Source organism: Uranotaenia lowii, chromosome 3 (assembly GCF_029784155.1).
Source record: "Uranotaenia lowii strain MFRU-FL chromosome 3, ASM2978415v1, whole genome shotgun sequence".
In the NCBI taxonomy this organism is placed as follows: domain Eukaryota; kingdom Metazoa; phylum Arthropoda; class Insecta; order Diptera; family Culicidae; genus Uranotaenia; species Uranotaenia lowii.
This window is the reverse complement of record NC_073693.1, coordinates 224,750,577-224,822,665: the sequence shown is the minus strand read 5'-3', so window position 1 is coordinate 224,822,665 and position 72,089 is coordinate 224,750,577. Positions and strand designations below refer to the sequence as shown.

Here is a 72,089-nt window from a genome sequence, read left to right as displayed (position 1 = left end):
CAGGTGGGAGGGGCTCGAAACTATTACTAAAACCTTCCCATGGTCCAAACACATAACTGTACCAAATTTCAGGCTGATCGGTTAAGCGGTGTGGATTTGTATAAGGTGCATACAAACATATATAGTCCAACTCATCTTTATATATTAGATAATTAACTGTGGATACTTCAAAATGTATTAAAGTTGAGAATTTAAAAAGTTATTTGGATCGAATTCAACTAAATACTAATTTCTTTACTGAACTGGCTCAAAAATGCTTTTTGGGCAACAAACATCATTTTCATATTTTGATTTAAATAGCAAACAACATAATGACATATGATATTATTTTATAATCTTTTGGTATTATTTTGTGTCAGGTATTCAAAGTGTAGGAGTAAAATATAGTCGTTATAAAGTTATCGATTTTAAGCAGTACGCCGTTAATGCTGACTTTGTAAAGTATCATGTACAAATATGCTTCAAACCAGGGCCGTAGGAAGAACCGACTCATGGGGGGGGTTTTGGCGACTGATTTTTCTGTGAGTTTTTTGCCCAACAATGCACGAATACAAAAAAAAAAATAAAACAAATTATGTTTGTTATTATATGTTTATTCATTTTTAAATAGTTTTACATTAAAATTTTGCGTATTTAATCGTTACTTTAGAAAATTGGTCCTGAATCTAGAAAGTGAGCTAAATTCGCTTCCATTGATGGTTAAAATCTTTGAATTTTTAAGAGTCCGATAGATGAAACATTGTGGATTTAAGCTTAAAATAAGCTTTTTTAAGGAGAGTCTTCCATTTCTTAAAAAAAATCAAACAAGCCCAAACTATTTTTCAAATTCAAATATTTTAACCTTTGATGAAATAATCAAATTTCCAAAAAAAAAGTAAGAGATAAAAATCATTAGATTTTCGGATCAAATTTTCAAATGTTTTGAATATAATAATGAAGGCATTCTACGAAATGTAACACAACACTTCCCGTTACGAAAATATCTGTGTTAAATTAGCAGAATTTCGTCTACTGGTTTCTGAAATAAAAAATGCCAAATTTTCATGTCCTAAATGTGTGAATAATGTCAAACAATACACTGGGAAAATATAAAATTTTGTGCTGATTTTTAGGTGAAGATTTTTCTTTACACTTTACCAGTAATTATTTTTTATAAAGAATCAATTCCACGATAAAAATCCTGTGGATGATTTTGTTTTAAAAAATTTGTTTTTTTGCGGATAAAACAAAAAAACTCAAACTTTTACCATTAATTTGTGATTTTAAGCTAAATTGTCTTTAGAAACTAATTTTGTTTAAAAAATTTAAATCTGGAAGTGAAACTGACAAGCAATTTTAACGCATTAAGACGAAAAACACCAAAATTCAGCATTCTATATCTCAGAAACCCCTGGATTAAATTTAACATTTTTGATTAACGGCAAATGTTGTGTTCAATTTTGTCGAATAAAGTTCAACACTTAAATTCAGTCCATTCATTTTATTCTTCGAAGTGTAGAACAATGTTGGCAAGCGAAAAACGGGATATCTCTTGCACTTTTAATTTTTTCCGAATTTCCATACGATTTCTTAAATGTACAAAATATACGATTTCCGAATCTTAAGATCAGAATTTTATAAGCCCTCATTCATGAATTTAAATTCTGTATTTCAGGTTTAATCAAAATTCACTATTTAAATTAATTATTTTTGATCTTCATTGTGAATCAGAATTAAAATATAAATTTAAATAGATCTGAATCTTACTTTTCAATTTTGTATTGCCATTTCGAAGCTTTATATTTTTGAGTTTTGTGTAAGAATTAAGCCAAAGAACTACAAATTAGAATATAAAACAAAATTTTTCTTTGTTTTATATTCGGAAAACTATTATCAAGGTATTGAAAATACATATGATCTCGAAAAACATGATTCAAATTTGATATGAAATTAAAAAACGAAATGTAAACCATGATTTCAATGCAGCTTTTCATTTCTAATTTCTTATAATTATTCGAACTGAAAATCAAGAATCCTGAACAGGATACTGAATCCGAAATACGAAAATAAGAAAACAATTCTGGTTATGGGAATTATGGAATCAGAACCTTCGAAATAGGTTTAATTTAACTCAAAGTTTCATATTCAGACCTGAATTTCGATGACCGAGTGAGAAAATTTTGAAAAATTGTTGCAGAATTTTGGACTTTAGATGGGTTTTTGAGGTTTTGGCATTAGTTTTTAGACTAGATTGTTACTCTTGATCAATCTTACTTTATTATCATAAGTTGGTTCTGAATTTAAAATTTTGAGTGTTATAGTAGATAAACTTGCTTGCTGTTTTGGATGCTCATGGGGGGGGTTCAACCCCCAAAACCCCCCCCCGTTCCTACGGCCATGCTTCAAACGTTTTTTACATAAAATCTCTTAGATTTAGTTATGTGATCCGTTAAATTTTAATTTTATTTCGTGTACAATTTCAGACTTGAATAGAACTAAATCGGAAAATTTATAAAACTATACTATACTAAACGAATACAAAAAAATTTAAAAATCATTAAAAGTATTGAGGGCTTGTGATATAGCTCAGTTGGCAAGTCAGTTGCTTTCTGAGCAGATGTCCGTGAGTTCGAGCCCAAGAGTAAACATCGATCACAGTTGTACCGGATAAGTTTTTCAATGACTTGTCCGCCAACTTCATCGTTGATATAAGTCGCGAATGACATAAAGATGTTAAAACGACTATAATCGAAACAAAAAAAAAAAAAAAAAAAAAAAAATTAAAAGTATTCATTAAAAACATGATAACTTTCAAAAAACAAGGCACGACTGAACTTCGCAAAAAACATAGCTTAAACATTCGTGTGTCGCTTATTAAAAGGAAGATTATGTCGATATTATTCCTGAAATGGTGCATTTTAGTTGCGCCCTTTTCGAAAATCGATTCTGATCTATCATATTTTGAGGATAGGCTGAGGCCTTCAAATATGTAAAATTCAAATGTATCATAATTGAAAGAAATCATTTGAAAATTCTGCCAAGCATACACTCTCTTCATTATTATTCAATAAATGTTTTTTTTTATATTTATTATAGACATTTTACCACGGTTGTGGCTTTCGTGTCTCTATTCATTGTGTTTTTATGATTGTTCAGAAGTTTGATTAGGAAACCTACGAAGTTCAGAAGCTTAGGAGTTTTTGTTTAAAGTGGTCAATCGCTTACCAAGTAGCTTACAAATATCAACCAAAGAAAAATTTTAAATTAAATAATTTTTATATTTATTTTATCTACATTGTTTTTAAAGAGAGATTGTTACGCTAGTGGGCCGATACATGTTATTCACAATAAGTTTTATGATTTTTCCGTTAACTAATGTACATGTCTCTTGATTTTTTGTTTTGTTGTGTAGAGTTAAAAAAACATTTTGTTAGGAACAATGAAAGCACCGGAAAATAGGGTTACTAAGATCTATACACTTGTCAAAGGTGTCTCCTGATCATATCCCTTTTCCCCCATCCCTACAAAAATTTGTTTGCTAGGATGCAGAGGTGACCTTGGTCCTAAAGCATAATTTTACATTCTATCATCCCTTTCTCTTATTTTCCTCTCTATCTATTGATAACTAGGACGTGGCCGGCGCCGCTATTGATGTATAAAGAGAGAGCATCAGTTTTGTTCATTGTGAATGTGTTGTCAATCCCAGACACCATTCTTTTGACCTCTGGGCAAAATTGATGGCCTCGGTCAATCACGGAGTAGCAACCATTGGTGATGTGGAATTCGTTCTACTGAGCCACGCCTACGATCATGGAATTCGAAATGTGTTTTTTATAGTAACGATTCCGATCATAAAAAAGAAAATCAAAAAAACCCTACGAAGTTATAAGCTGATGAGCTGATAAGAATGATTAATTTTGAACATAGAACATTTTATGGTGCATTTCGAGTTCAATGATTTGAGGTGGATATGAGTAGTCAATCAAGCTAACCCAAGCTAAGCTAAACATTAATAAGTCACACAAACGTAATCAATTTGCAAATCATAGCTTGTGGGGAATCGTTGGCCATATTTTGTGGAGTATCTTGGGTCGCCTATATTTTTAGGTTATATACACTTGAACTCAAAATATGTTTTTCCTATTTGTAAAGTTCTAATTCTAATTTGATTTATTCAGAGAGGATTTTAACAGCAGCTGTCATTCGTCCTCGTATTTGTAAAGTTTTCTTATGCCAAATGAAGAGTTATGAAAAATATGTTATCCATCCTACATCCATTTTGTCTAAACATTTGCGAGCCAGGTTTTAGGAAATATTCGATCATTCACAACTTTTTTTTTATTTTCTCATCTGAAATTGCTTTAAAATAAGTAAATGAATTATGAAATTTCAGTTTTGGGTCAACTCGTAAACTTAACATGTTATCTAGTCAATTTGGATTTGGTGGCCCACGATTCCCCACAAAATCAAAAAATAATTACTTTTTTTTAAACAGACAGAACTCGTGGAAATTATTTTATTTAAAAAATAAAAAAAAAAGTTGAATGATGCCTTAAAAATGTAGAAAACCTTTCCATTTATTTTTATATTTTTATCTTTTATGATAAAGAAGTTATGAAGCAAAAAAAAGTGGCCCATAATACCCCGCACTCCCCTACTAAAAATGCATGTTCATGAAAAAAAGATGTTAAAGTTTTTTTGTTGTTAGCTGATTTCCTTTTGTAGTTTTCGCATAAGATGTGAAACAACCTCATAAAATGGAAAAGGTTGGTTTTTCAAAGAAATATCTTCAACAAAAAAGAGTTCATTTGGTAAAATTTCATAAAAAGAAGAGCACGCCCATTTCTCGATCGAAAAAGAGTACATGTACTCTTAAAAGAGTACGTATGGTATCCCTATTCTGGACACCTCGTTCGATTTTTCTCTGAAAAGTGTTTTGTATAGGCGAGAGCCTCCTGTATACTGTGACAAATTTTCAGAGATTTTTCTTTTTAAATGCCCAGAAAAAACTGTAAATAAGCTTATTGTTTGGAATGGTTCTACAAAACACTAAAGTTAATTTACTCAATGAGCTGCGAATAAAGCTATGATCATTTAGTATCCGAGCACTTCATTTCGGTGATAGCTACGTTACTAGAGCTCGGATATATACAATTTTAAAGCCTTGTGTTGGTTACGAAAAGGACTATCTTGCCTATTTTTTTTCTGATTTTAAATTAACGTGTATTTGAGATATTTACGATGCAAAAATACATGGTAAAAATAATGTTGCCCAATCGCCTCGGAAATTCTTCATTGTCGACTGGACAACTCTTGAACTGTTGTGTTTATCTGAATTTTTTTGGCCCAAATGGTTAAGAAGTATAAGGAGCCACTCTAGGATGCTCACGAAGTTCAAACCAAGCATCGTAGTGGGACCCTTGATCTGAAATATGGATAAAAAGACTATATTGTTATTGAGAATAACTTAACGTAGACCCCTTAATTATGCAGTAAATCCGTTTCCGGCAGGCAAAAAGTGTTGCCTGACTAGTATACACCAAGTGAATAACTAATAATGGGCAGTTTCACAGATCGCAATCTGTGAAACCGGTTTCTACGCAATGTGACATATGTGTTCTGATCAACAAAGAAATTTATGTTAAAACCAAATTTAAGAGGTCAAATTCTCCCAGATGCTCACTCGTGAAATGGCTCCAAACAGGTTCTTTTCCAGGTAAATTTGTGTAAAATATCATGATTTTGCAAAGGTTTTGCATCTGTGGTAAAAATAATAGGTCAATACATGACTGAAAAAGGGTGAAAGATAAAAAAGGCATTTTCTTTTATTAAAGTTGGAATATATCTTTTAATCAACGAAAAATTATTTTTTCAATATTTTTACATTAATTTATCATATTAACACCTTCATATCCTATATAGAAAGTTTTTCGATCAAATGAAGAGTTTTTAAAATAAACTCGTTTGTAATTGCCGGGATTCTAAACGATCATAGCCTTAATTTGCAGTTCAGTTTTGAGAAAACCTTTAACCCTACTTAACCCTACAACGCTTGATCGTTGAATTTCTTTTTATTTTTCCACGTTTTCAATAATTTTACATTTTTGGAATGAGACAAAATTTTAATTTTTTTTTTCGTAATTATAATTATCAAGTCAGAGTTCTTTTAGCATATTTGAACAATTAGGTATTTATTTTATCAAGAGAAAACAAAACAAAACATAGAATCTGGTTGCATCTTTTCATTTACAGCAGCGCCTCTAGTTGTCACATCACGAATCTATTGACAGTGTTTTGATCCGGATGGTTTGTTTACTTAGTGGTGAACCGACGTGGTCAGGGGTAAAGATCGCGAAATTCCTGAAATATCCTAAATCTTCTGTAAATTCGGTGCTGCAACGTTACCGGGAGACCCTTACGGTGGATCGAGTAAAACAAACCAGGCGTAAAAGTGGAACATATGACCGGAAGCTGCGAGCAAAGGTAATTCGATCAGTTCACAATAATTCTGGAATCTCCTTGCGTGATTTGGCGAAAAAGTTCAAGACGAACCAAAGTACAGCTCGACAAATTTGTTAGCGAAAAGGCTTGCGGTCGTATCATGCAAGCAAACACCCCAACAGGAAGCTGAAACAAAACCTGGTTGCCAAAACCAGGGCAAGGAAGTTGTACGAGAATTCATAGATTAAAGTTTGTTTTCGCAGATAAATTTGCTCGTAAATTGGTGATTTAGCAAGGGATCTGTAGTTGTGGAAAGAAGACTAAGATTTTCATCACTGGGGACACAATGAATGGAAATGTTTACAAAGAAGAATGTCTCCAGAAGAGGGTTTTGCCATTCATTCGGTCCCACAAAGGTCCGGTGAAGCTCTGGCCGGACCTGGCAAGCTGCCACTACAGCCGGGATGTCGTTAAGTGGTATAGAAGAACAAGATCGATTTTGTTGAAAAAAGTATCAATCCACCAAACTGTCCGGATTTTCGTCCCATCAAGAAATATTGGGCAATAGTTAAGAGCAAACTGAAGAAATGTGGCAGAATTATGAAAAAACCCGCTCAAATGGAAAAGTGGTGGAACAAGATGGCGAATGAGGTTACTAGTAGTACTGTGCAGAAAATGATGGGTGGTATCACAAAAAAAGTTCGAAAATTCATCCGAAAAGCTGACGAATGATTTTGATGTATTTTTTTTCCCTTAAAGTGCAATAAAAACCCTACAAAATGACATTTTTACTTTTGTTGTACGTTATTTCTTTGCGGAGAAATGATCTATTTTATCCGACCAGATTCTATGTGAAACAGACTTTAAATTCGACAATAGTTTTGAGAAGGGGACTTTTCTTCAACAGAAATATATAAACAGGTACACTTATACCGATTATATACGTCTAAATCGTTGAATTTTTAAAGGCTTTCAAAAGTAGGATTTCCACTTCGTTTGGGGCAAAATGCGCATATGTGTGTACCCAAACGCACAGCTTAACGTTTAATAGTGTTTATTGATTCAAATGCCTCCGAATGTGTTTGCCAGGTAAAAACACTTCTATTCTAATTCATAGATGGGAAAATGTATTGCTACGCGCAGTGTTGACAGATATACTGAAATTCTTGTGAATAGTTTATAAAATCTATTATCAATTTAGGAATTAGTACAAAAGGTTTCTTTTGTTAATTAGAAGGGAATAACGTACAGAATTTCTAATATAAGTGCTAGATATCGCAGTGGGGCGTTTTGCCCACACTGGGCATTATATCCCCAGTTCCCTTGCTCCATAGAAACATACATGATTACAAGCAGAAAAGTTCAAGTAGGCTGAAACTGTACTCTGTAAATGAAATCTTTAAATTAATTTTCTGCGTGTTTTGAAACATTCGGAAATTTTTGTTAGCTAAGTCACTAAGTCATGATGCCAGTTTATATCAGTTCATCACTGGTGGTTAGATAATTATCCGTAAATTGTATTTTGGCGTGCTATGTTACTAAAAACTGTCAAAAGCCGATGCACAGTGGTCCGAAAGGGCTAAAGTGGAACTTTTTTCGTAGCGCCTTTGTCTTTCAACTTATCTCTTAAGTATCTTCAGAACATTTGCTTCTTCAAACATGCTTCATAACTTGAAAGCATCAAAAGTTAGTCAAAGTCCACTATAAAAAATTGAAAATCTCAACTTTTTTCTTTCAATAGATAGAGCTCTTTATACTACAAAATAGTAGAATACGTGAAAATATGTAACTTTGTTGAATTCATCAAAACTATATCTCTTTTCTGAGCAGAGTTATAAAGGTTTTATATTGAAAGTTATTTAATAGTTAGTTTGTTAAACCTATAGTTAAGTTAGATGAGGATTTACATGAATAAGATGTTCTGACCATTTGCTGGGGCATTCAAATCACACACCCTTTGCACAAGATTTCAACATTCTGCTACATTTCCTAGCCAACTTATTGCAACTTTAAGTTTTATTTTTACTCAACTTCACGAGCGTTTATTGCAAAAACGTGCAAGTGGATTTTTAAAACTAATAAACCACCTTGAAGCTTGAACTAAGTGCAACAAATTGGTGTTGTTGTCATTTGTCTAAACGCGCTTATATTTGAACACAACAAGCATATATTTGATTTGTTTTACGTGTTTCCATACAAACATTATTTTCAACTGCCTTGCGACTTAATGAGTACCGTCAACTGGGGCATCATGCAACACTTTTCAACTTTAATGGCTTCTAAAATCTTAATGCTTACAGATAATCATACCTCTTATACATCAAAAGTTTAGAGGTTGATGGGAGACCACACTGACGTAGTCAGAAAAATTATTGGTTATACCAGTTATTTTTAAACTTTCAAAAACATGCGATTTTCACCCAACTAATAAAAAGGGGTAAGTTGCAACAAACTCTGTAATTAATGAAAAACCAAATGAAAACGTTTGAAAATTTATAGTTTTTGATACGTTTGTGATGTCACAACGTATAAAGCACCAATTGCAGTAATTTTTGGTTTTGTTCAAAATAAATTTTGAATTTTTTTTTGTCCAAAATGTTTTTAAGAAAAAAGTGTTAATCTACTGCATACATTTAGGGGTAAAAAAATACTAAAAATTATTCTATTAGCTTAAATCATGAAAATAAATCTTAGAATGGATAAAATTTTAATGTTAACAAACGCATAATTCAAAACAATCATATCCCTGCATATGGAAACGCGATTTATGAGATTTAGTTCTGATTTGCATTTTGTTGCATTTTGCCCCAGACAGCTAACTGAATTATAAAAATATTTATTTAAAAAAATTTGATGATTGTCCGAATAATATTTATACACCTACAGTGTTATTTTAGGATAATGAAAGCAATATAAAGTTTGTAGGTTGTATCATTAAGCCAATCCGCCATACTAGGTAAAGTTTTTTACGGCATCGAAAAATGTAAAAAAAATTGTACATTATTGCTCGATTTTTTAAAATTTTTATAAGAATCAAAAACTTCAAAAAACTGTTTCACGATGTTAAAAACTCTGTCATCATCAATTTGTTATCATCAAATAGTAACTTTATTACAGTATATTGAAATAAAAATTGAATGAGTGTTATGGTATCCAAATGTTGCATCTAACCCTGCTTTTGCATGTTGCCCCGTTTGACGGTAATAATCGTTTGCAGACGAATAAAACGGCTGTGTGAAATAAAAATATTTCTTGCGTGATGAATGCATGATTGCATCATATTCAACCACTATTTCCATTGAAAAAAATGTAGACTTAGATTAAATAGGTCATTGGTAATTCGTACAATTCATTCCTGAAGTGTCATCATTTGGTCTATGTTCAATCAAGGATCGTTTCGGATATTCATTGAAATAAAACTTGTTTTGCAATTTTTACTGTGACTTTTTAATAACTGCTTCATTTTTGTACGTGAAGTGGTGTCAAAATTTTAGGAAACTAAGTAGTTTTTTACAAGGCATCTTCACGCATCTTAACGCAGATCTTGTACGGGATCAGCACTTACTGAACATTCCTTGATGAAATCTGAAACCAATTCTGAACTTTGAACTTTCAGAATGTCTTCGCACTTCTAATTTGTTGAAATCGTTTCTCGTTGATGATGATGATGATAAGATGATAATAAGATTAACTTCCCGAACCTACCGAAAAAAACGGCAACAAATTAAAGAAGGAATGTTGAAATCGAATTATGTGCAGCCCACAATAAAACCACCGAAAGGGCTAACAACTGACTGCCATGTTAATGCTCCAACTGCAACTGCCCAGCCCTTCGATCAGTCCAAAGGAATTTCACTTTCAAATAATCGATGCTCAACCAACGGTATCCTGTAAACAGTTCCTGAAACAAATGTTTGCATCAGATTCAACAAAGAGTTGAGGCTCCGAAATTCAAACGAACGAAAAAAATATTACAAAACATCGGTAGCAGCACACCATTTGACTAGTCTGAGCATTTTGTACCAGAGCATGTTAACCAGCTACTATGTATAGTTGTTTTCTCTTTTATAAGTTTGTGTATTGGAGGACGCAACTTGACAACTTTTAGTATTCAAATGAATAATTTAGTTTGTGTTCACCAGAAAGCCAATTTCATACAAATTTAAGTGGTGTAATTACATCCTTGTGTGCAACGTATATAGCTTCTAATCCGACCATGTGTGTTCTTTCAAAAATAAGCTATTCCTACGGCTACGAAATCAGTTACGAAAGGTACGTAAAAGTTTCAACAAGAAACGTTGTGAAAATCGAAGATGCCATTTGAGATCCCTAGAGAATGAACTCAAAAACCTGAACGATCTGTTCTTCCGCCAACACATTTCGTATCTGCAACAAAACCTCAAACGTCATCTCTCGTCATTCTTAAAACACTTTAATCGAAGAAAACGGAACGCATCTATTCCTGCAGATATGAGAATTAACGAAGTCACTGCTCTAACTCGACTGAATTGGCTAATTTGTTCGCTGATTTCTTCCAAAGTGTATATTGTCCAGCTAGTACCGACTCAGACAGCAACTACATCGCCCCTATTCAATCTCACGATATCAACTTACCTTTACCGTGCTTCACTGAGCAGGATATCTACGAACAATTGTCCTTGCTTGACCCAACTAAAGGTTCTGGTCCAGATCGCATACTCACCGCTTTTTTTAAAACTTTGCGCAGCACCTTTAGCAGCCCCGGGGGGATTTTGTCGAAAAGGACATCAACTCACTTAACTGCCCTCAATTCCGCCCTATCGAAAATTTTTGGGCAATTGTCAAGCAAAATGAAGAAGAATGGTAGGACGACTCGGGATGCAACAGAGATGAAGAGATTGTGGAACAAAATGGCCGCTGAGGTCAGCGAATAGGGTGTCCAAACTATGATGAATGGTTTTCGACGAAAAGTTCGAAAATTCATCAAAACACTATCGGAATAATTATTTTTTCTTTAAAGTGCAATAATAACCCTACATTTTAAGTACAAAACATTTTTATTTTGTTTACATAGCTTCGAGATAGACCCGTTTTAAGGCGCCCAGATTCATCGTGATCCATGCTTTATGATAGCGTTTTTTGATGATAATAATTTGAGAATGGTCATTAAGAGAATGATATGCTGAATTCAGGGTATTTCCTTTAAATAGTGGAGGATAATTTAAAAAAAATGTACAAAAAAATGGATGAAATTTGGGCTTAACCAATAGGAAAAGTTTCAATTAGAATTTCAAATTTAGACTCAAATTGAAATAAAAATTCAATAGCGGAACTCAGTCTTGACGATTGATCCTAACTAGTCAACTACAGTTACCTTTTTTCAGAATTAAAATGAGTGTAGAGTGTAAGAATCAACGTAAATTTAAATAATCATCGAAAAACAAAGATTAATTTTGCGTTATTCATACTTATACTTATGCCCACGAAATAAGCATTCCAGATTTCCTGTTTTTATTGATTTTTTTCCAACAAAGTCCGAGATAAATTACGATTTGAAAGGATTCTATATGGTTTTCTTCATTTTTTGAAATTTCTGCATTTTATTTTCAAAAACTTATATATATATATTTTCAATTTTGACGAATCTTAGCAAAAGTGAATCTATCCCCCGTTAAAGTCGTTAATTTTTTTAAATGAGGAGAAAATACTTATGTACGTATCATAAAATAATGCTTTATTCGCTGCACACTCCTGGTGTATTTTCTTTCTTCAATAAATAAGAGAAAGGGATATTTATTTATTGTTGAGTTTGCATTCCAGATTTCCCGGATTTATTCGGACATCCCGGGTTTTCAAAGTAAAGTGGACAAATAAAGGAAATTAAGGTCTAAATAAGGCTTAATTTCTCTTTTCTTGTTTTATAAAAATTGTTTTTTTTTGGGAGTTTGGAAAGTGATTTGAACGCTGCTGAACTGTTTCGATAGAAAAAAAGAAATTTTTTTAGTCACCTTCCTATAGATTTTTTCGAATATCATCGAATTCTTCTGAGATTTGTCAGGATATCATGTTGGAAAATTCGAGATCAAATGCCCAGATATTGACAGGTATTGTGAAAATTTGTGCAGCCAAAAATTTTTGGGATAAAAACTCTAATGCTTTATCTTGGGGGCCTCTCAACTTATGGTAGAGTGAAACTTTTCGAGATATTATTTCAAGGGAGCCCCCTTATCTGTTATATTGAACATTTTAAATCACATTTTCATGTTCTTTCCTAGTTTTCTAGAACTTAAAGCAGAATGATTAAAGTAATTTTTAAATATTTATTTTCCTCGGCGGAGCCCCTTAATACGGCCTTGTATTTCAGAGAAGTTGTGCTCAGGATAACAAAAACACCAAGCAACATTTAAAGTTTTTTAACAGGTTACCACAACAAGTTTAGGTTTCATAAGAGGCCTGGAGAGCCTTTTAAAACAATCAGTGTTACTTGGAGCGTAAAGTATAATTCGGTACAGGGCAGATAATGAATAACGAACACCCGGGGCATAGTAAGCACTCCCCTTTTCTACAAAAGTACGTATTTTCATAAAATTTATCATGAGGATTAATTCCGTACCTCCCAGAGTATTAATTTTTCAGCTAAAAAAAATCTCTTTATCATCTTTACCGAAATAATTGAAACAACTAATTAGGTTCTCAAGTGACGAAAAACTTATAATTTTGCAGCACCGGAAAATAAGCTCATATGATCGTTAAATCATTCTTCCTCAATTTTCACCATCATTGAACTTTGGATGGTTCACTATAAACAATTTTAAAACGCGTTTTTAATTTAACTTGTTGACTCAGGACGAACAAAGCATCATTGATCGGGGCACGATGAGCGATTTCTGTTTTCAACTTATTCTACTCGAAGAAGTCAACTGAATTATAGAGCTACAGCTCGACTATTTCACATCTGACGGTTTAGCCTAATGGTAAGGTGTCAGAGAGGTAATCAGAAGACTTGAGTTGGATTCTTGGTTGAGGTAATTTTTTTTAATTTACCATTCATGATCGATTATTTTGATTGTTGCATTATGCGGCTAGTAGCATAATCCGGCAAACAAAGCACCAGAAACATAATGTATGAGTTAGACACGAATGCCACAAGGTGGTAAAGTTTCATAGATAAAACAAAAAAAAATTTATGAGTTTGTGTGTGACTTGTTTGTATTCTATAAAAAGACATTATTTTGTTAATGCTTTTTTTATGGATCTACTACTCACCGTTTAGTGCAAAATGCATCGATCATGAATGGTAAATGAAAAAAAATGTCCAGCTAATTGTCTTTCTTATTGCTGGGTGACTCTATTAAAAAATCTAAAAATCTGAAATTATAAGGCTATGATCATTTAGTATCCGGGCACTTTATTTTGGTGATAGCTGCGTTAACAGAGCTCGGATATGCAAAACTTTAGTAGCGTTGTGTTGGTTATGAAAAGGACTATCTTGCCTATTTTTGATAGATTTTTAAGTTTACGTGTGTATGAGATATTTACTATGCAAAAAGACACGATAAAAATAATTTTGCACAAATTTGCTCCTTTTGCGCATTTTGTGCCTCGAAAATTCTTCATTGTTGACTCGAAAGCTCATGAACTGTTGATTTTTTCTGATTTTTTTTTCGTACCAAATGATTATTAAGTATAAGGAGCCACTCTAGGATCCACACGAAGTTCAAATCAATTATCGGAGTGCAACTCTTGATCTTAAATATGGTGAAAAGTCTATGGTTATTTGAGATAACTGAATGAAGACTCCCTACATAATGCAAAAAATCCATTTCCGGCAGAGGCAAAAAGTTTTGCCTGACTAGTAGACACCAAGTAAATAACTAATAATGATCAGATCCAAAGATCGCAATCTGTGCATCCGGTTTTTACGCAATATGACAGATGTGTTCTGATGGACAAAAAAAATTATGTTAAAACCGGATTTAAGAGATCAATTTCTTCGAGATACCAACTCATGAAAAGGTTCCAACCAGATTCCAATTGCTTTTTCCAGGTAAGTTTGTGTAAAATATCATGATTTTGCAAAGGTTTTGGTTCTGTGGTAAAAAAAATAAATCAAAACATGGCTGAAAAAAGTGTGCAAAGATAAAAAAGAGATTTTATGAAAAAGTTAGAGTATTTCTTGAAATCATTGATAAATATTTTTTTTATATTTTTAGTTTAAATGTCATATTAACACCTTCATTTCCTCCATAGAAAGTTTTTCGATCAAATGAATAGTTTTTAAAATACACACGTTTGTAACTGCCCGGATACTAAATGATCATAGCCTTAGAGCTTTTCATTATAGGAAAAGTCAGAAAATGTCATGTATCTAGCTTTAACCGTTCCTGACAAATCGCTTCGTGAAAGTACAGTTCGGGTCATATACCGCAAAGGAAGGTTAACTTCATTGAAGGTCTAGTGTCTGTGTTTAGGCTCCACGAAAATGCTTCTAGTCCATCACCAAAAACACTGCCTTTCTAATTTTATGAGCATCGCTACTGGACATTTCATTCTTTTAAACACTGTTGAAGTTGGTGAAATTTGAAAACTTCTCTTAAAGATATGAAGCTAATAAAGAAAGGATCTTATTTATTTTGTAATTAAATAATTTATAGAAGTTTATATAGGTAAACATTATACAAATTATCGATAATATTCGATTTTGACTAAAATTTAAAAAAAATCACATGATAAACGTTATAGTGATGCTAACTGATCGATAACTGATATAAATCGTATTAAAATCCAAATTTCTGTACCTATCTAAAATCTATATTTTTTTAGTTTTTATGAATCTTTATATGGAATTTCATGAATACTATGACGCAACCTTTATTCTCTGCCCTAATACAAGTGAAATTTATGTAGGTTTCAATGACTGATCTTAAGGATCGTTTATCTAATGGATAGTGCTTTATTGTGATAAATTCCACTTGAGTAATTTTTTTTTTGAGTTTTTTTTCAAAAATGCTTCTTTGCATGCGACCAAAAGATCGCAGCAAGCACCACGGAAGCTCTTCACAAAACGCGATTAGGCATTAAAAAACTCGAAAAACAAAATTTTCCGACTAATCCGGGGCAATGCGGACATCGAACCGGAGTTTTCCATGTGCCGTCCAACGGTAGGGCGCGAATCTGCCCGGACGACATCAACAACAACAACGGCAACAAATCAACAAAAACACCCCGAAAGGAAAGTGAAATGCTTCCATTCCATCAGCCCACAACAGCAACAACAACGGATGGGTGAGTGGGTGGCGTCTTTGTACTGCGATCGACGACGACGACGCTTCGTTAGGCCCCGTTGAGCAGCAATTCTTCTTAGATAAATACTGCAAACCTATCAAATATGTATAAGAGGCGAGCTTCAGTTGCACCATGATTTAGGTAGGGTGGAATTTGCTACGGACTCCCCCACATCAAGTAGCATGTGTCGATAACTTGCCGGTGGCGATCGCGTGCAGCTATCTTGCCTAGGCGAAATGCCGAATTTCTATTTCAACGAACGCGATACACAATAAATCACGATCATCACATCACCGGCCAGACTGCCAGCGGGAGCCAATGATCTCCAGAAGACGATGTTCAAACACACCTTCATTAATGTTTACTTTTTTCGACGTTTTAATTTTCCCTTAATAGATAATATGTGGTGTTTTTTTGAATATGGTTACCGATACAACAACGCATTGCTGCTATCCTTCAAGTGTGGGGTATGTGCAGCAGAGATTGAAAGTGCAAACTCCAAACCATTTTTCCTCGATAAACATTGCAGGGTGAATTTTCAAGAGAAGTTTAACATTTTATGAAGAATAGTTGAAATATTATATATTGCTACAATAAGATAGCTTGCTCCTCAACAAACTAACAATAAATGAAAGACACCTGGATTTAAAAAAAAAATCTCGACCTGATTTTTGGATGGGATTGCGATCTTTTATCGTGTGCCTCAGAGAGGTGGAGTAGTATATATCATTTACGGCTGTTGGATAAGGGAGGGCAAGATCAGTTTCGTTATTCATTTGGAAAATTTTCAAACGAATTATTCCTCTACGTCTAAAAAAATGGATTATAAATGTTGTAACACTTTGTTTTCGTGCCGGTATGATTCTAAGACTGGTTCCTTCAAAAGGTCAACCTGGTTCCGAGTGACATGTGTGAAAATTCTTCACTGAAGAATGATGGTAATAATCACAGTCTTTAGAGGAAAGCTGTCTTTATTTATCCTTGATTTTGTGGATAGTTTGATAAACGGTAGCTATGGAGTTAATTGAGAAGTATCCAGAAGGGTCTTCCAGTCAACTGGACAATCATGTGAGCTATGAAAGTTGTGGAAGTACTGAAGTACTTTCTAGTTGCCTGTTTTTAACACATTAATGACCGCGAAGAAATCTAAGCCCGTAAACACCAAAATTTGGCATTCTATATCTCAGAAACGACTGGATACAACATTTGAGACCTGTACCGATTAGGTAACTCTTTCAAAGTTACTCACGTCCGTCATAGCAACCACTCCCGTAGAATTTCTAACCACCAAGGTATGGTCGATTGGAAAACTACCAAGCTCGAAACATGTCACGACCTGTTGCTGTAGGAAAGATCGTAGCTGGGTACGTGGACCATTTAAGCCTCACCACACGTTTGAGTCCAGATTAGGGTGCGCAAAGAACGCGTTACTTTTGAATTGTAGTGTCATTCGATGCCCAAGACCTTCCTTTAGTTAGTCAAGTTTATTTGACTATCTCTTTCTCTCAGCTCATCCTCTTTCCTGATCTGTATCACAGATCGCACATGATCTGCAAGAATTCTATAGTAGGCTACGGGTGTTCGTCGCGACACGTCTCAGAAAGATAGAACGTTCTGCCGATTCCTACGTATCGTAGGAAATTCGTCAGATAGAAGGTGACCTCTCCATACTTCCGATTTACCCAGACTGAAAGTCGTAGAATAAGCTTATGCGTCAATCTTGGGTTATTCGATGCATCCCATTGCTCTTGACACTTGAGCATTGACGCTGCTTGTTGGGCCTTGCGCACTTTTCTAACAGCTCTTGCTTTGTAAAGCTCCTTGTACTACACCAGAGTGAGGTCGAGTATGCGGCAAGCTGATAATGATTTGACATGAGTCGGGAAATTAAGCCAATGATCGGAACATTAGAGATATTCGTATGAAGCCATTATGCTATTATCCCAGCTAGACTGGAAAAAATATTAATTGTTGTTTATTATCCCTTCCGAAACTTTACTTTGGAGCGTGTCCACTTAAGAGAATACGGAGTTGTGTTTAGCTGCTTCAACATGTAATATTTAGTTTTTTTACCCCAGGTTCAAGTTCTACACAGAAAATTTTTAAGACTATTACGTGTCACTGAAACTGCAATCTTTAGAATAAATCAACCTGTAATTAATAAAACCTGTAATTTTAAATTGTTTTCCTTGAAAGTTTACGAAGATTAATTTATTATTAAAGGGTGATACGGTCAAAATTTGGTCAATATCAACTTGACGTATTTCTTTCAATTTTGCATTTAAAAAACCTGAACACCTCTCGCTTTGACGGTGTGTGTGTGTGTGTGTGTGTGTGTGTGTGTGTGTGTGTGTGTGTGTGTGTGTGTGTGTGTGTGTGTGTGTGTGTGTGTGTGTGTGTGTGTGTGTGTGTGTGTGTGTGTGTGTGTGTGTGTGTGTGTGTGTGTGTGTGTGTGTGTGTGTGTGTGTGTGTGCGTGTGTGTGTGTGTGTGTGTGTGTGTGTGTGTGTGTGTGTGTGTGTGTGCGTGTGTGTGTGTGTGCGTGTGTGTGTGTGTGTGTGTGTGTGTGTGTGTGTGTGTGTGTGTGTGTGTGTGTGTGTGTGTGTGTGTGTGTGTGTGTGTGTATGTGTGTGTGTGTGTGTCGGCGTGTGTGTGTGTGTGTGTGTGTGTGTGTGTGTGTGTGTGTGTGTGTGTGTGTGTGTGTGTGTGTGTGTGTGTGTGTGTGTGTGTGTGTGTGTGTGTGTGTGTGTGTGTGTGTGTGTGTGTGTGTGTGTGTGTGTGTGTGTGTGTGTGTGTGTGTGTGTGTGTGTATGTGTGTGTGTGTGTGTGTGTGTGTGTGTGTGTGTGTGTGTGTGTGTGTGTGTGTGTGTGTGTGTGTGTGTGTGTGTGTGTGTGTGTGTGTGTGTGTGCGTGTGTGTGTGTGTGTGTGTGTGTGTGTGTGTGTGTGTGTGTGTGTGTGTGTGTGTGTGTGTGTGTGTGTGTGTGTGTGTGTGTGTGTGTGTGTGTGTGTGTGTGTGTGTGTGTGTGTGTGTGTGTGTGTGTGTGCGTGTGTGTGTGTGTGTGTGTGTGTGTGTGTGTGTGTGTGTGTGTGTGTGTGTGTGTGTGTGTGTGTAGAATGTAGCTCCTATTTTGATTTCGGAATTCACACTTCAGTTGTCAAAATGCCGTCAAGCGTATCAAAATTTTGCTCGCGTTTCGCGAAAATCCAAGCTACTCGCACGCAAAGCTGGCAAAATCGCTAAAAGTTGCCAAATCGACCGTTACAAATGTAATTAAAGTGTTTGGGGAACGTTTGGCGACAGCCAGGAAGTCTGGGTCGGGGGGAAATCGAAAACCGGAAGCCGCTGAGACGACAAAGAGAGTTGCCGGTAGTTTCAAGCGAAACCCTAAACTCTCTCTCCGAGATGCCGCAAATAAGCTGGGTGTATCGTCTACAACCGTGCATCGAGCCAAAAAACGACCCGGACTATCGACTGACAAGAAGGTAGTGACTCCAGATCGCGATAATAAACAAAATGCGACGGCCAAAGCGCGGACGACGAAACCTACGTCAAAGCCGACTATAAGCAGCTTCCGGGACAGGAGTTTTATACGGCAAAAGGAAGGGGAAAGCTAGCAGATATTTTCAAGCACATGAAACTGTCAAAGTTCGCGAAGAAATATCTGGTTTGGCAAGCCATCTGTACCTGTGGCTTGAAAAGCAGCATTTTCATAGCTTCCGGGACTGTCAACCAACAAATTACGTGAAAGAGTGTTTGAATAAACGTCTGCTGCCTTTCCTGAAGAAACACGGTTGTTGCGTACTATTTTGGTCGGATTTGGCATCTTCCCATTACGGTAAAAAGGCCATGGAGTGGTACGTCGCCAACAACGCGCAGGTGGTTCCCAAGGACAAGAACCCTCCCAACACGCCAGAGCTCCGCCCAATTGGGAAATACTGGGCTATTGTCAAGCGGAACCTAAAGAAGACCAAAAAAAACTGGTAAGGACGAGCAGCAGTTCAAGGCAAACTGGCTTTCTGCGGCGAAGAAGGTGGGCAAGTTGGCTGTACAAATTCTGATGGCAGGGGTTAAGCGTAAGGCCCGGCAATTCGGATTTGGAAAAGCGGAAGCCTAACTGAATATTTTTCCTGAATTTTACACTAAATAAACTTGAAAAAGAAATTTAATTTGAATTTTTAAACATACGATTTTACCGATTTACACGCGTTTTCTCTTGACCAAATTTTGATCGTATCACCCTGTAAATTTGCTGTAAATGTCCTGTAAAAAAGTTGTACACTGAAAATTAAATGTCACGTAATTTGTTTTTCGACCTGTAAAATTACGGTAAATGTCCTGCTCCTTTTTGTTACAGGACATTGGCGTAATTTTACAGGAAATAATTTTTGCTGTGGAGCACAGGCACAGCAGAACTGATATTGATGATTGGTTTATCTTTATCACTTGTGTAACACTTACGACGATCAAGATTCCGTTCTAGTTTTGAGAATATTATCAAGAGAACAAACCCACAGATTGCGTTTTTGCTAGCTATTTACGTCCATTTTGACACTCCGCGGCAGAGATGCCAATGTGCCTTATTTTTCGACGCTCAGCCTGATAACCTGATAAGCCACTGGATTTAACTGATAGTTGAAAATTAGCCTGATTTTTGCGAATGCGATGAAAGATGGGTGGTGAGGAACTGCATCAGATACCATTGGTGAAGTAAAAATGTGGAGCGGCGACCAAAAAAAGTTCATCACTTTGATCGAAATTTCCGTTACTTTGACGCATCCTGATTTTTATTTCACCAGTCCCTGATTATTGAAAAAAAAATGGCAACCCTGCTCCGCGCCCTCAGCTTCATGTAAAACAGTGAGGAATTTTTTCCTGTCCTTGAGCTAAAACTTATCTTTAACTTAAAAAGATACGATACATTTGAATCGGAAAGCACAACTTATCAATAGCAAAATTGAAATTGACAAGTGCTACTATATGGCTACTATCATGGAGTTATACTTGCTATGCTTGCCAAGCTTGGTGTGCATGGCTACATGATTGATTGGCTGAGATAATTTCTAACAGAACGCTCTATAAGAATTAAGTTTGGTGAAAGCATATCCTTTCCTTTTACAAACCGATCTGGCGTGCCCCAAGGAAGCAATTGAGGCTCGTTGCTGTTTGTTCTATTTTTTAATAACCTTATGATTATCTTAGATGAAGGAACCTGCATTGGATATGCGGATGATCTCAAAATATTCATGCAGTGGAATGCGTTGCTGATTGTGTTTTTTTTTTCATATCATCTCTATTTTCAAATTACAATTTGATTTTACTTTTGGTGTTCGTCTTCAATTGTTGATAGATCACTTTATGGTAAGGTGTAGATAAAAAAAACTATCGGTTAGTGTTCCAAAATGTTCTGTTTTAACTTTCCATTGCAAAAAAAACACCAATTATTTACGATTATAACATCGGAAATCAGTTGCTAAACAGAGTTTCTGAAGTTAACGATCTTGGAGTTATCCTTGATTCGCAGCTAACGTTCAACAGCCAACGGTCCTTCGTGATAAATAGAGCAAATCGTCAACTAGGCTTTATCTGTTGAATGGCGCTAGAATTCACAGATCCGTTATGTTTAATTCATCGAACATAAAGTTTAAACGAATAGTAAAAACACGGTCAAACTGAATTAAAAAATCGGGACTGGCGTATACGACGAACAAAACGACTAGTAGGTTCTCCAAACTGGTATAGATGTTCAGTATCTCGGAACAAACGCATCATTGCACTTAGTGGCTCGTTGAAGCCGTATGAAGATCGATGAATTTGACTTGCGAGTAACGAATTAGATCGTAGATTCCTCGATGGGGCACTGAAGTTGATCAAACTTAGCAGCTTAGGCGATTGCACTTCTCCGTTCATTATTTTGGCAATTGGCCTGTTGAGTCTTTTGGCAGCATCCAAGAGTATCAAGACCCAAGAGCTGACATCGGTCTGGATAAACAGGAAGATCTTCAGGATGGCGCCAGGGCAGGTGTCTCAGGGCGAATCCGATAAACCGCCTCTTAACACGCTCTATTCGCAGAATCCAACTTAACTGGTAAGAAGCCCAGACAATAGAAGCATGTTCAATCACTGACCTGACGAGGGCACAGTACAGAGATGAATCCAAGTTGACGATTAGCTTTGTTGATGACTGAAAAGCGTTGACTATTGAACGTGAGTTGCGAATCAAGTATTACTCCAAGGTAATTTACCTCAGAAACCCGGTTCAAAATCTGCCGATGTTATAATCGTAAAGAAGTGGCGTTTTACCTCGATGGAATGTTATGATAGTGCATTTCGAAACAATAACGGACAGTTTGTTTAGTTTACATCAATCTCCGAAACGCAATCAGCAGAAGTTTCAACGGGAACTAATATTTTCAAATCATCAGCGTATCCCATTTTGGTTCCGTCGTTCAAGCTGAGAATTAGATCATTGAAGAATAGCGCAAACAATAGAGGTCCCAAGTTACTTCTTAGAGGAACGCCAGATTGATTCGTGAAGGGAAAAGATATGCTATTGCCAAGCTTTATTCTTATTCATCGCGCAGTAAGAAATGAATTCAGCCAAACAATCACGTTGTTATGGATTCTAAGCTTAACCAGCTTGTGTAGCCGATAGTTGTGAGAGCGACACGCTCTCGGGCGATAGGCCTTTCCGAGTCGGTTGTCTTCCTCTATCTTAGTCTATACACGCACACACACACGACGGCTAAGCTGTCGTGTCATATCGTGAGCTGTCGTCTCGCCAGTGTACGTACGATCTTGAGCGAGGTTGAGTGCGTGTCTCCCGTTCAGCCAGCATAGAGCGAACCTCAAGTTACACACAGCTTAGCTAGTAGAATTCCATGATCAATTGTATCGAATGCAGCTTTGATGTCGGTGTATACCGCGTCAACTTGTTTTTTGTATTTTCCTACTGGTTCAAACAAAAAGATGTGTATTCCAAAAGATTCGAAGAAACTGATCTGCCTGGCACGAACCCGTGCTATTCAATGGCTATATAATGCGATGAGGCGCGTAAAAGGGCATCACTTACAATTATTTCAAATAATTTTGAACCTGCTGACAAACTGGTAATGCCACGATATTGTTAAAGACCGGAAACATGAACGAATTTTTCCATATATCAGGAAACTTACGTTGCTGAAACGACTGATTGAAGATTCGAGCTAGGGGCAATGACACAGCTTCGATGTAACGACAGTAAACAACAGAAGGAATTCCATCGGGCCCAGGAGCAAACGACGTTTTGAGTTCCCTTGCCGCAGATTCAATAGCTTCTCGATTTACTGTAAACGTGTTAAAGTCAATCGCATCAACCGGAACGTGAAGAGTTGCTTCATTGCACTCGCTTTCAGATGAAATGGTGTTCAAATAGATCTATCGAAAATGTTCTGCAAACAAGTTGCAACACATGTCTGGGGAATTTGCAACACTTTCATTATAATACACTGAAGATTGGGATTAGATACCCTTAAACGACGCCGAAAAATCCAGCCGCATTCATCGCCAAGATATTGTATGGATAAGTACAGTCGCCAAACTTAATCAGAACGATCGACTTTAGCGCCGCATCGAGAACTTTACGGTCCTATTCGTTGATATCGATTCAAGTTCACAGGACATCTTATGGATACAATGAGCCATTGACAGCTATGATGCGCATATTCCAAGACATGGAGCACCTTCATCGATTTGGAGAACCAACTAGTAGTTTAACTCGCCGCATGTATCAGTCCAGATTGTTCCGTTCCAACCAACCAAATGTCGCAGATCATGAGTGATCTGATGCGGATCAGAAAAGAAGATGAACAGAGATGATTTTTCGTTAACCCTCGTGTATTTTAGGGCCATCCCAACTAGTTACCGCTCTTTTAATTTCACGAAAGATGAACTCCCTGATAACTGCTAGACTAGCACAGTACCAATTATCTGCCCATTTGCCGATTAAAGCCCTGGGTACCCATGGCTTTGTATTTTTGGCGACCTTGACAGGACACGAACCTGCAATCTTCTGATTGTATTTATGGCTGGAAAAAAAATATTAGTGTAAAGTGCTTAAAGTCGACCTGATTTCGCGAGATTATAAGCTTTTTTGATAAGCGGTTTTGATTCGATAGAGTTTCCAGTAATGTACCTAGTATTTGTGCGGGAACCACACTGGTCGAACCTTTGAAGGCAGCGATAACAAGTGATACGGCCTGGTTCCGATGTACTCATTTGAATCCTCCCTGATGTTAGTGACCCGTCCGAGTATCGAACTGAGTGGTTTGTGTACCGGTTTCTGATCAGTTCTAATACTAGAAAATCGTCCACACATGACACCTTGTATCCAAATATGTGAGGTCCAAACTGTGGAGTACAAACCAAGATAAGTGAACACCAGTACGCAACTCTCTAGAGCGGCAATCAAACCTCTGTATTCTGTGCCTATCTGATAGTGAGTTTATGGACTCCTTTCTGTTTTTATTGATCTAGATCACCACCTCACTTTTTCATTTCAAGAGATCATAGTTTGAAAGGTACAGAAAAGTTGAATATTACTGCAATACTTCTTGTCTTCAGGTTTAAGTCCGGGGCAAACGTTCAAACGAAGACCACTAAACTGTCTGAAATCCGAAAGGGTTAAAAAACGAAGTAAGGTATACCTAGAGTGAAATCAATATTCCCCGAACGGTTTATATCCGAACTTACTCGATTGTGAAAGGAGTAACCTGTTCCTTGATTGGAGCCTTGCAAGAAGCTTATATCGAGATAGTGATGGTCTGGAAATAATATTAATAAAAGCAATGCTTCCTCTGTGAATCAGACGTTACGAGGAGTAATTAGACCTCAAGTCGTCAGAGGACAGACCAGGCCTCGAACTGACAATAGGAGAGGTGAGTGCGTTAACCTTGATTTATTACAAAAGGAGGTTGTTTCTCGAGTCGTTATAGGATATATCAGGCTTCGAGTTGTGAAGAGAAAGGTTTAGCTGAATGTGGATTCGTCAATGAGTATGCCGTGAAGAGCATAAGTAATATGAGTAGTATGAGTATGATATCTCATCTTTAAAGTATAATTTAAGCGCATTTCAAGGTGGGACCCAAGGTTAGAGACCTCATGTGGAGTTAAGGATGTAGGGGGTACACGTGGAGTAATGAGTGGTCATATTCTTCCCATGGAATCAGAACAGGGTGGCTCGCCGAGCATCGGACTGTGAATCATAAAAAGAAATTCCCTCAAGGGTAATACAAAACAAGATGATTCTAAGGGTGCTCAAATAATACTGAAATATTGCAATGATTTCTTTGTTTGAGTTTCGTGTAGTAAAAGCAACTTACCTGAAGATTTGTGCTGTTGGGTCTTCTTCCAGAGCAGATGCCAGCTTTCTCCAACTGTTGACACCAGGAATAAACTAGGATGTCTCACCGTATTTTCGTTTTTCGTAGGTTTCACTAGCTTAAACCAACATAGGTAGCATCCACCAGACATTAAAAACACCGCCAGGATCGGCTTCTGTTGATAATACTTTTAAAAGTTTTTTTTTTTATTTCGTAGAATCATACATGTATGTGTGTGTGTGAGTGATACGCCGAAAGCAGGCATCATCTGTTTCTACAGCAAATTTTTCTTCGATAGCAGTCTTCGAGTTTTTTTTTTGTTAAAGATTCCAATAAATTAAAAATTCAATTTAAAATAAATAAGTTTCTAATATGCGATAGAATCGTCGATAAACGCTTACATTACACGGTAGAGACAATTAAATACTAATGAATATTTCTAAAGTTCCTATCTACAAAAGATCACTTACTGCCGCACAAACCCTTTCATACGAACAAAGCTGTGAGAGTTCAAGCGTATTAGAGGCACTGGGAAGCCCTGATACACTGGGGCCTTCATCTGGGTGGAGGCCGGAGACTTGTGTCTAGATTACTCTTAGCTTTGGTAACGGCCACAGGTTTGCTATTGACGGGAGCTTTTCGGTCCAAGGGACCGTTCTTTTTCTTCATGATCGAGTTCGGATAGTGAGGGTTGAGGAATAATTCAGGGTTGAACTCACGTGTTGGTCGGAGCTGCTGCTGTTGTTGCTGCTGCTGCGGCTGTGGAGACTGCTGAGGATGGTGGTGATGTGGATGTGGGTGCTGGGAACTGACCTGTCTGTTCTGCCTTAGAGGTTCACCCCAGGCTGCGTAGTTCATCGAAGCACTACCGATTGAATCCACATTCACCGGTTTCGGTTTCACGTCTTTCAGACCTTTGGGAATCTTAATTTTGAAATTGTTGCTGTCGAAGTTGACGTTGTACTTGTAGTTGCTAGCCTCGGAAGGCCCATGCTGGAACGACTGCAAATTCGGTGAGAACACCTGCGAAGGGCTGGCCAGCGTTGGCAGGGACATCCAGTTGGAACCCTTCAACTTCAACGTTGGTTCCGGTTGTTTCAGCTGGGGTTGCGTTTCGGCTTGGGCCTGGGCTAGACCGCCAAGCATGTACCTGGGGAATATAAAATTTAAAGTGACATTTTAATTTATTTATATTAAGCAATTTCCCGAAATTTCACCTTAACGTGTTGATATCGATGTTATAGGGGTTGGTGATCGGGATACCGTTGATGATCTGAATGGGGGCATCCAGCGCTTCCGGGCCCAGCTTGGAACCTTCCTCCTGGGCACCACCCTTGGACACCGCGAAGTTAATCGAGGCACCCACGTTCGCCGTACCTCCCTTGACCGGAGCGAAGTGATGGGCTCCTTTCAAAGATTGGGCATCCTTCACGTTAGTAAGCGAGTTGATGTCATGGTACGTTTGCTGGTTAAAATGTAATTTAGTTTTTGGTGTCTGTTGCAACTGCAAGACGGTTGGATTGTTAAAGTTGGAAGCTTTAGCGGGGGGATCATAGCTTGGTCCGTGCAGGTACGATTGTCCAACATCGATGGCGGATAGATCGGGTTTCACAGGGGATTTCGTTCCTTTCACCGTCAAATCGACACTGTGAGCCATCTGTTCTTGAAGGCTTTCGATAGCAGCTTTCAGTGGTTTTCCGGCCGTGTAGGTATTTTTAGGCAGTTTCATGTTGGCTACAGTCTTGTACGTGGAAGAACTTGGCACTGACTTCATGGGTTTGTAATGACTAGGATTGATTGGTAGGCTCACTTTAGTAGGACCCGCTATTTGGAACTTTTGTTTAAGGTTGTTGCCATTGATGAGAGCAGAAATGTCCAACTCCTCGAAATTCTTGGAGGTTTCGTCAGAATCTTGGGAACCGAAAGCTGGTAAGCGGCCTTGATCCTGTAGTTCTTTCATGTATTTGAGCACAGCACTCTGAACCTGACGCATATACTCCTGTTTAGACAGTTCCACTGCATGGCTTGGTTTATGGTCCGGTTCAACGACCCGTACTGAAGTTTCACTTCCAGAACCAAGAGCGTCCTTGTATTTGAACGGTGGATGAGCTACACTAGGACGGAAACTTTGCTTTCCGAAGTTTTTGTTGACATATAGATGTTGGATGTTATCGGGCATATCTTCAATAGTTTCCTCGTGGTGGTAGTTGTAGTGCTCATGAACCGCATCGTCTTCGTCTTCCTTCTCGTTGTAATGGTAGTGGATTTCTTGCTTAACTGGTGGCGGAGTCGGTGCAGCAGTAGTGGTTGTCGGTGGTGTTGGTTTGTGTTTCTTTTTGTCATCTTCAATATGGTAAAGGATAAAGTATTGGTGTTTCTTAGAAGGTTCTGCACTCATGTCCAAATCTCCTAAATGTTCGTGGCCATGTTGCGCTGGTGGTGCCATTTTAAGCATGATTTGACCAGGACGCTTCATGGCAGCAAGGTTATTGATTTCCGGTGGGATGTAGAACGAATTTTTCTTGGACGCCTTACTAGGATCATCCTCTAGAATAACTTCTCCGTTTGCAAAGAAAAAGTCTTCATCATCGTCAGCGACTTCTCCCTTCTTGTTGCTAATCTGTGGAAGCCCATCTTTGCCAAATTGCTCTTTGGTAAACTGTTCCTTGTTGAAGTGGTCCGATGGTTCAAAGCCTCCCTCTAGATCGGTATCATCGGCTGATCGGTGGGTATTTCGGTAGATGGTAACCGTTTTGATTGGTTTGATTGGCTTAGCCAGTAGAACATGTTTTCCCTTTTTCTTCTCCCGAAGAATGTATTCGGGGTGTGGACGATGTTTGGTGTCTTTTGCAATGGAATCTGGGCTGACTATCCGTGGAGAATCTTTGGTGCTTGTTGAAGAAATTGGATCCCAGTTGTATTTCATGGCAAAGTCTTCGGCGAGCTTGGTGGAATAGTTGGTGCTCATGAACAAGGCATCGTTATTTGTAATCCGGAACTCTGGAGGAATCTTTGATGGGTCATTTCCTAGCTTGATTTCTGTTCCATTAGCAAACACGTAATATGTGGTATGCTCTGGATTGGTGTAGTATTCCGATTTAGGTTCTTCACTCGGGGATGGTTTGAAAATGATGCTCGTTGAAAGATTTTGCATTGGCTTGGGCGTAATTTCTTTGTAGGAGGGGAAAGAGTATTCAGTGGGTGATGGCTTCATGATGATCTTCGTACTGAGTGTTTTGAAGGTTTCCTCCGAAGGGTTGATGGATCCGTACACCTTGGAAGTTGGTGTGGGGTCACTGAACTTGATAAACGTCTTGGGTGATTCGTTCATGTGTTGGAACTCGAATGGTTCAGCAGTTGATGCGTACTTCGGAGTATAGGTGGTTGGAGGAAATGAGAACAACTTGGGATACTCAGGAGAAGCACTGAATGATTCTTGCGTGGATGAAGGGACATAGTTGGATATCGGGTCCGATGAAGGGAACATGCTGTTGAAACTCATGGAAGATTCATCGAGTTCAGGCATCTTGGTTGGGATGAACTTAGGAAAGCTGGCGGAAAACGGTTTCGTGAAGCCATGGCTGTTGATTGATATTTCTGGATGTGGGCTTGGTTTTATTTTGTAAGGGTCAACGGTAGGACTCATTGAGTGCAGATTTGAAGAGCCTTGGGTTGGATACGTTGTCACCTTTGCATAGCTGGGAGCTTTCGAAGGTTCTTCGTAATATTTGGGCGGTCGAGTTGGGCCGGCTTTGAAGAAATCATGAGCATCACCGAAATCAACAAATGATTGGCTGGTGGTTTTGAACATCTCGACGTTGTGTAACTTCGATGGGATGTGACGAGAATCTTTGAATTGCTCTGGATTGTATTCGATAGATTTTTCACTGGTGTATTCTATATGATGAGGTTTTTGTAACGGAGTATGACGGAAAGGATCATCTTTGAATATGGGATCCGTTAGCTTAGATTTGTCACCAGTTATTGTTTTGATGTGTTGGTATGGCTGGTAGGGTTCTGGAGTAGTAGTTGTATATTTTGGGGCTTTGTATTTGATAGCTTCTTCGGGTGGATAACTTTTAGGAGGCTGGTAATGGTACGTTTCAATTGATGGACTGGGTTGAGACTCATAAATAAACGATCCTTTGTTCGGTTCATGAGGTTTTGGATGTTGGTGCCTGCCATAGGGTTCTAACGTTGATTCGGGCTTCGTTTCATGTGGCTTCGGGTGATAATGCTTGTGGAATGACTCTGGAGTTGGCTGACGATCGAAGGGATGAGGACGTTCAACAGTATGCCGAATCTTTTCCGGATAGTTTTCGTTTTGCTCAGCCTTTGGTCGATCATGGTGCATTTTTATATGCTTCGGTCTGTGACGAGTTTCCCCTTGTGGTGAATGTTTCTTGTGTTTCTTTTCGAAGTATTCGTCCACATCTTCGAAATGAACGGCGTGTTTGTGTTTGTTAAACACATCTGTTGGAGCTTTAACTTTGTGAACATTCAACACAGAACTAGACTCTGCGTTGTCGTTGACTGGAAGTTGCTGGTATTCCTTAAAACTGCTTCCCGTATCGTGGTGAGTATTGTAGCTGGAGAAAACTGGATCTACTGGTCCTTTAACCTTTTGAATGTAGAGTGATGAGGCGGAGGTATCTTGCTGTTTGATAATGGTGTGTTTCGGTGATTTCGATGCTTCCTTGGGCCCTTCCTTCCGATAGGCACTGGTGGTTTCCGCCTCAGGCAGCTCGATTTCACTGTAAGGTGTAACGGAGTGGCCGGGAAGTCTCGTCGGCTTGGCTTTTATATGCTTCGGCCTGTGAGTAACAGGAGCAATCTGGTGAGCTGCCGCTGCCTGCGGCGGAAGATGGGAGACTTTGGACTGAACAGGTTTGCCATGATGAGCAGGTGCAGCGGACGTGGGTGTTCTGCTTGGTCCGTGATCGTACTTTACGGTTGTATACTCGACGAACGAACTTGCCGGAAGGTTGGCCGAAGATTTTGCGTTATTTCCCTTGATATACTGTTCACGAAGGCGCAGCGCTTGCTGTACGAAGTCCTGCGGTGATTGATCTCGTTCCGGCTCGTGATCGGATTTACGAGCCGTTGCACCTGTCTCATGGATGATGACCTCGTCATCCGGAGAGACATTGATAATGTAGTGGGATGGTCTACCATTTTCTGGTATTCGTGAGATGTTACAGGGAGTTATAAAAGTTAGTATTGAAAATATTACGTTATTACAGGCAATGATGTTTGCGTTGGATATCAGTTATAGATATCATATGTGTACGAAATATGTTTGATGAGTGTATGAGATTTTTTTTTTGCCGAAGAGAACAATCAAATGGTGTATTCCTAACGTAATTGATTCTGTCCGTATTCAAACGTCGATTCCTTTCCTCACAAGAATTGAAACTTTACGAACATACCCTGCACATTCATTAGGGTATTCCAATAAAAACAAATATATTTCGGAATCAGGACCTTGGGAGCTTAAATTTATCACTGGCCATTTGTGAATTAAAACTAACCACTGCTCAAACATCGCACAGTGAGTATATCGCTAAGAAATTCAGTATCTTTCCTTCAAACAAAACAATAACTGTTTAAGAATATTTTACTTATGTAAAAATTCTATTAATGATATGAAAACTTTTCCCTGAACTAGAAAAGAAATTGTTGGAGTTATCACACATATTGGAGTTCTATGTTCCTTAATTTTCCAAGGCATTCAAAAAAGATTATGGAGTTGTTTTGGCCTCAAGGTCTCAAACAAAGTTTAAGCTCAATTGGTAAATACTCTAAGAGGTCGATTGACCTGTACTTGTTCTAGCAAATCTGCAAAAATACTGTTTCTATCGTATCTATCTTGAACAATTGGGAACCGATTGTTCTAAAAATTTAGTTAAAATTTCCCTTTAGATATCCCATTTTAGCACCTTATTACTTTTTTTGTAGCATAGCAACTTGTGATTTACCAAGCTTCTATCAAACGGCCTTCAATTACTCAAGTTAGAGCCGAAGCAGTGAATTTTGCAAATTCACTAAAGAGTGGAAAGATAAAAAAATGCCTAACTTCAACGTAACATTTATCCCTTAAACGAATATTCAAGAAAAATAAATAGAAACCCCTTTTTGTTGCAACAGGGGAATGATGGCACAGTTATATAAAAATTAAATTGTCATCAACCAGGAAGTTAACGTCAACGAGTGCTTCCAAAAACGACTCCTGTCGTTGCTGCAAGGTTCCGTTATGTATTGGCCAGATTTCGCCTCATGCCACTACGGCTAAAAGGCCTTGGAATAGTATGCAGCCAACGACGTCCAATTCGTGCCTAGTAATGAGAACCCGCCCAACACTCCAGAGTGCTTGAACGAACAAATTGGGCCATAGTAAAGCGGTATTTTGAATATTTCAAATATCTTTGTCATATATGTAACTCTTTTCCGTCATCATATTTTGAGGCAAATCGAGCTTTTGCGCCAAATGATCTTGCTTCTAAGTGTGTGACCAAATTTTGAAACGCCTTTTCTCTTGCGTGGGGACTTTCCCAGCAAACATTTTATGTAGCTATATTCTAATGCTGTTTTGATTTTCTCTCTATATACATTATAGAATGATCGTATGAAAGTTGAAAAAACAGCATTTATCTACCAAAGATGTATTTAAATTTCATTTCTTTCTAGAGCGACGAAAACTATTCCAATTGAGCGTTATCCGCAACCTTATTCGTACCTATCGGAAGAATGCAAGAGAGCGCAAGATTTTGCACTCATAGACTTCAGACGTTACCAGCGTCAATATTCTCTCATTGGTCAATAGGGGAACATGTCCTATTATGCGCCACCTAAGCGAATCGCTGATTTTCTATGTATTCCACGTACAAATTGTGTTAAAAATGGGTGCAATCGTTGAAGAAAATTGTTTTCTACAAATTCCTATGATTTTTTTATTACTCAAATTGCTTTTGTTGCTTCAAAAACTTGATTTTTAAAAACCATATTCAAAGCCACGGAACAAAACTGTGTTGCAAATACGCGCCGCTGTGTATTCAATACACGCCTAGCAGCCGAACAAACCCGAAAGCATCCGAAGACCGAAAACACACCAATACTTACAGACTGAAGAGAAAATCAAAATGGACTAATCAAAATTTAAAAAAAATTAAAAGTAGATTTTTTGAGCTGAATTAACGCTCAAAATATGGTTTTAGACGTTTTGTTCATTTTCAATGAAAATTGGCCTTTTTGAAAAATTTATGCTATTTTCAGCCTACTACGATTGGCGAGTTATAACGAGTGCATGGGCCGTGATAGAACATAGGTACCCATTAGACTAGTTCACTTTTCGGCTTTTTTCGCTGATCACAATGCCACTTACAGGGTTTGATCCTCATTCATTTTCAAGAACTCTGGCCGAATTTGAGCTCATTTGAGTAAGTTTCCAGCGTGCGCTAGGAGTTTTATTGAAAAAAGTCCATTTTTCTGGAAAATTTTCGTAGATGTGTTCTAGCAAGCTGTTGTTAATATAAAATGATAATTTTATAGTGCTCGGTGATTGGTATGACAAGCATTCGTATGGACCTGTTTTAGATAATTGACTAAATCAAACCGAAAAAATTTAAAAATTTATAAACTACCAACTTTTACAGACAATTTACTTACAAGTTAAGGGCTTAAAATCAGTAGTAAATAGAAAAAAAATATTTCCGATATTAACTTTTCATAAAAAGATAGCCTTATTTATAACCTTTAATTTGATGTATAACACTTAATGATCGCAACAGTACAAGCAAAGATATTCAAACATTCACATCACATTCTTTGAATCATAATGTTGTCTTCATTCAAGTTTTAGCATCATGCAACCTGCAAAACGTGGCATCAAGAGAACTTGCTTACAACTTGATCAAAGCGCGCGCTTTTTTTTAACTCCTGGCCCCGTCATGGGGTACTTGATTGAATAAAATATCCTTTCTTGTGCACAAGTTGGTGTGGAGCAAACTTGAATGAAACATATTTTATCAAATGAAATTTGTTGCATCGATATTTGAATAACTTGGCTAGCACTCTTGCGATCATTAAGTGTTATACATCAAATTAAAGGTTATAAATAAGGCTATCTTTTTATGAAAAGTTTATATCGAAAATATTTTTTTTCTATTTACTACTGATTTTAAGCTCTCAACTTGTAAGTAAATTTTCTGTAAAAGTTGGTAGTTTATGAATTTTAAATTTTTTTCGGTTTGATTTAGTCAATTATCTAAAACAGGTCCATACGAATGCTTGTCATACCAATCACCGAGCACTATAAAATTATCATTTTATATTAACAACAGCTTGCTAGGAACACATCTACGAAAATTTTCCAGAAAAATGGACTTTTTTCAATAAAACTCCTAGCGCACGCCGGAAACTTACTCAAATGAGCTCAAATTTGGCCAGAGTACTTGAAAATGAATGAGGATCAAACCCTGTAAGTGGCGTTGCGATCAGCGAAAAAAGCCGAAAAGTGAACTAGTCTAGTACCCATAAAAAGCATACCTTAGCGAGTTCAGTATGATTTTTTTTGCATTAAATCATAGTTTAGTTTCTCCTCTATCGATGTGTCAGAAAATATTGTCTTATTCGTTTTTCTCTGCTTGGTGACACCTTATTGAAAGTGTTTTAAAATTTAGATCGAAATGAAGAAAAATCAAAATTGTGAAATTATCACGACACATGGGCATTTTAAGGAAAAACTCATACTTGTGACCAATCTCAGCATTTAAAACAAATTGGTAATATTTTGCAGGCTTAAAATGTTTCAGATTCTTCAAAACAAGAGTGGCGCGTATTAGCCACATGGGGCGTTATATGAACTTTTCCCCTATCACTTAATTTCGAACTGATTTTTAGCCATCTGGATCAGAGGTGCCAGGTCGTTTTGTCAAAAATCAGGACACCATGAGAAAAAAATCAGGATTTTTCAGGACACCACTAAATTGGTAAAAATAACATGCAGTTATGCTTGAATTGCATAACTAAAGGCGAAATATAGGTTTTGAAAACGCCTCGAATATACAACTGAAGCGAGAATAACCTTGACTGGCCTGCTGTTAATATCGAAAAACACCGTTTAAATATCGTTTGAACCGAAGATCATCATTGGTAAAACTATTATATTAAAGATTTAATTGATGTACTCATCCTTTAAAAATAAATTAAGTTATTATTTAGATATTTTTTAAAAATCAGGACAAATCAGGACATTTTAAGGGTCATTTTTGAAAAATCAGGACAATTCAAGCGTTTTTGAAAAATCAGGACGGCCTCTCGAAAATCAGGACAAATCCTGAAAAATCAGGATACCTGACACCCCTGATCTGGATGCACTACTGGTTGCTGAGAGAACATGACAATGATTTTCTCTCTTGAAGCCAGCGCGAGAGCAAAAATCAATTCAAAATTTATGAAAATGGCGGACTTTCTATCATATCCGATTTAAACTAAACTCAGACGACATTTTTAACGATCTTTTCTCTATGCGTTTAGAATTGCGATTCACAACACCATTGTAAACGCCTTAAGTTATCATTTCTGATACGATTTCATGTTTGCTGGGTTTACGACTATGGGAGAGCTAGCGCCGACATCAAAGTAAGCTTATTTACACATCTTTGCCAACAAAAATAGGGGGTTCCAGTACATTCATATATTCGATTTAACTATGGGATTATTGCTTCGTAAAAGTTAAACACATTTCGGTCGTTCCTTCTTTTAGAACAAACCAAGGCAAATTCACATAGGAATTTTAGCAACGTTGAGCGACCCCTTGAGTATTACCATTTAACTGTCAGGGTTATCTACATTCAAGGGAAAATTGAAAATATCGTTGATATCCCGAGCAGACTTTGATGCCGAAATCATTAGCAAACTGTAACCAAAATTGGATATCAATGCCGAAACGAAAGCATTGTTTGACATTAAGCAAAATAAGGTTTCATTTAAGTGTCAATATGTTGAAATATGATGGTTAACCAAGACTAATGTAAAGTATCGATAGTGAATTGAAGATGCAAATTGATATCGAGTTTCAAAGGATAGCAAAATAAGATGTTAGTGAGGATTAAGGTATATTCTATTTAAAGCAAAAACAAAGTGGAATTAAAATGATAGCATAATTTGGTACAAACACCGATAAGCATCTAGAAAATACACACATATTTGTTGCAGTGCGCAATCTAGGTAAGTGCACAGTGTCCAATAAGAAAAAGATAAATTCTCATGTTTAATATACGGTTAGCTTAATTGATGCCAAATATTGATTTCAAAGAAGATACCTCATTTAGATAGTTTTTACAAAATACTTTTGAGAGTTAAAAGATACCAGATTTTGGATGTATTAGAGTGGCATCATTATGCTCTCAAAGATCTTTTTAAAGGGTGGCTGAACTTGGTATAATTAAGGCTTCACTGAAACCAACACTTAGCATGAATGTGGTATCCTTATATGAAAAGTGAGACCCAAATTTTGGCTTCGTATCACCTTTATTCGGGAAAAATGATAGAAAATTTTACCGTGAAAGTCTGTCCGCGATTTCAATAACATTTTTCTTGATGATACGATTTCCAATCTGCGACAAAGCTTGGAACGGCAGCGGAAAAGCTTTTAATAAACATATTTATAGAATCCTTTATTTGTTTTAAAAACATCATTTTGTAAAATGAAACAGATTTTTGTGATAACTGAAAGTCAGATTAACACATTAAACAATAGTAAATCATTTATAAAATCCTCCATGGTGTTAAAACAAATTTTGGCTAGGTATTGTTGTTTACATCCAAGTTAAGTAAGTGTTGTGATTATTTCTCGTTTTTCGCAAAAAATCTCAAAATGCGAGGCCTTACTCCCCAAGTAATAGTTTTAGCTTTATAATGGTCAGCACAACTTCGTTAGAGTTATAGCATTGGTCTTCATAAAAAGCTTAAGCGCATTCTATACTTCACCAGATCTCTAATAAAGCTAAATGCCCGGTTCTAGAAACGTCATCATGACTATTTTTTTTAAATCAATTGGATGTCAAATTTTTATCACCAAAGCTAAATAGCTTTATCATGATCATATAAATGTCTAATTAGTTTTATAACGTTTTTATGAGAGCCGAACAAATAGCTAAAATTTGACGTTTCTCTCGCAAGCCATAATTAAAACAGTACATGAGGACAGCCTTTTTAAATGAAATAAATAAGGGATTGGGTGTGCATGTACAATAGGCTGAGTCGATTTGGGGTCATTTTTGAATTTCCCAAACCCTGGGGTCTAAAAAGCTTCGTCTTGGTCCAAAACTCATACGTGACTTTTTGTAGAATTTTTAAGTAACGTTTACATGAGTAAATTTGAACTTTTAGGTTTGTATGGGAAAATTGAATATTTTGTACTGAAAAATCAACATCGTTTTTGTTTCTTCTGTGGAACCGAGCCAGCTAACAGTTTGTTTTATAAAATTTTTAAAGAAAATTTTCCGCTGAACAACTTTGTCGAACATCATAACTTCGTATCTTATTAGGCAATAAAGTTATTAGCTGTTTAACAGAGGTATGTCTTTTCGCATAGATAAACAATTAATTCAATTGACATCCCTGCAGGGTTCCTAGCGAGGTATTGCATGAATAGTTTACATGCAATACTTCAAGAGACTCCAGCAGTGATATCAATTGAATTTATTGTTTATCTATGCGAAAAGACATACCTCTCTTAAACAGCTAATAACTTTTTTGCCTAATAAGATACGAAGTTATGATGTTTGACAAAGTTGTTCAGCGGAAAATTTTCTTTAAGAATTTTATAAAACAAACTGTTAGCTGGCTCGGTTCCACAGAAGAAACAAAAATGATGTTGATTTTTCAGTACAAAATATTCAATTTTCCCATACAAACCTAAAAGTTCAAATTTACTCATGTAAACGTTACTTAAAAATTCTACAAAAAATCATGTATGAGGTTTGGTCCAATACGAAGCTTTTTAGACCCCAGGGTTTGAGAAATTCAAAAATGACCCCAAATCAACTCAGTCTAATTGTTTATTGTTTAAAACATCAACGGATCACATGTTGATCCTAATGATTACTAACTAACAAATTAAAATTAATATCAACATAAGACTACACAATACTTCTTACACTTAAAATTTTTCTTCGGAATACGTTCCTTGAGACGTCGAAGTCGAAATGTTCGGAAAACCGATTAAAAGTTTTTAGAATGCCGATGAAAGCGCTGTTAGCCCCGTGTACAATCCCTTATTTATTTCCAAGATGGAGGCCTCCGCTGAACTTTAAACTGCTGTAAATGACTAAAAATCGTATGAAACCTTCAAAATATGGATAGTTGGTGAAAACGATAAACTAGAATAAGTCGTATTTCTCTTACTGACACCATCTTGAAATCCAAGATGGTGGCTTCCGCTGTACTTTAAAATGCTGTTTAACACTGAAAATAGCATGAAAGCCGCACAATATTAGTATTGGGTGAAAGGGGTAAACTATAATGGTTGAATTTCTCTTTCAGAAGCGATATTGAAATCCAAGATGGCGGCTTCCGCTTGAGTTAAAAATGCTGTTAACCACTGAAAATCTCATGAAACCACTTCAATATGGATAGTGGATAAAAGTACTAAATTAGAAGAAGTCGAATTTTACTTCCTGATGACATCTTGAAATCCAAGATGGCGGCTTCCACTGAATTTCGAAATGCTGTTAATGACAGAAAACCATATGAAACTCTTACAATATTGTCAGTAGGGCTAAAGAGAATATATCAAATTTAGCCATTTGAAATCCAAGAAGCAGCTTCCGCTTAAGTTTAAAATGCTGTTTATAACTGAAAATCGCATTATACTCTCACATGGTTATTGGGTGAAAGGGCTAAACTAGAAGTCGAATGTCACTTTCTGACGCTATCATGAAATCCAAGATGGCAGCTCCCAATTAACTCTGAAATCCTGTTAACGACTAAAAATCACATGAAACCTCCACAGTATAGGTATTGTGTGAAAGGGCTAAACTAGTAGAAGTCAAATTTCACTATCTGACGACACCCAAGATTGTGACTGATCTTTCAAATGCTGTAAATGATTGAAAATCTCATTAAAATTTCATGCGATTTTTAGTGATTTACAGCATGTTCAAGTTAAGCGGGAGCTGCCATCTTTGATTTCAAGATGGCGTCAGAAAGCAAAATTCAACTTCTTCCCGTTTAGCCCTTTCACCCAATACCCATATTGTGGGAGTTTCATACAATTTTCAGAGATTTACGGCATTTTAAAGTACAGTGGAAGCCACCATCTTGTTTTTCAAGATAGCGTCGGAATACCAAATTCTACTTCTTCATCCGAAGCTCATATTGTGACGCTTTTATTGGATTTGCTGTGAATTAAAGCATTTTAAACCTAAGCGGAAGCCGCCAATTGCGTTATGTGTGCCAATGAGAGAATTGGCGGAAGCAGAAACAGCCAAAAAGGAGTAACAAACAGGCTAAATCCGTGAAACTGAGGGCTCGGAAACTCTACGACAAACTTTTGACCAAGAAAACGGACTGTGTTATCATGGTTGATGAAACCTACATTAAACTCAACTATAAAACTCTGCCTGAACCACAATTTTATACCTCACTGAAGGGACAGGGATATCCCTGCATCAGTGAAAGCCATTTACACTGAACAATTTGGAAAGAAGGTTATGCTGTGGCAAGCCAAAATGTCTCGTCCATTCATAGCCACAGATACAATGATTGGCAAAATAACGTGGAAGAATGTTTACAAAAAAGGTGTCTACCCTTGATCAAACACTACACACTACACTACTCTAAGGATGCATTAAAATGGTATGAAGTCAAAAAGGTCAATTGTTTATTGAAATTCATGAACCCATCATACTGTCCAGAGATTCGTCCAATCGAAATTTTTAGGCTTTGATCAAATCAAATCTGAGGAAATACATGAAACAAGTTGACAGTGTTTGAAAAATTCAAGAAAGATTAACCGAAAGTGGTATAAATAGTCGGAGAAAGCACTGTGTAGAAGCTGATGGATAGTGTGAGGAGATAAGTAAGAGAACTCGCTTACCCTACAAAAACTAATACTGAATTAATTACAGATTAAAAGAAAGCCCTGTTTTGCAGTATGTTTGAGCATAAAATGATTAAAAAAACATTGTTTCTTTCATTTAAGAAACACAGTGTCTTAATAATTTTCAGAACAGTCTTTAATCTCAATTCACTCATTTATGAAAAGCTCTTAAAAACACTCATACTTTGTTTTCTATGTTACGTATGCACAATTTAACACTGTTTTTCAATTAGTTCATAAAATAAACAAAGACACTTATTGTCACTTATCAGTCATGTTGATTGCGAATTATGTACAGGTACCCGAAAGAATGCTTTTCCCATTCCCATTCCCATCACGAGATTGCGTGACTGTTTCTTCCAGAGACCACGAAGAACATCCGTCCGTGAAAAAAACTTACCGGTGGTTTTGGCGAATATCCTATTCGAGGTCCAGGGAGTTATCTCAGAATCAGATGCTATTTGGTCAACATAGTAAACCTGTTCTGTTGGATTTTCCTCATCGTGCCTTTTTCCTTTATGCTGCGGATGCTGATGATGGAGATGTTTGTGGTGGCCACTTTTGCTGTCGCTGCTCTCGGCGGCAATTTCACACACTAAGTACTAGGGGAGTACGCAGGTTTTTTTTTCATACAGGAGACAGGGAAAGAACAAACGGAAAATCACAATTAGAAAGCATCACACAAACACAGTCTAAAAACTTGCACTTGATCATCACTCAACAAAGTCCTTTGATTACAGTCCTTAAAATGACCCAACACTAGTTTTTGTTGTCCCAAATGAAAATCTTCTATTATTCAGCAGTCTTTAGGATCGATTCTCACAAAACCCATTCAACCCACACAATCACGGAAAAAGGACGCATTCTAAACATTTTCTAGAATAAGAATGACACACACACACTTACAGTAAGGCTTAACAATAGCACGACGCGCTCAGCGACTACGAATTTCATCGTGCGAAAAACCCAGTCGGGCTACCGGATTCAAACGGACTGGTAGGAAGATTGGCCGGGGACGGCTTTTATATATAGACTTATCGAATGGAATCCGTCAAGTGTGGCGCCGTTCGGCTGTCGGATTCGAATCGCGATCGTGGGGCCCTGCGTGTCTAGCCTTGCCGACGATTATGATGGGGCTCCCTTTTCTTATCGTCGAGAAAAGCGTGCCTTATGGAAGAGCAGACCGAAAAAAATATATTAAAGAAAAACGATAACATTGAACTTGAGCTTAGTTGTGGGCGGTTTTTTTCTTTATCATGCTCTAGCGCCGAATCCTCTGGCTAATCAATGAATTCATAAAAATAGGTGCTGATAATCGATGTGAACATGTTTACACTTCATCCCACATGATGGTTGCTAATCGGAATTATTGCAAAAAATCATAAACAAACTTAGCTCTTCAATTGAGAAACACAACTTCAATAGCACAACTAAACATCTAAATTACTTGGATTCTAAATAATTTTATTTTTGAGATTCATAAAAATTGGAAATGGAAATATATGTTCTTTGTAGTTGATTCTTCGACTATTTTTGCAACTAGAGCATGGATCATCTTAAATCTGGACGCACTTTTTATTATACCATAGCGGTCCTGGTAGTCTAATCTCGATTGTTTTGAAAGTACTTTGTTTTGGAATGCTCCCCCTATCAGGACTGAAAATTTCATTCCGATTCGTTTTGTTTCAAAAAAGTTACATGTGATGGAAGTCGTGAGACGAAAATTAATTCTCAAAATGATCTTATCGGGCCAGTAAGCAATCAAACCGGACATTGAAGCAGAATGTAGTAGCCAAAGGACGTGCCCAGAAGTTATACAACAAGGTTCTAACGAAGTACGACGGATGCATCCTTATGGATGACGAATGAACGTTAAGATGAATTTTGGGCAGCTTCTAGGCCAAAAATTTTATAAAGTCACTGGTCGGGGTGATGTCCTGGCAAGTTCAAATTCGTTTTTACAGATAAGTTTGCAAGAAAGTGTTTGATCTGGCAAGGTATTTGCAGCTGCGTACGAAAAGCCCGGTTTTTGTGTCTTGTTTATGGACTCCAAAATGCACAAGGAGGAGTGCCTGGAAAACGTATTCTGCCGTGCATTAGGTTTCACAAAGGACCAGTAAAGTTTTCGCCAGATTTGGCAAACTGCCACTACAGCAAAAAGGTACTAAAGTGGTATCGTGGATTTTGTCGAAAAGGACATTAACCCACCCAACTGCCCTCAATTCCACCCTTTAGAAAAATATTGAGTAATTGTCAAGCAGAAGATGAAGAAGAATGGTAGGACGACTCGGGATGCAACAGAGATGAAGAGATGGTGGAACAAAATGGCCGCTGAGGTCAGTGAACATGGTGTCCAAACTATGATGAGTGGTATTCGACGAAAAATACGGAATTTCACCAAAACCACATGAGAATATTTTTTTACTATTTTTTCTTTAAAATGCAATAAAAGACCTACAATTTGAGAACAAAACATTTTTATTTCGTTAACATAACTCCGAAATAGACCCGTTTTAATGCGTCCAGATTTAAGATGATCCATGGTTTAAAGTAAGGTACCACCGTTAACAGTTCATTAAATATAAGTGCAGGTGATACAAAAGGTGAATGAAAAAAATAAAAAATAAAAGTGTATGAAAAACGACGAACTGATTTATGTTTGGAAAATGACAGACGCTTAAAAGAGTACAGTTTTGCAGTTTTTAAGTGTGCGAGTTTCTCAAATAATATGACCCCTGCTTAAGAGTTGATGGTTAAAAAAACTTTGTATGTACTTAATATTTTTCTTTGATTGAGTTTGGCTTAAGTGTATTAAATGCAACTTCTAAAGCAAATCGTGGGCTGTCCCCATTTACATTATATTATAGATGTATTCCTAATATCGGGTTCGTTGCCCTTCATTGAAGTCTTTTGTCTGTGACTTGCTAGATAATTACACGAACCTGAATTTGACTAATGATTTCAAAATGCGTTTTTCGTAAAAAAACATGAAAAGTAGATTGCTGAGCTTGAGCTCTTTTGAATATTTAAGAATTCAATATTAGTTATTCTGAAGCTTAATTTAAACACACTTCCCATTTCCCATATAGGGCTAAGTGGGTTAATTATGAACAAGGGGTAACTGCGAACAAACGCCGTAAGCGCCGTTAGGGTCATAGTAGGGTCTCAAAACTGATCAAATGTGATAGTCTTTCATTCTATTGCCAAGTTACAGTTATTACTTGCAAACCTAACTGTATAAATTTTGTAGTTACAGTTATTAACAAAATGTATGTCTCTGAGAAACGAAAATCGTTTTGAGACGTGTCTTATCTTATTGACTTTCTCGTCAGTGTGAATGGAGATAAAATGTATTTTTTTGAAAGTTTTACGTTAGGTAATTGATGCTCCATGTGGTGTGGTATGATTTAATGTTGAAAAAAACCCACGTACAAAGAAGTGTTCATATTAACCCCATACTTTTCAAGATGCGGGGTAACTATGAACACGTGTTTTCTCAGCTTTGATTATGATTTTTTTTTTTAAGTTTTATTAACGACACTTTACCATCCTTATGGCATTCGTGTCGAGTTTGATTATGATTAAAATTTCCTTTTTACCTTCAAAATCACATTAACCACCCAAAACTTGAAAATAAGCCAAAAACATTCCTTTATGTTTATTTTAGTATTGTGGATTATTTGAAAAGATGCTTTCCAGCTATGTAAAACTGAAAATAGCTTATATCAAGGGAGGACAAGGGGGTAATTATGAAAAAGCGTTTTACGCCCATAAGCTGCAACTTAAAAATTAGAAAATAAATCATAAAATGAAGGAGGGAACCAGTCATTTATTTTTAGTTACTTTTCCGAATTTCAAAATTAAGGAGCTACTTGTTTGAGCTGATTGTATGAAAAACTGAGTAATTTTGTTCTAATTACCCACCTAGCCCTACACGAAACTATAAACTAAGTAATTATTTTGAGGATCTAAAGGGTGATACGGTCAAAATTTGGTCAAGGGAAAACGCTAGTAAATCGGTGAAAGCGTTTATTTAAAAAATCAAAGGAAATTTCTTTTTCAAGTTTAATTAGTATAAAATTCAGGAAAAATATTCAGTTAGGCTTCCGCTTTTCCAAATCCGAATTGCCGGGCCTTACGCTTAACCCCTGCCATCAGATTTTGTACAGCCACCTTGTCCACCTTCTTCGCCGCAGAAAGCCAGTTTGCCTTGAACTGCTGCTCGTCCTTAGCAGTTTTTTTTTGGTCTTCTTTAGGTTCTGCTTGACAATAGCCCAGTATTTCTCAATTGGGCGGAGCTCTGACGTGTTGGGAGGGTTCTTGTCCTTGAGAACCACCTGCACGTTGTTGGCGGCGTACCACTCCATGGCCTTTTTACCGTAATGGCAAGATGCAAAATCCAGCCAAAACAGTACGGAACATACGTGTTTCTTCAGGAAAGGCAGCAGACGTTTATTCAAACACTCTTTCACGTAAATTTCTTGGTTGACAGTCCCGGAAGCTATGAAAATGCTACTTTCCAAGCCACAGGTACAGATGGCTTGCCAAACCAGATATTTCTTCGCGAACTTTGACAGTTTCATGTGCTCGTAAATATCTGCTACCTTTCCCCTTCCTTTTGCCGTATTAAACTTCTGTCCCGGAAGATGCTTGTAGTCTGCTTTGGCGTAGGTTTCGTTGTCTATTACCACGCAGTCAAACTTCGTCAGTATCGTCGTGTACAGCCTCCATGATCGTGCTTTGGCCGTCGTATTTTGTTTATCATCGCGATTTGGAGTCACTACCTTCTTGTAAGTCGATAGTCCGAATCGTTTTTTGGCTCAATGCATGGTTGTAGACGATCCAGCTTATTTGCGGCATCTCGGAGAGAGAGGTTAGGGTTTCGCTTGAAACTATCGGCAACTCTCTTTGTCGTCTCAGCGGCTTCCGGTTTTCGATTTCCCCCCGATCCAGACTTCCTAGCTGTCGACAAACGTTCCCCAAACACTTTAGTTACATTTGTAACGGTTGATTTGGCAACTTTTAGCGATTTTGCCAGCTCTGCGTGCGAGTAGCTCGGATTTTCGCGATGCGCGAGAAAATTTTTGATACGCTGCTCTTCTTCCTTGGACGGCATTTTGACAACTGAAGAGTGAATTCCAAAATCAAAATAGGAGCAACATTCTACACCTTCAAAATGAGGGGTGTTCAGGTTTTTTAAATGCAAAATTGAAAGAAATACGTCAAATTGATATTGACCAAGTTTTGACCGTATCACCCTTTATATTCATAATTCAACTCCTAATTTTAGTTATCTGTTTTGCCCAATATCATATCTTTGTGCCAACGTTTAGGATTTGGCTCTACTGAAGAAGATCCGCAAGATTAATTTATTGATCGTTTAGTTGTCTTTTTGGAGAGCTCAAAAAATTGCTGTGTATTCGAAATAATGATTGGTTTAGCGTTATCTGATTGCTTCATCAGGATTTTCCCGTTCCTACCAGGCCATACGAACTTCATGTCCAACTTTTTTTTGCAGTTCCTTAGCTTCATTCAAGAATTTTTTCTGAAGTTACCTTTCCGCTGATACGTTTAGCACATTTTATGGAATTGGGCTCGATTTTTAGACAAATAATTTCGCAGATAATAACCGATTGCTTGGGGTCTTCATTTTCCTCAACTGGCATTCCTAGTATCACAGCATTTTTCGCCAGGGAGCTCCTTTTGAATTTGTCCAATCTGGTTTCCATATCAGCAAATTTTCTGGCAAGACCATAATGTTTCGCTTTCCAATCATCGATGTTCAGTTTCTTATTTTGTTACAAAACAGCGTAACAAAAGGCACTAAGATTGGCGCGCAAAATGTAGAGTAAAATTTTCTCAGTGTAAAACCCCTACATTCCCACCCTTCCTGTTGCTGCATGGGTCGGTTTGGAAAAACTATTGTAGCCCGACTCATTTTGGCAACACTGGAGAACGAAGAGAGAGAGGGATGGAGAAAAAGAACGGGAAATGAATCGAAGGTTTAGGGAGTTCTGACAAGACCACGGTCGAGATCGGACGCATTCCACCAGTTGGTCCGACAACTGTTTCGAAATCCAGGAAGCACGTGGATTATCTTCCGATCGAGCCTATCAGGAAACCAATCGAATCCGCCCGAGTCGACTAAGAGGAGGGCTTTGTGGACGTTGGTCAAGGTAGCAGCCCCAGTGACATCGGGCGATTCCGGGTACTTCCGGTTTTGTCCACCGTTCCGGGTAATCACGTGGTCCGAAGCAGGTCCGAGATAAATCCGGTTCCGATTCGCCGTCGCTGGGTCCAGCTTCAACATCACCACGGGATTTGCTACAGCTCAAGTCGACCCTGCTAAAGCTTGCAAAGCACCTGTACGATCTCCCTTCGGAAGGTCATCGAAGTAGTTCCACCTCCCCGTGGTGCAGAGTGGAAACGTGTCTACAGACTTGGTGCAGCCAGCCCACCGACGAGCTGCGTGCCGAGTGTGGCACAAACGTGGTGTGACTGGGTACCTTGGTACCAGTGCTCAGTTGCAAAAGGGAGGGGTCGTAACGTGTATCGGGTAGTAGCAATCCTGATATGCGAGACGACCAAATGTCGAGCGGGTTTTGATCGATCTGCCTCTTGGGGAGGTTCCTAGCCCCGATTCGTGGATACGATCGACTCACGACGGACAGAGAGACCTTGTGCTGAAACATGTGGCGCCCAGTGGATGGGTCTCAGGATGAGTCTCGAAGAGTCGATATCTCCAGACCCGAGGGGAGGCGAGTTCTTCTCGTCTCGAAATGGGTCAAGAGACTTATTGAAAGAGGGCCCTAAAGACACGAGGAGAGGCGGGTAAAGACGTCTCAAATTGTGTCAAAAGCATGAGCGTGAAAGGGTCTCGAGTCACGAGGAGAGGCGGGTCATGATGTCTCGAAAAGTGAAGAGGCCGACCGAATGTGAATCGTGACAGCAGAGTGGATGACGCTTGCTGGTGTAGTACGTAAAAATGAGTATTGCCGTGGAGCGCTTTGGGCGAGTATGGTCTTCCCGTCATGGGTATTGCCTTTGTTGCGGGTCCGGATGGGAAATATGATCATAGGGCCCCAGGTGGACTTTATGGTGTAGGGGTACATAGTATCATGAGTCAGCAATTGCACCCATAAACCCAGAGTAGCAAACTGGGGGGACGCGGTGGCTTGCCGCGCCTTGGATTCCCCAATCCCTAAAAAGGATTTACCACCTGGGTGATCAACTAATAAAAAAAAAGGTCACCGAAGTAGGCACCACCACGTGGGCATCCATCGCCCAAGACCACGCTAGTCATAGCAGGTATGCCCTCGCTCTCCAATCTAAAGCCACCTACCAACCACCCACGGCTAAATCCCTAACCTTTCACCAACATGAATGTACCCAATAAACCCTAAAATGTAAACCCGTGCACGCCATCCGAAACCCCCCTTTTAATTTGTTGTACTGCCCAAGTCCGCCTGTGAATAACCGTGTACCTAAGGTCGTGAGTCCCCTTCCTTGACAGGGTAAGGCCGATCCTGTGAGGAACAGTCCGGTTGAGCTAGTCGACTGTTACAATTTCTTTATTCATTTTTCACTAGCTGACCCGGTGTGCTTTGCTTCACCTTCTGAAAATAATTGAACATTGTAAAAACCTATTTTGATTTTATGTAGGCATTATTTAAAATCAATTTCAGCATTAGAAATGAGAACTGAAGCTGGCGTTTCGAATTGCAATACGAAGATGATTTAATCGTTTCAAGTGGGGCTTTTGATATAGCTCAGTTGGCAAGTCAGTTGCTTCCTGAGCCGATGCCCGTGCGTTCGAGCCCAATAGTAAACATCGAACACAGTTGTATCGGGTAAGTTTTTCAATAACGATCCGCCAACTGTAACGTTGATGAAGTCGCGAATGCCATAAAGATTGTAAAACGACTATAATCGAAAAAAAAAATGTATGCTTCCCCTGAAAAGCTGTGATTAAACTGACAAATTATTAAAAAAATAGATTGAATGCCTTTGAGAGTTGACATAATATAATTTTTGGGTTATTATTTCAATTTAACATTAATCAAACTTTCTTTTGAGGTATTCATAAAAAAGAACAAAGATATACACAAGTTCATTTGTTTACGCGTAAATTAGTAGAAAAAACTGTTTCAGGATTTTATAAACACCTTACTCGCAGCCCATCACATTTGTTGCGATTAGTTCGAAAAAGGGTTCCGTTTCAATGAGCACATCGACTAACACCGACTGCATCCAAACAAGGGTGGAGCTGCAACGATAACGCAGAATCGATCGGCAAAACCGTTTTCAATGACCCTTCATGGAAAGGATTGTGTGAGTTTACCTTAATATTTCCACGGGCAGACACAGACGAGTTCGTTTTCGGATTCGGAAGAAAGGCTCTCGCCATGAATGAATACCAACGAAGGCAATTTCTCATTATATTAAAAAATTATTTTAATCTCCGAACTCAAAATTTTTCCTTCAAGAACAATATTATGATCTTCTTTAATCTACCTTAAATTGAGCAAAATTGGTTTTAAACTCAAAAACCTCCACTGGTGATTGGATTGCGCTGTGTAACAGTTATCAATGACTAGCCCTTCCTTCATTTCGAATTTGTTGGATTCAGGTCTGTACGCATACATCGTCCTAAAAAAAAGTACAAACGTTTTTTTTTTGTTTGTTCAGTTGCATTTTGTATTGACGTCTGTAACTTTTGCTTAATTTGAAAACTGCTTTCCATGGAAATTGAATGGCATGTAAGTAGTTGGTCCTGTTTGAGTTACCGGTCAGTTTAACTCGACCGCACACTTACTGTTATCATTACCGATGAGTTTGTTTAATTCATGTGCCGTGTGGATTGGATAGAAAATGAAACCGAAGACAAATCTACCGCTAATGAGAAATTGTTTATTTGTTTGTAACTTGTTGGAGGGCTTTTAAAATTCATAATTTGTTGAACGTGTTTCACGTGAGCAAGGTCATTACATCTTTACACTCGTTAATGTAAGCGGCTTTGTTGAAGATTGAAAATAGATAAATGAATAGAACATTGGAAATGATTCGGAAATTAACTCAAACCATTTTGTTTTCCACATAGAAAAGTAATTGCATGGCATGACAATATTTTGAAAAACCAATTGACTCGGTTTTGTTCTAAAGGGTGTTTGGTTCGAAAATTGGTCAAACTAAATTGTTGTGATCATCCCCCCCAAGCAGAAAAAAAAGTTACAAAATTCAGGAAAACGCTCGTTTTTCTATGAAAATTAAGAACTTTTCCTAGTTCATGTATTATTAAATTTTCAAAATTTTCCTCTCCATGGAAGTATTTATTAAACAAAAGAGACCTAAGTTAAAAAAAAGTGTCTCGAAACTCAAGCAGTTGTAACTTGCCATTGTCGAGTCGAGGCTCTTTGTCGAGTTTCACCAAACATTTTTTGTGTATTAAAAGTGTTGAGTTTGAATTTGCAGGCTATTTGTTTACTCTTCATTTAAGAAATGTTGACTACGTAATAAAATTTTGATTTGATTTTTTTTAAATTTTTTCACTAATTTGTCATAGCACGCCTAAATTTACGCTAGCTAATTGTTATGAATTTAGTGTTTCCATCAACTTCTGAGCTTCCAAATCCTTTTTTTTAAATTAAAATGGAATAAAAAATTAGAAAAAATCTAATAAAAGTGTAATATGGTTATAAGACTGAACTAATTGAAATATTTTTCTTATGAAGGCATACAATGCATTTCTTCACCATTTTATTCGCTTTAAAAGAAGGAAACAAGAATATTGCGGTAAACTATGTAAGTAAAGCATGGATCACGATAAATTTGGACGCATTAAAACGGGTCTATCTCGGAGCTATGTAAACGAAATATAAATGTTTTGTTCTTAAAATGTAGGGTTTTTATTGCACTTTAAAGAAAAAATAATAAAAAACAAATTATTCCGATGTTTTTTTGATGAATTTTCGAACTTTTCGTCGAGTACCACTCATCATAGTTTAGACACCCTATTCGCTGACCTCAGCGACCATTTTGTTCCACAGTACCTCTTTGCTTTAGTGGCAGTTTGCGAAATCAGGCGAAAACTTTACTGGTCCTTTGTGAGATCTAATGTACGGAATAAAACGTTTTTCAGGCACTCCCCCTTGTACATTTCCCGATAAGATCGTATTCCTTCACGCAGACGAATGCTTCTGACGGTGCACCGGTCGGCATTAAATTTCTTGTCGATGTCATAGTCCGATTGCGCTGGGTTTGCCTTGATCGTTCTCAACACCTTCAAATGCAGTTTCCGATCCTTAGTTCCACTATAACGCTTGGTATGAACCTGCCGATCTATAGTATGCATCTCACGGAAACGTTTGAGAACGCTGCACACAGTCGATTTAACCATCTTTTCAGATTTCGCGATTTTTTAATCTGACCATGACGAGTTTTGATGTGGGTGTTTAAAAAATCGAGAACATATATGGACTCGTATGCAGTAGAGGGTTAAGATTTTTATTTTGATTTTTAATAGAAAAAATATCTGTTTTAATTGGCCCCGGTGTTTCTATATTTTGTGCCACAAACAAATCATTTTCAATAGTAGTTTAAAGTTTCCATCCGAAATTTCAATTCTTAAACTAAAAATCCTTACAACATCATAGTTAAAAAGTCTCTAATAAAAGTAAAAAAAAAATCATAGTTATTAAATAAGAATTAGCAATGCAAAAATTGTGCTGAGGCCAGGCCATGTAACGATTAAAATTATGAAAATAAATTTCCATTATTGATACTGCACAATGAAGTTTTAATCGTCATATACAACAAATGTTGATGTCGGATTGAAATCAGCTTTTAGGGAATTTCTGGAGAACGGAAGGTTCCCCATTGAGATTGTTTGTATTTTAAGATTATGGATTTAGAAACAAAATCAAAATATTTTAACAAAAATTTGATTTCAGGTTAAAAAGATACGTATAAAATTGAAATGAAAATAGGAATTTTAAATTCCCTATCAGAACTCGAAATTTAATTCCATAATTTGAAAATTAGATTCTAATTGTTGGAAAATTAGATTCTAAATCATAGTTATGATTTTCGTGCGGGTAATTTCCTCGCTTTCAATTTACTGCCATTTAAAAATTGAAAATCTGCATTATAAAATTAAATTTTTTTTTCAATTTGGATTCGATGGATTCAATTTGGATTAGATTCATCAACTGGATATGCTCGAGATGCCATTGAACGGACTGTTCTAAAGACGAAGAAATGTAAGCAGAGGCACTTTCATATCTAAATAGGGATAGGATCGAGTTTTCTCCATCGAAAGAACAAATTAAACTTATCGAGCGTCTGAATCAAGCCATTGCAAGGCATAGCGCTCAGCTGGGTGGGGAGACGGACCCTTCCTCAATCCACGATCCCTTGCTGGTGAGGTAGCCCAATGCTCTCCTCAAGAATCGCTTCAATCAGATGCCCGGATGGCCCTACCCAAAACCCCAGAATGATTATTCAATTAGCAAATTGTGTAATAAACTACTAATGACCAGTAATCAATAAAAAAACAACAATGAAATGCTTAAATGAAGTCTAAAAAATATCACGAAGAAGGGTTTATATACGAAAATTTTTCTCCAGATTTCTAAACTCAAGTTAGATCATTGAAACACAAGAGTTTTCAGCCAAAATATATCAAAAAGGAGGAGGAGTTCAATCATTTAGAGTTTCAAGAGCCCAGCAGGGATAAAAAGTATTTGTCTAAATGTTGTTTTAGTATGAAGCGCTTTGGCGATACACATATGTAACTGTTGAAACTTACGATTTTCCTCCCGAACAGCAGCAAGCAGCAAACTTCTGCTGCCCCAGGCAGAACCAAAACATTTTTTGTTTTGGTTCCTATTGCTATGTTCAATTCGCAATCGAGAACAATAGATCAATGTTTGCTGATGACAGGTGATGATGAAAAACGCGGTACAAATGTTTACATCATCACACGGTTAAGCGAGAATACTCAAATTGGGTTTGTGGTAACACAATAGTGTTGCCAGATATTCTGGGTAAGATTATCAAAGTTCTCATTGAGAAATTAGTACCTTCCCGGTTAGGGAATATAAGAAGTAGAAAGTGACAATTAGCTATCGCTTAGCCCAAACCCACCGGGCGTTGCTATTTCGGTCGGTATTTTAAATGTTTTTATTGGTTGCGTTTTTATCTATTTACAAATTTTCGCACCCATTGTTGCCATCCAGGTTGGTATTTGTGTTTGTTTATTTTCTGATAGCGACGACCGGCTGCGTTGCTACCGGGTTGGTACATAAACGCATCCTGTAACAACCTACTGCTCGAATGCTATTTCTCGAATCAAGTAAGCGACTGTTGGTGCGATGATAGGTTGATCAATATGTTGCTGAATGTACTCGATTCGAGGTTTAGCAACCATTGGTGGGCCTGGTCTAAATAGTTGTATTCTACTGACCTCACAGACGAAACATGAATAAAGATAACTATATTGCACCACTGAAACCTGCGTTTTCAACAATAACTCTAAATACATATTCACAAATAAAACAAAAATTTTAAAAGTGAGGTTTAACATAACACAATAATCAACCTTCTTCAAGACTGTGAGTAATTTTAATTTCATTTAAAAAATATATAGAAGTTTATTATTGTTTTTTCTTGTTTTGTAAAATACGATAGTTTTGTAGAAATTTTAAACCCGTATGCATTTTAGATATTTTTAAAAGTATAAATCAAAATTCTTTGCAATCTTTAGCAAATTTGTTTAATAGATTGAAATCTACAATAGAAACTACGAAAACCTTTTTTCAGGGATGGCAGAAAAATATTTGTTATTTATAAGATTTTCTAAAATTTGTAGATTTTTTTAGCATTGAATCTCAAGAATGGCTAGGCAAAATGTGTATCTTTTTTTAAGAAACTTATCACTTTATTGCAATTTTCCATGTAATATGTATCGTCCGTTTGGGAAGCACGTGCTTTGCCAATCCATCGGGTTGGATGTATGGGTGAACGTAATTGCGCCTCTCGCTATTACTTCTCCCAGCCATTCAATTGATGCGGAACAAAGGGTCTAGAACGCAACTTTGAAGCTTTCCATAAAATATGCTCTTGGCTCATTTTCAACTTCTATACATTTTCTCCTACTAAGCATCTGCTTTATCTATCCGTCATTTAATTTCAATCTTTAATTCTTCTATCAAGAATTTTCGTCGTAAAAAGTTCACCGCAATGCCATTAAACTAGCATATAATATGTATCGTTTAATGGTGGATGATAAATAAATTCCAAACCATTTTTTGTTTTTCATGTAATTTGGTTAGTTCATCAAAATCGTAAAACGGGGTAACATTGATCAACATTAAATTTTTCCACTTTACAGGGTGACAAAAAAGTCCGGTCACACAGGAAAATCTCAATATTTCAAAGAATAAGAAGAAAATCTGAATCTAGCTTTCATACACCCAAAATTCAGCCTCTGTGCCAATGGCGTGTAGTCAATTACACAGCATCATTGGTACAAGAAGATAACGCGATCGGTGCTGATTCGATTTGCTCCCACCGGCATTAATCTCCCAAGTTAACCGAATTGCGTATGTCTGAAAGAAACAAAATAAAAACGCTTTCACGTCCCTCCCTATCGCATCACAAGACGAAGAAGGATGGAAATAAATACCGGCCAACACCAGGCAGCCAGCGAACCGAGCACTGTGCGAGTGAATGTAGCAAAAGCAACAACAAAAACATCCTTCTAATTCAATCCCTTCAATCCACGAACAAACAACCACGGCCGAGCTGTGCGTGTGTATGCAGTAAAAGCAACAACAAAAAAAACATTCCTTCAATTCAATTCGCCGGCAAACAACCACGGCTAAGCTGTGCGTGTGTATGTAGCAAAAGCAACAAGAATATATTCCTTCAATTCACCGGCAAACAACCCCCTGGCAACTTGACAGTTTGGTCGAGTTTCGTGTGTCTGTTTTAAAATCGCAGATGTCGCATGTGTGCCACTTGTTTATATACTTTCCGAGTCATGCATATGGAAAGGGCACACTATTAAATGTAGTGCGAATCAGGCAAATTCATAACTTTCGAATGAATAAAAAAAGTTTTAACCAAAATTGTTATTCTTGTTCAATATTCTACCGATTTATACCTATATTGTGTAGGAACAGTTTTTCTATAAAATGGCAAAAGTTCTGCTATAATGTGATTGTTTTGTTATTTTAAAATGTTCATATGCATCGCAACTTATGGCAATCTCTTAATGATTGATAGGGTTGTGTTGTATTTCACATTTATTGTGCTTGAGTGTCTTCAACAGTTTCGGTGGAAGGTAAACTTGTCCCAAAAAACTACTGGATATCAGTAATTTATTTAAAGTAGTCCAGAACTTCTATACCTTATGTAGGACACACAAATTAACGCTCTACTCGTTTTCTTAGACTAAACTTTTAAAAACAGATTCACTTCACATAAAACATAGCAAAAAAGTTCCAAATTCAAAACTTTTTTTTAGTTATTGAACCAGTAACAGAAAACATATTTCAATATGGGTCCTTCCGACATGTTGAGTAGCTCGATTTTCCATTTGACAGAACCAGAGAACCAGAAAAAACTAAAGCCCTACAGTAAAAGTGCGGCAGACTGAATTTCTCACCGATTCGGCAGCACTGAAAAAGCTTCTGTAATCCTTCAACACTGCCAATAACGAAAACATTCGCATGACTTCGTGTTGATGTGCAACTGTGTCGCAGATTGTTAAGTTGATTTTCGTTTTGTGAATATTATTTAATTTGTTCCCCGATATGCCAATTGTTAAAATAAAAATTAAGTGCTTCTTTCCGTTTTGCTCCAATGAATTTTCTCTGCATTCTTGATTAATTTCAATTAAAAAATTGAAAGTCACAGTCACACAGATTGCAATACCTGCCACGAATTTGAAATGGTAAAAATTGTTATGCTCGATTGGAACGACTTTTGACAGTTCGATTGGAACTCCGCGATGACAGTCTGCCGCACTTTTATTTTAGGGCTTTAGAAAAAACTGGCACACGCGATTTGTATGGGAAACGTCAAGTTGCCAGGGGGTTGCCGGCAAACAAGCACCGGCCAAGCTGCCCGGCTTTAGCAGCTGTGTATATGTAGCGTGTGTATGTGATAGCAGGCAGTAAGCAAAGCACACACGCTCCTTTTTTTAACTCAAAATTAAGTACGACCGAGGTTCAAAACATAGTTCGATTCTATGAACTTAAAGTTAAGTACCCTTTTTCCTCCTCGCGATTGTTCAAAATGGAGTTCGAACTGCGAACTCAAAACTAATCCCATTCGTGCCATTTTTGCCGAGCCGCATTTCAGGTAGCTACACACTCATCTGGCGCAACCCCTTATAGTGTAGTTTTGACCCGTTATCGGAAAAGACTGGGTTAACTCCTTTTTCATGTAAAGCCCTTGTACCCTTTATAGTGTACACAGCATGTACGTCAAACAGAGGTGAAAATTAGTAATGTAAACATGTAAAATCTACACATTATTTTGGAAGCCCGCTTTGCATGGCGATGTCAGCCCTTTGATGTTAGCCCTTTAAGGTGTCAGAAGGATGGAAAGAAAATAATAAAAATAAAACTGATTTTAAATTTCTTTATTCATGCTGGTCATTAATTTATTTTCATGCTGGTGTTATAAAATATAGCTTTTAGCGATTCCATTTCAACAACTCACTTTTTAACTCAAACACAACTTTTAAACTTATTCCTTGATCCACAATGCAAACCGTATATACCATCACTATCGGATAGAATGATAAGTTAGAAGACTACCCTTTATTTAGTAAGCCAGGTTTTCTAAATAATGTGTAAAATTGACTCGATGAAACGACACTTTTTTTTGACAGATCTCGGCTGTTCGCAATAATGGGTCAATTTTACAAGTTTAAGGTGTTGCGCCAAATGAGTGTGTACGAACAAGGGCATAAAAAACGGTTCAAAAAATGATACTCGCTTTTGAACTTAGTTTTGAGTATGCTTGTCAGAACTTAGTTTCGCTATTGCCCAATCAAACTCAAAGCTGAGGGCTGCCACTGAAGTGCTGTTTGACCGTGGTCAAATCATAGTTCGATTGTATGAACTAAAGTTGAGTTCCTTTTTTCCTCCTTGCGATGGTTCAAAAGGAAGTTCGAACTGCGAACTCAAACTAATCCCATTTTTCCTTCAGCGAAGGAGCAAAACTGAGATCGATCTAATGAACTAAAAATTGAACCCTCCTCGCGTGTGTTGAACTGAAAGCACTTAGCGAGTTCGGCTGCGAGAACTGCATTTTGGGTAGCTACGAATAAAGGCATAAAGAAAGTTCAAAAAATGGAACTCGCTTTCGAACTTAGGTTTGAGTATGCCAGTCAGAACTTAGTTTTTGCGTTTGCTCAGTCTTACTCAAAGTTGAGGGCTGCAACTGAAGTGCTGTTTTGAACAAAAACTACTTAATTTTGAGTTTAAAACAAGGAGCGTGCAGTTCTCATTCAATGGGTTTCCCGTTTCCTCCACTCCCGTTCCCTTTCCCGTTTCCATCGCAAGACAAATGAATACCTTGAAAGGAGGCAAAACGCCGGGAAGCCACTGTCGTGCGTTTCTTTTGTGATTGATCGGTGGCAGAATGCCTATGACAAATATCCTTATTCCTGCATGAAGCTCAATTAGTACACTGGTAAAGATGTCGGTCTGGCAAGACCTTCAGTTAGTGATTTGAGTTCGATTCTCCCTACGGGCGCTGTGGTTTATATTTTTATTTTCTTGTTTCTGGGATGAATTATCCAATAGGAACGAAATCCCATAAAATGTTCTTCTTGTTTCGCTTGAATGTAGTGGTCATGCATAATTTTAGTTGGGAGCCGAGTCCTTATGCCAGTTACGGTTTTTCAAACATATCATCTTCGGCACAGTGCACATTTCAGCGCATTATCGGCACAGAGATGTGCTAAATAGGCATTGGATTTTTGCAACCTCTTCTATGGGTGTAGCTTTATTCAGTAACTCATAAAGATACTTCACAGACGATATCTCGGAATTACACCACCTTTCTTTGATCGAACCAGCTTCAGACGTCTCGGAAAGTCGTCGTCTCAAATTTTCATATTTTTCAACTCACCTTATTCACCTCACCTCACCAAATTCAAAGGAAGGAGGAGGAGCATTGTGCAGCAATTATTCTAGACTTATTTGAAACTCTCCCCCCCCCCCCCCTTTCTCCCTCTCGAAAAGAACATTTTTTGACCAAATTTTTACGTTCCTTGACCGATTTTTGAAAATTTTGAAAATCACCACCCACATACCTCCTCCCCTTCAAGAGCCAGCTCTAAGTGCGCGCCTGGAGTGTGATGGATATAAAATTCCCCCTATTTTTGACAAACGCTTATAAGTATCTCTTTAGAAGGGAGTGAATAGTTTTTGCATTTTCCCCATTAAAAATTTTGCATCTAGACCATTTGCTCTGTTATGGAATTTAGAGTGCAGTAACCAATTTTTGCGGGAGTCATGTCATATTATGACTATAGATATTTTAGATCCTGTGCTCAAATTCCATTTTAAATCCAATGAAAACTGACAAACTTAAATCGGTTTTTGTGATAAGAAGAGCTTCAATCCACTGAAAATAGGTTTTGGTTACATTGGTTTTTATACCCTTTTCAATTGTTGATGCTGAATTTGATGTTTTTGAATTATATGTGTTGGTAGAAAGTTTCATAAACATAGCAAAAAAAATTATAGATAAACAAAAGACATCAACGTTAAGCGACGAACCTGAAAGTAATTCAATTTTGCACCTATCTAGATAATTTAAAAGTAAAGTTAGGATTTCATTTTTTCCGCATTTTCGCTTTTTTCATAACATTTTGTATAGCCACCTGAATGTTATTTATAATCTGAATCTGATATATTTAATTCCTCAATTCTAAATTGATTCGTTTATTTACTTTCAAACTCTTTTAGCTAATTTTACAAACAAACTTTAAGTTATTCAATATTTTGTTATGTAGTATTGTTGTCTAGTGTTAAACACTTTTTTTTTATTATTAGATTATTGGATGACAAATCAAAGCGGGGAAACTGAATGGACTGGTAGGAAAGATCGCATGTAAAGGGTGAATTTGCTACACCCCCGTGGATTCAAAATGCTAGCTACAATGAGCATAAACGTCAGTAAAGTTGATTGTTTTACAAGTCATGAACATAAGCATAATACCGCATTGGCATCGGAAGGAAGCGAACAACAATGGCTGAATTCCGAATAAAATGTTCACCAAACCCGCTCTACAAATTTTAATTGGGCTTTGAAGCAGAAGAAGGAAGTCGATCGGCTACGCATAGGCCCAGGCGGTTTTAAGCCTTAAACACCTTATACTTTGCTCATATTTTGCCGCCATCAGGCCGCGATATGTCATTCGCCAAACATATGCAAGTGCAAATGCACCCATTCGGTAGCAATTAAATGTGCAGCGATTGTGATCGCTCGACTCGAACCGTTTAATGTTTATATCCGCGACAAAATGGCTTCACTTTCATTCCGAAAGGCTTTTTCCAGCAACAATCTAGCTGGGCCTTCTTTTGTGGATTGTGTTGGTGGATTTGCAAGAAATTGTTGTTGTCTGAAGTATAGGTAGGTACCTTCAAGGATGGTCGAACCCTAGTTAATTTTAGTTTATTTTCCTGCCGTCAAAATAAATTTTCTTCGTTGCGCAATGCTAACTGATTTGCGCTTTCCGATAAAGGATTTGTTAGCTTTGCTGGCGCTCAAGTCGAGTGGCACCAGATATAGTAGCAGCGTTAAATAGCTCGTTACAAATGGTGTGCTAAAATCATTGTAAGTAAACATGACTATGGGAGGGCGGTAAAATTATTGGTTAGAAAAGTCGAATTCCTACATTTAAGGGTTATTTAGTTTGGCCGGAACTTAAGTCAGTTTTAATTCGGTTTTTTTCTTTTTGAAAGAACGTTCATTGAACATCATAGCAAGCAAGGCCGTGCGAACGGGGGGGGGTTTTAGGGGTTTAACCCCCCCCATGGAGATTTTTTCCAAGTAAAATTTCTTAGTTCAAGAAATGAATCTTCAACCAAAATGGTGTTTTTAAATAAGTGTTAACAAACATATCGCAAAATTTTCTCGCCTCCGGCGGAATTTGCTGCTATGTCACTCTAGGCCTTAGACATGTCCTTCTGCGACAGTACATGACATTTACGATTTGAAACTAGTTTTTAATTGCCAGTTTGGATCTACAATTAAATACAAAACCGTTTCTTGTCTTTGAAATTGTCTTTTCTAAATAAGTTCATCCATAATATTCTAACACATCACTGTGATAATAATAAAAAACTTTTATATCATAACAAATTTAATGCTGATATGAAATATTCTTAAAGAATCCAACCAATTTAAACATCAACTTTATTTTGTGTTTATTGTTCTTCTAAATACTCAACTCGACATTGAAGAAATTTTTATAAATTACACAAGGCCACAAAATTCACAATTAATTTAGATGCGAAGAATTTAAGAGCAAATTTTGATTAATTTTGGTGCCTTGCAACTTTTGAAAATAGGTTTAAATTATTTTAGAAAATTCTGCACATTTCTGATACAACGTCAAAGTATAAAAATTAAAAATTGAATTAAGGGTTTTCCTTAAACATGTGAGTCATTTTTACTTCTGCGAAAACGTTTATTAAAGATTTTTTTTTGTTTACTTTTCCCAATTTTGAAAAATAATAGATTTTAAACGAACTTTGAAAATGTACTAACTCAATTCTATTTGAGATATTTTTAAAGCAAAAATCAAACCGTTTAGCAGATTTCGAGAAGTTCGTTTACTTGAATCATCAATTGAATTGAATTTGAATTTGATTATTTGCATTTTCATCACATGTCATCAATTTGTTCCTCAAGAAACAAATTTTCAAATTATGAATTTGAAATGTTCTTACTAAAAGAACATGACTTTCACCGACAAGGCAATTAAGTTGAGTTTACATTTTATTATAATTTTCAAGTAAATTAACTTATTTTTTTAAATAAAATTACCGAATTTTATAGTCAAACCATTGAAAAAAATTTGAACAGTTCTTAATAAGTTTGTCTTTGTTTTTCAAGTCTTAATTTTTGTGTTGAAAATTGATTCGAAGAAGCCATTTCAAAGCTTAATTCACAATGTTGACTCAATTAATATTTGACTCTCTGAATTTTCCTAAAGCTAAAATTATGACAAACGTTTTAACTCTAGATCGCATCACGATAAACGTTATCACAAAAAATGTTAAACTGGTTTCAAATATAAAGTGATTTTATTAATCATTGATCTTGTTTATTAAACATTTCACCAATATTTTCACAATCAGAAAATCTAAAGAGAATGGATTCATTTATGGATTCGTATGATTAAAGATAATTTTTATGATTTCAGATAATTCAACCCTTCAAGACTGCTGACAAGGTTTGCCAGTCGATTTTCAAATGTTAAGATGAGGAGATATTTTTTAATGCAATATTCTTTGTTTTAATCACTTTTTTCTGTAACTAGTTTAAAATTATTTAAAAAAATTTCCATGGATTTGGATAAGAATGTTTTGCGAACCATTTAAATTAATATTATTTCAAGTTAAAAATAAAGAATTAACATCACTAATATTGTAAAACACTTAATGTATATATTTTTTAAACATTTCAAATAAAAAAAAATTAAAAAAAATATTTTGGATGGGGGGTCACCGCAAATATTTTAACTTTTGGTGGAAATGCAAGCGTTACTGCAACTGAATTAGCGTTACAGTATTTTTTTTTCTTTTTATCCTTCTACGAAACTCCCGTGCCTTGTATATTGTGTGTTTTGGTATTGTTGTTAATTCTAGCTAAATTTGAATTTCGAAAACCCCCCCCATGGACGAGTCCTTCGCACGGGCCTGAAGCAAGGAAACATAAAAAATCGCAGTTGAAGACATTGTAGATTAAACTGTATGGATTAAAAAAAAATAGTTAAAAATTAGATTACCAGAGATGGTTATACATAGTTTCAGTGAAGTAAATATAACACTCTCCGGCTCATAGAGGTATAAATCAATTTTAACCAATTTTGAAAGGAAAACTTCCCGAATATCGTGATACTTGATCCAGGATGAAATTTATACTGGAATCTATAGTGTACAGACTTGAGTTTAGTATAGTCGGTAATGCGTTGGCCTAGAAGTTTAGACAGTGTAGAAAGTAATTTTATCAAAATTTTCCAAATACAAAATTTTCGTTTCTTTCACTTCTCTTATGGTCTCATTTTTTCAGAAAAACAAATTCAAAACAAACACATTGTTGAAAACTTTTTAAGCATTCTATGATTTTTTTCCTAACCTAAAACAAATACAGGTGCGTATTATCTCACTGTGTCTGCGTGCGCAGCTCGAGTGGCAGCTTCATCCAAAATTAATGATGCCCAGAGGATTCAGCACTAGTGGTCCGTACAAATTCAATACACAAACCATCGCCAAATGCACCGATATTGAACACGTTCAACTTGATTAAAAGGAAAAAAAAAATAACAATTTAATTTCTCCTTCGCTAAATAAGTTAGACATCCAATATGCGCGCGCCCAGTACGCATCATCAACACAATTTTATCGAGAGGGAAAACTTGGACGGACATCCTATGGATCGGTGCAGAGCTTAAGACTGCTGCCGAGGTTTGGTTTAACCGATAGGTGCTGCATCATAAACTCGATACGGGGAAATGTTTTTTTTTCAACACCTAAGCGCATTTATAGACGGCAAATTTTTGCCACGACTGGAGGCCGAAATTTCACTACCAGGACCATGGAACCATGATCAGATTAGCGGGGCTTTAACTTATTTTACGTCCTGAAATGGTAAATGGCACCTTGAAACTTAGCATACGATGAAGTGTGCTTTCTAAAGTTTGATCGCATGCTCGTAACCAAATTTGATGAAAAACTAAAATATTTTACGATTTTTGGTGGAATGGCACTGCATTCTTTTTTTCATCGTAAGGTGAAATGTATTATTTATTATTTATATATATTTATCATAACTGTAGTCATGAAAAGATGAAATGATGAAATTAAAGTTTAGCTGATAGTCGTGATGGGTAAAATTTCATCCATCCAAACATTAATTTTAATTTTGTAATGTTTTACCAATGAATGTATGTTGCACCTTTTTGATGTTTCTCATAACAGCTTTAGAGCAAGTTCATTCGTGTTAGGAAAAAGTGGTAGAAATTTTGAAAACTTTGCCATGCGAAAATGTTTTCAAGGTCTTTGACCGTTGTTTTTTTCCACAACACTGTTTCTATTTTAGCCGTATGTGATAGAAATCGAGTTATTTTTGCATCACAGCATGCGAAAATAGAACACGTGTTGTAGAAAAAACTTGACGGCAGTAGATCTTGAAAATCCCAAGTAACCATTAAGCCGTATAAAATGGCACTAATTTGGCAGTATAGTGCCATATATAAAATGCCCTTTAGAGCCTGCGAGCTATGTATTCAACTTAAGGGCTGTTTTAAGGGAACATCCATAAATGACGTAGCTTTTATTGGGAATTTTTATACCCCCCTCCCCCCTCGTAGCATTTCGTCACAAAGTCATATACCCCCCCTAGATAATAACGTAGCTTTAATAAACCCCCCCCCCCCATTTTTAAAAATCGATTTTTAATTTTTACTTTTATTATCAGCATTTTGCAAGAATAATATAAAAAATAACAAAAAAGGGAAAGAAGTTATAAATTGAAGTTTAAAAAAGCATATCAATCAGTCAAAAAAATCAAGCTACTTTCAACAAACCGGATAGCTAGTAAGTATTCAATCAGTTGTGTCGGTCCAAATTATCTCCATTCTGGATTCCAATGAAATCGTTGGGCAGCTTTCCTCCATCGTCTGTTCGGCTGGAATAATTGCATCTGCGATGTCAGCTGCCTCCACCTACTCTCTATCGTCCTCCGGAGTGATGACCAGCACTTCGTGTCCTCTTTTGCCTACAATTCGCTTTGGACGAATTTTTCTATTCGAGGCTGGGGCCTTGTGGATGCTATGCTACACAGCAAGAAAAATTCGTGTAATTTTAGATTGAAAACGATGCACGAAAACGGAACATCGTTTATAATCTAAAATTACATCATCATTACACTGAGGCGTGTAAATTTAGACCGAAAACGATGCACGGAAAGGGAACAGCTTATTGTCGTGTAAAAATACACAGCGATGTTAAATTTTAGATTTGTTTTCGGGATACTTGCATTTTCATGGAATATTATTAGCCTTTTGAAAAGAAAAATTACACTAGTTTACTACTATTAAATATTTATTTAAAAAAAAACATCAATAGTGAAGAAAAACAAAGTACACCCACCATCACGAGCACCACCAGACTGGGGCATTCTGCTGATATTCTAACCGGTCAGCATCACTGGGGGACCAAGGGGAATTCCGTTCCGGACTGTCATGGTCCGGATCCATATGTCACTGTCGGGTCAGGATAGCTTTTGCTTACAAATGCCTCGGATCGTTCACGCAAATTATTCTCCTGGCAATCAAATTCCGGATCCCTGCCACTTTAAATCCTGCCGTCGCTGTAATCGAGAAACAACTAATTAATTTCAATAACATCATTCGTGTGTTTGCTAATTTAAAATCTTACCACTTTTATCATAGAGATGATGGAGCTTCGTCTTGGAACGAAAACACTCGCGGTTTCCGAAAAATGACTCGACAGGCAAATGGCACAAACAAACAGTTTCAGTCAATTTTAAATCAAATAGATATAATTTTACACTGCTTGTGATATAAATTTCATTGGCCGCTTTATTTTTACATCACGGAATGTAAAATTATACCAAAACAATTTATTTTTATTCGCTTTTTGAAAAAAGACTAAAATTACATCAAAAGTAGTGGAAAATTACATCTTTTTTTAATTACACTTGTGAAAAAATAGATCACTCGTGTTTTAGATTCCGTATACTTTTAGAAATTTTTTGCTGTGTATGCTCCTTTTTGAGAACATTTGAAGCAAAATATAAGTTGCATTTCTTGCATGTACGCTCCTTGATACGGTTGAAAACAGTCGGGCAGTAGGAGTCAAAAGCTACATGTTCAGACTGGATTGAATTAGGCATAATTTTGCTCAATTTTGATTTTTTTAAAATTAAAGCTACGTAGCTTTACTTGAACCCCTACCCCCCCTCTCGTCACACATCGTCACACAAAGTCAAACTCCCCCCCTCCCCCACAAATGCTACGTCATTTATGGATGTTCCCTAAGGCCACTTTTGGCGTGCATTTCGGCTTCTATACGGCCTATACAGAAAATTGTCCCACTGGAGAAGAAAAAAAAAGAAAATAATTGTTTATGTTTTGTCGTTGTTTTTGCTCCGACGTTGTTTGTTTATTGCTATCTCACTTACTCCTTCTTTCCCCACCTGTTTTTTTTTGTGTCGAATGGAACTTTGCGCCAGAAACCGGAATCGAACTCTTGACTTATCATTTATCAACGCCTTAGCTGATTGATCTAATTGATCCATGCGTCAAGCCTAAGAAATGTGGCGTACTTAAATTTAAATTCTCGCTACTCTCAACTGACAATTTTTATCAAGATATGAATGATGGAAGGGAAGAAAGAAAACATTCCGTATGACGAGTTAAATTTTGTTGAGATTTGTCCAATCGAAGCAATCGATGGGACAAATAACAACATACACATAATAAATAAACAATCAAACATGTAACCATAGGGATGGTTTTCCTATAAATAGGATGTTAGGATAGTCAAATAAAGTATTCCAGTTTCTACCCTAAAGGTAGAAACTGGAATATGGGCCCAGCACTAGTGGAAAGGAGGAAAAGAGTGGAATCGGTGGTGGTATCCAGCCAGGAGGAAACCAATGGAAGGGCAAGCCAGTGCCGGGAATCCAGAGGAACGTCGTCGAGCCAGAACCGTGTGAGGTTGTCGGACCAGGAGCCTGGTGGGTCGTCGGACCGGGAAGCCAGCTGGAGGTCGACAAGCCAAGAGACACGGGAGGGAGGTCGTCGGACAGGTGCTTTGGAAGGTCGTTTGGCAGGAGCCATTGGAAGCGGACCGCAATTACTTGTGGGTCGTCGGACCGGAATGCCAAGTGGAGGTCGTCGGGCTGGAACCACTGGGAGGCGCAGGCCTCAGGAAAGGCGTAGAGGCGAAGGGATGCTTCAAGCCGCAGGAAGAGCGCCGAGGCCAGATCCATGGAAGGTCGTCGGGCCAGAGCCATTGGGCGGTCGTCGGACCGGAAGCCATTGGAGGTCGTCGTGCCAGATCCCGGAAAGGTCGTCGAACTGGTGCCATAGAAGGTCATCGAGTTGCAAAAGGGGCGTGTTCCGGCGCGTGCGTTGAAGAGGAGTAGCCCTATCTTCAAGAGGAGCTGCCGGAGGCAGTAAGCAGACTGCGAGTGTGTATGTTGAGGAGGAGTGTTGAGATTTGTCCAATCGAAGCAATCGATGGGACAAATAACAACATACACATAATAAATAAACAATCAAACATGTAACCATAGGGATGGTTTTCCTATAAATAGGATGTTAGGATAGTCAAATAAAGTATTCCAGTTTCTACCCTCAAGTAGTAAAGTCTCTCCTTTCCACTGCCCAAGTGCTGCAACAACAAATTTTTGATTTATTTAAAAACCATCACATATAATTTTCTTTTCCAACGGGGATGTACATATTCTGAGTTTTTTTTTAAATCACTAGAAGCAAACAGTTAACACCGTTGAACACACCACTCGCTTCAGAACTTAAGTTTTTGTTGTCTACATCCGACGCAGTGTTGTTTTCTTCGGGCGCAGATCCCATGGCCTTTTCTGACTACCCCAGGTTCAACAACTCAACCTTCACCTTCCAGAATCGCGCTGCTCCTTTTTTGTCCATGTCATCAGTTCCAAACTGAGGGATCGCCAACAGGCAGTAGTAGCGATGATGAGGCCACCGACCAGCAGCGATAAGGACTCGCCAACAGGAGTAACGATAGCCAGGTGGGCCGTTCGAGAGGACAGCACGCAGGAACTGTGAAATAATAGCATGCAGTCGCTATAGGAGTAGCAGCAACGAGTGACCGCCAACGGACGGTAGCAGCAACGATGAGGCCACTGTCCAGCGGAGACGCAAACAGGAGTAGGAGCAGCGTGGAGGGCCGCCCGGGAGGACAGCAAGCAGGAGTTTTTTGTGATTTTTTCCCGTTTTTCCGAAGGAGTTCAAACGATAAACCACCGAAAGAATACATTTAATGTTGTTGATTTTTTTTTCTTTTATTCAAAACGTCACGTTCAAGCCGGTTATAAGCTTTGATATCAACCCACTTAGCTTATACAGGGCTAATATGTCATTTGAATGTCACAGAGCCTTTTGGCATTTGTAAATATAATATACAGCCAATCGGCACTGAAATGCTGTTATGCGTCTGTTAAACGGCTTATAACAGTGCCTAATGGTTGCTTGGGATGTTTTTGTATGGTAAAGTTGTCAAAATGTGCTACAAGTGTCAAAATTTCTACAAATTTTTCCCAACACGAGTGATTTTGCATTTAGTGACTGTGAAGGTGTGAAAATTTTGGTTTTTGTGTCAAGAGCTACACAGAAAAAAAATCTGAGCTTTACATTTCATGTAAAGTTTGATTTCATGTAAAATTCAGTCATATGTGTTGTATATTATAAAGCAGCCCTGAAAAAAAACCATGCGTTTCTCCTTCGGATCAATTTGTTGTATTTTTACATTTTTGCTTGAAACGATGTTTGGAATAAAAAACGTTGCAGTCGCACACAGGGTGTGTCTAAAAGTTTGCCGATTTTTTTAAAAAATAAAAATGGAAATTCTTTTAAAAATGTTTACAACATAAATAAATTATGCTGTATTGCCTTTTTGAAAAAAAAAAAAATCAAATTAGTATATTATACTCGATAAAATTTCATAAACATTATTGGATAGAAATGATATTTTGTTCAAAGCTACAGTTCACCTTCCGTATTCAATTTGTTTTAATATAAGAATAACTACAACGAACAAATAACAAGTAATAATATTCAAAGAACATACTAGATAAACTTCGTGTTATGTTTGGGAAAAGAAATGAAAAACAAAATGTTTTCTAAATCATCCACCCAAAAAGTATTAACGGAATTACAAAAAAATTAGGATACACCCTGTAGCAGAATCGTTTCCCAAACAAACACCGAACGGCCGACTGGTAAGAAGCAAGTTCGATTTGATGCGCCAAGAAAATGCCGTTTCAAATCTGGAGCTCGTGGATTTCGGTTGTGTAAACCATTATGAGTATCTTTTTAATAATTGGCATGTTTTGTTACAAGGCTGATGGCTAGTAGTTGGTAAAACAATAATTCAAAAAATAAAAAGGAATAATAAGCCGGAACGGTTTCATTGTTATGGTCATGTAAATTCACAATGTCATTTTTTTCGTTTCGGGAATTTACATTACGTCATAAGTCATGTAAATTTAGTAGAAATAACTTGTTCCATTTATTTGCAGGTTATAACATGTAATTATTTAATACTGCCCAAGAAACCATTAACCACTGTTATAAGCCGCATAAGGGACATAAATCAGCATTCCAGTGCCTTTAGGCTGTATATAACATTAACAAATGCCAGTAAGCCCTGTGACATTCAGTTGGCATGTTAGCCCTATATAAGCTAAGTGAGGTCTGTTAAAGCCTATAACCGACTTTGTACATGACATTTTGAACAAAAATAAACAAGAGTGGGTTATATTAGAAAATTATTTTCAGTCGGCTGCATTTGTTCAGCAGAAAGCGGATTCTGCATGACGATCAAATAAGGACAGAATAATCTGCTTGTTTGAGTAGTTCGAAGAGGTGGAGACCGAGCTGCTTAATCGTCGCGTCGTCTAGCCAAAGGTGGATCTTCCTTTTATTTTGTGTGAAACATGAAGAAATCGAAGCTCTCGATTAATTTTGTCAGGATGTTTTTGCCTTTAAGCTTGAAGTGTGATTTATTACTGTTGTTAGTGTCGAGATTCGAACTTTTTTAAAAATGCTACCAGGTGAAAATTGATATGATGAGAACCGGATAGAAGATATGAAGAAGGAAATAAAGTCCGTAAAAAGAATTGAACGCAAATAAATTCGATATTTTACCAAAATGTTGTGTTTTTCTTCTTCTTATCATACCCCTGAGCCAGGAAGTGTATAAATTTATCATTATTTTAGCATTGATTGATGATTAAATGACATTAGTTTATGGATCTAAGGCGCCGGCAACTGAATTCCCTGTCTCGTCAGCAGTATTCCATTCGACAAAAAAGTTGATTGAAGAAGGTGTTTAGGAAGGAACAAATAACTGAAATCAATCATCAAGTCATGCTCAATGATTTCTTTAGTGCTGACAAAACCATAATAATTTTTTTTATCAAAATCAGCTAAAATAAGATCTATTTAGAACACAAAGAGCGCATTTAAGTATGACAAATTTTACCAAAACTTATGCATGGATGAAATGGTGCAAGTTAAAAAGGCGGTGATGAATGTTAAGGACTGGTAGGTTAAGAGTTCGATTCCTGCTTCCGCAGCATCGGCCGAAATACACGCCAAAAGTGGCCTTTGGGCAGCCCTTAAGTCGAATATAGAACTTTCGGGCTTTGTGAAGCCAGTTCTATATTCGACTATAAGGCTGACTAAGGGCCATTTTAAACGGCCTTAACCATAAGGCCGTTTAAAATGGCCCTTAGTCAGCCTTATAGTCGAATATAGAACTGGCTTCACAAAGCCCGAAAGCTCTATATTCGACTTAAGGGCTGCCCAAAGGCCACTTTTGGCGTGTATTTTGGCCGATATACGGCCGACATTTGGAAACGTCAAAATATTTCCGAGTGGGTACAACCCACTGGTTAAAAAAACCAAAAAAAAAACAAGTGTTCATGTTTTTGTCTTTTTTTCTCCAAGGATCCCTCCTGTCTTCCTCGTCCCTCTTTTCCCAGATGTAGATTTTTTTTTGTCGCTTGGAATACTGCTGCGGAAGCAGGAATCGAACTCTTAACCTACCAGTCCTTAACATTCATCACCGCCTTTTTAACTTGCACCATTTCATCCATGCATAAGTTTTGGTAAAATTTGTCATACTTAAATGCGCTCTTTGTGTTCTAAATAGATCTTATTTTAGCTGATTTTGATAAAAAAAATTATTATGGTTTTGTCAGCACTAAAAAAAATCATTGAGCATGACTTGATGATTGATTTCAGTTATTTGTTCCTTCCTAAACACCTTCTTCAATCAACTTTTTTGTCGAATGGAATACTGCTGACGAGACAGGGAATTCAGTTGCCGGCGCCTTAGATCCATAAACTAATGTCATTTAATCATCAATCAATGCTAAAATTGATAAATTTATACACTTCCTGGCTCAGGGGTATGATAAGAAGAAGAAAAACACAACATTTTGGTAAAATATCGAATTTATTTGCGTTCAATTCTTTTTACGGACTTTATTTCCTTCTTCATATCTTCTATCCGGTTCTCATCATATCAATTTTCACCTGGTAGCATTTTTAAAAAAGTTCGAATCTCGACACTAACAACAGTAATAAATCACACTTCAAGCTTAAAGGCAAAAACATCCTGACAAAATTAATCGAGAGCTTCGATTTCTTCATGTTTCACACATAGTAAAAGGAAGATCCACCTTTGGCTAGACGACGCGACGATTAAGCAGCTCGGTCTCCACCTCTTCGAACTACTCAAACAAGCAGATTATTCTGTCCTTATTTGATCGTCATGCAGAATCCGCTTTCTGCTGAACAAATGCAGCCGACTGAAAATAATTTTCTAATATAACCCACTCTTGTTTATTTTTGTTCAAAATGTCATGTACAAAGTCGGTTATAGGCTTTAACAGACTTCACTTAGCTTATATAGGGCTAACATGCCAACTGAATGTCACAGGGCTTACTGGCATTTGTTAATGTTATATACAGCCTAAAGGCACTGAAATGCTGATTTATGTCCCTTATGCGGCTTATAACAGTGGTTAATGGTTTCTTGGGAAATATTTGACCTGGCGCACTCTTTCGATGGCACATCCATCAATCAGCAATTCTGGGCAGACTCTTATTTTTCGATTACCAATAACCATCCAGTTCGTTTTATTAAGATTCAGACACAATTTTTTATGTTTTTAAAACTCAGAAATATTTTTCAAATCAGCATTTGCTTCTGTTTATTACACCATAGCGCTCCTAGTTGTCGGATCTGGAATGTTTTGACAGTACATTGTGTTGGAATGTTTCATCTATCAGTGCTGATAATTTCATTATGATTCGTTTTGTTTCAAAAAAGTTACAAGTGATTGAAGCCGCGAAACTAAAATTAATTTTGGACACCTCGTTCAAAAAACGCGAAATTGTTAAAAATGGTCAAATTGACCGTATGTAGCATTCTCAAACGTTTCCGTGAGATACATACTGTCGATCGGCAGGTTCATACCAAGCGCTATAGTGGATCTAAGGATCGGAAACTGCATTTTTGTAATTGTAATTGTTGATTTATTTACAAGGTGTTGAGAACGATCAAGGCAAATCCAAGGCAGTCGGACTATGACATCGCCTAGAAATTCAATGCCGACCGGTGCTCCGCCAGAATGATTCGTTTGCGCGAAGGAATGCTATCTTACAGGGCCAGTAAGCAACCAAACCGGACATTGGAGCAGAATTTAGCTGCCAAAGGACGTGCCCCAACATGATTCCAACGAAGTACGACGGATGCATCCTCATGGATGACGAAACGTACGTAAAGATAGATTTTGGACAGCTTCCTGGCCAAAAATTTTGTAAAACCACTGGTCGGAGTGATGTCCCCGGCAAGTTCAAATTAATTTTGCCGATAAGTTTTCAAGAAAGTGTTTGATCTGGCAAGGTATTTGCAGCTGCGGACGAAAAATCCCGGTTTTTGTGACACACAAGACCATGGACTCCAAGATGTACAAAGAGGAGTGTACAAGGAGGAGTGTACAAGGACAAAACGTAGTCTTTCGTACATTAGATCTCACAAAGGACCAGTTAAATTTTCGCCAGATTTGGCAAGCTGCCACTACAGCAAAGAGGTTGTACAGTGGAATCGGGACAAAACGGGGTGGATTTTGTCGAAAAGGACATCAACCAACCCAACTGCCCCGAATTCCACTCTATCGAAAAAATTTTGGGCAATGGCTAAGCAGAAGATGAAGAAGAATGGTAGAACGACTCGGGATGCAACAAAGATGAAGAGATGGTGGAACAAAATGGCCGCTGAGGTCAGCGAATAGGGTGTCCAAACTATGATGAGTGGTACTCGACGAAAAGTTCGAAATTTCACCAAAATCCGAGCTACTCGCACGCAAAGCTGGCAAAATCGCTAAAGGTTGCCAAATCAACCGTTGCAAATGTAATTAAAGTGTTTGGCGAACGTTTGTCGACAGCCAGGAAGTCTGGATCGGGGGGAAATCGAAAACCGAAAGCCGCTGAGCCGACAAAGAGAGTTGCCGGTAGTTTCAAGCGAAACCTTAACCTCTCTCTCCGAGATGCCGCAAATAAGCTGGGTGTATCGTCTACAACCCTGCATCAAGCCAAAAAACGAGCCGGACTATCGACTTACAAGAAGATAGTGAGTCCAAATCGCGATAATAAACAAAATACGACGGCCAAAGCGCGATCCCGGAGGCTGTACACGACGATGATGACAAAGTTTGACTGCGTGGTAATGGACGACGACTGTGGCTTGAAAAGCAGCATTTTCATAGCTTCCGGGACTGTCAACCAAGAAATTTACGTGAAAGAGTGTTTGAATAAACGTCTGCTGCCTTTCCTGAAGAAACACGGTTGTTCCGTACTGTTTTGGCCGGATTTGGCATCTTGCCATTACGGTAAGAAGGCCATGGAGTGGTACGCCGCCAACAACGTGCAGGTGGTTCCCAAGGACAAGAACCCTCCCAACACGCTAGCGCTCCGCCCAATTGAGAAAGACTGGACTATTGTCAAGTGGAACCTAAAGAAGAACAAAAAAAAAACTGCTAAGGACGGGCACCAGTTCAAGGCAAACTGGCTTTCTGCGGCAAAGAAGGTGGACAAGGTGGCTGTACAAAATCTGATGGCAGGGGTTAAGCATAAGGCCCGGCCAGGCTTCCGAAAAGTACAGCTTTGCTATGACAGCCTTTTTCTTGCCAAACAAACTGTCTCGGTTTTCCTTACCACTCGGTTCGTTGCTGTACCGTCGGTAACGAATCGGAGCGCTTCGGCTACATCGCACACGTGCGAGAACCCAGGCTGTATCTGAACAATCGGCTCAAAGCATGCGTTACCGAAAATGTTGTGCTTTAAGCTGTAGCGAACCCAACCGACAGTTCGGTTTTCATCCCTTCACGCCTCCTGTTTCGAAAATAATTTCATCCTAACTGTCGGCTGCAGAGCGTGGTTTTGGGCAGGACTGTCAGGGGTGACTGTCGTGCCCATACCGTACCCATGCCCGATCGTATGCGCTGCTGCTCGGTTCGAATAGATTGAACGAGCCATCTATTCACACCGAGCAGCAGTATACGATCGACGCGTAACGCGATGTGTGGTGCCGGTGCAGGTTAGGCGAAAAGGGAAGGGGAGGGTGATTGGGGTGATCACCACCCGCAGTAGCTTCAAGCAAAAGGAAAATTCATACGTTCGTTCGAAATTAACTCGGCCCGAGCGAATCTCGGCTACAGTCGGACGGAGTAAGTAGTAGGGGAAAACTGTACAAAACGCACCAGCGGGGTAAAATGGCCCATATCATTCTTTCTCAAATATACACTAACCTATGGCTTCGAATGATGTTTTTCTTCATTTTTATTGTAGTAAACAAGCTTTTTCATCATTCAATAGATAAAAAGATCAC

At 37.5% G+C, this 72,089-nt stretch overlaps 1 protein-coding gene across 1 annotated transcript; it reads right to left on the bottom strand.

Annotated features, from left to right (window-relative positions):
* Nucleotides 1-25,255: 25,255 nt before the first annotated feature.
* Nucleotides 25,256-40,135, bottom strand: LOC129758127 (uncharacterized). Its single transcript, XM_055755581.1, has 4 exons — nucleotides 40,051-40,135; nucleotides 39,545-39,746; nucleotides 26,258-30,218; nucleotides 25,256-26,190 (listed from the first exon to the last, which is right to left on the bottom strand). Exons 1-4 carry the CDS (start codon nucleotides 40,096-40,098, stop codon nucleotides 25,596-25,598), a joined length of 4,806 nt encoding a protein of 1,601 aa, XP_055611556.1. The 5' UTR covers nucleotides 40,099-40,135; the 3' UTR covers nucleotides 25,256-25,595.
* Nucleotides 40,136-72,089: the final 31,954 nt, after the last annotated feature.

What these genes read in the sequence shown, in the direction of transcription:
- LOC129758127 (XM_055755581.1), bottom strand. Translation starts at nt 40,098, where the DNA reads ATGAAATTCGTAGTCGCTGAGCGCGTCGTGCTATTGTTAAGCCTTACT. An exon ending in TGCTATTGTTAAGCCTTACT is followed by an intron (nt 39,747 to 40,050) that starts GTAAGTGTGTGT and finishes GTACTCCCCTAG; the next exon opens with TACTTAGTGTGTGAAATTGC. An exon ending in ATCGATATCAACACGTTAAG is followed by an intron (nt 26,191 to 26,257) that starts GTGAAATTTCGG and finishes TATATTCCCCAG; the next exon opens with GTACATGCTTGGCGGTCTAG.